Source organism: Trifolium pratense, linkage group LG6 (assembly GCF_020283565.1).
Source record: "Trifolium pratense cultivar HEN17-A07 linkage group LG6, ARS_RC_1.1, whole genome shotgun sequence".
In the NCBI taxonomy this organism is placed as follows: domain Eukaryota; kingdom Viridiplantae; phylum Streptophyta; class Magnoliopsida; order Fabales; family Fabaceae; genus Trifolium; species Trifolium pratense.
The window spans coordinates 10,888,875-10,960,963 of NC_060064.1; the positions used below are offsets into that span (position 1 = coordinate 10,888,875).

The 72,089-nt window shown below is 38.1% G+C and overlaps 2 long non-coding RNA genes across 2 annotated transcripts; both read right to left on the minus strand.

Annotated features, from left to right (window-relative positions):
- Positions 1-28,103: 28,103 nt before the first annotated feature.
- LOC123890038 lies at positions 28,104-30,079 on the minus strand. The gene is made up of 3 exons (XR_006802690.1): positions 29,949-30,079; positions 29,057-29,115; positions 28,104-28,425 (listed from the first exon to the last, which is right to left on the minus strand). It is a non-coding gene; the product is annotated as an uncharacterized LOC123890038 (long non-coding RNA).
- Positions 30,080-34,705: 4,626 nt separating this feature from the next.
- Positions 34,706-36,566, minus strand: LOC123890037. Its single transcript, XR_006802689.1, has 3 exons — positions 36,443-36,566; positions 35,551-35,609; positions 34,706-34,919 (listed from the first exon to the last, which is right to left on the minus strand). It is a non-coding gene; the product is annotated as an uncharacterized LOC123890037 (long non-coding RNA).
- Between the last annotated feature and the right edge of the window lie 35,523 nt (positions 36,567-72,089).

Consider the following 72,089-nt stretch of genomic DNA (forward strand, 5'->3'; position numbering starts at 1 on the left):
GTAGGTTCATCTATGCTGTGGGTACCAAGGCCAATTTTGACTATGGAGCTTATTTCTTTCAAGAAACTTTAAGCCATGCCCTGACTTATGCTGTTGAGAAGCCAGTGGCTCTCCCCACTCTGCTATGCAATATCATTCTTGAGCAACACCCAGATATACTAAGGAGTACTGATGTTCCTTGTAAAAGGAAAGGGGTGTTGGTTATTGAGCAGAGACTGCTGGATGGGACAAATGTTGCAGCAGGTGTTGGCACATCTGTCCAGGGTGGTGAATTTTCAAGGAAGCAGATGATTGCAGACTTGACTGAGACCAGCAGAGCTCTTGAGGCCAGGAAGCTGAAAATAGACCGTGTGATTGAGGCACTCAAGGCTGAGGAAGCTGCTGAGATGGCTGAGGGTGAGCCAAATGGACAAGAAGAAGAAGAGGCTAGTGAGTCTGAGGATGGTTCTGAGGATGTGATGGAGGACTCTGATGAAAGTTCTTCAATATAATTTCTGATGTTTCCTTATATTTGTTTCTGATGTACTTTTGGTGTTTCTTTTGTTGTTCCTTTATGGGCTAGGCCCTGAATTTCTAGCACATATGTGTGCTCTATGGTCTGTAATAACTGCACACTGATATTCTCTATGTTCTAGTACACTATGATTTCCTATGCATAATGTTTGGCTAAATTGTGGCTAAAAAGGGGGAGTAGTGTGTGTGTGTGACAAGTGTGTGAACAGATGTTCCCACATCTGGTGACTGTTTTTGTGCTAGTGTTTGTATGCTCGTATTGAGGGGGAGTGTGAGTGATATGCATGTACTGAGGGGGAGTAGTGAATATTCTTTCTCTATCTGGTGTGTGTATGCATGAATTCAGGGGGAGTGTGAGTGAAATTATCTCTTGGTCGCCTGAATGTGTTTGATGACAAATGTTGTGCCAAGTGTTATGGCACCTGACTATTGAGTCCACTATCTCTTATGACTGAGAATTTATTTTTCTCAGATGTTTATGGGAATTTATTTTTCCCTGTTGTTCTTATACTGAAGGAATGCGCCTTAAACTATTAGGAGTTTATTTCTCCTACTTCTAAGCATCTACTATTGGGAGTTTATTTCTCCCTTGTGTTGTTCCATGAGGCTAGTTGTGCTTTATTCCGCTGTTGCATTGCCTCTGATGCTACTTGACTTTCTTGGAAGTAGTTTTTATTATGTGTTACTTTCTTTCCTAGTTGTGTGATCATGTTGACTCAAAGGAAAGGTAATACTGTATCTCTCTATATACTGGTCTAATATTGTTTTAGCCAAAATTTGCCAAAGGGGGAGATTGTTGGGTTTTTGTATGATTGGCTACATTTTGCAAAAACATATTTTAGCCAAGTGTTGAGACAAGTGTGCTGACCCCAAGTGTTGTGACAAATGTTGTGACACTTTGGAACAACACCTGACTCTGTTCTGCGCGCGCCAGCTGGATGTTATTATTTTCTACTCAATCTTTTGAAGATCTGTTTGAAGAATTATGTCAAGGTTTCTTACAGAAGAAGGCGCACGTGTTTAATGTGTTTCATGAGGCAGCTAAACCCTAGTTTTATTTTCCAAAAGAATTATATTTTTGGAAAATATATTTTTGCGGTTTCAAAAATATAACTATTGTTTTCAAAAATATATCACTGCTGCCGCAATTCTAGAAGCCCTAATTTTGTCTTGAAGCCCAAGTCATTCTACTACTATAAATACGAAGGCAAGCATATGGTTTCAAGCATCTAAAATCGTGTTCTTACAAAGCGTGTGTTTTAGGGATTTTAGAGTGTTAATTGTGAGCCTATCTTGTGTCTCATTGATGCAAGCTTAGGACCTGAGTGTTATTGAGTTGTAAGTGTGAACTTCTCCTAAGCTTTGAAGTACGGAGATTGTTCTATTGTGTTGTGTGGTTTACTCGCAAGCTTTTAAGCAAGAGTGAATCCTAGTTTCTTAGGAGTGTGTCTCCACCTGTTGTGTTTTGTGGAATTGAATAGCAGCGCTGTCTGTGTTGCTAAGGTGGGAATTGGGACGGGGTCTCATATCTAGGAGTTCCTAGGTAGAAGGGTCATTGGGTAGTGATTAAGTGAGAAGTTGTAAACGGGTGAGTTTAGCTTCGAAGTAATACTGCTGATAGTGGACTTCATTCCTGGATTGGTATCCCCCAGAGTAGGCTTTAGGCTGAACTGGGTTAACAACTCTCGTGTGTTATTTACTTTACTGTTTGTGTTGTTTTATGTTATTTGCTCTGTTTATAGACAAGTGTTGGCACACCAGTAACAACATCTGTCTACAACAGACAAGTGTTGCTACACCTTGAGCAACACCTGACCACTGTGTGCCAGGAATTACAAACTGTTATCTTTGGATACCTAAAGAAGAAGATTTATCCACATGTCTTATTAGCAAAGAAGATGAGGTAAAGTTGTGGCACCAAAAACTTGGTCACCTGCACCTCAAGGGCATGAAAAAGGCAATAGCTAAAGAGGCAATCAGAGGTCTTCCAAAACTCAAAATTGAGGAAGGAAGTATATGTGGAGAATGTCAAATAGGGAAGCAGACAAAGATGTCGCATCCAAAGTTGCAACATCATACCACAACAAGGGTACTAGAATTGCTGCACATAGACCTGATGGGGCCAATGCAAGTGGAGAGCTTTGGAGGAAAGAGGTACGCGTTCGTCATGGTAGATGATTTTTCAAGGTTCACATGGATTGAATTTCTAAAAGACAAATCTTAAAGTTTTGATGCATTCAAAGAACTTTGTCTTCAACTCCAAAGAGAAAAGAACTTTGCTATTGTAAGGATACGAAGTGATCATGGTAAAGAGTTTGAGAATGCAAGCTTTCTTGAATTCTGCATCTCTGAAGGGATCAAGCATGAATTCTCAGCTCCAATCACACCTCAACAAAATGGTGTTGTTGAGAGGAAGAACAGGACAATACAAGAGTCAGCCAGAGTGATGTTTCATGCAAAACATCTTCCATATCAATTCTGGGCTGAGGCTATGCATACTGCATGTTATATTCACAATCGTGTCACACTCAGAACTGGAACTTCTACTACACTATATGAACTGTGGAAAGGCAGAAAACCAACTGTCAAACACTTTCATGTGTTTGGAAGTAAGTGCTATATCCTATCTGATAGAGAGCACAGAAGAAAAATGGATCCTAATAGTGAAGAAGGATTGTTTCTTGGATATTCAACAAACAGCAGGGCATATAGAGTTTACAACCAGAGAACCAAGGTAATAGTAGAATCTATCAATGTTGTGATAGATGATTTGACATCTGCTAAAACATCTGATACTGAAGATGATGTTGCAACATCTTTGCCAACATCTGAAGAAGCTGTAGCAGAGAAAGAATCTGATTCAGATGATGAATCAATAATTCCTACACCTGGTCCTGTGAGAAAAGTTCCTTCAATAAGAATACAGAAGAACCATCCCAAGGATCTCATCATAGGAAATCCTGACCAGGGAATTGCTACAAGAAGGACAAATGAAGTGGTTACTAATTCATGTTTTGTCTCAAAGGTTGAGCCTAAAAATGTAAAAGAGGCTCTCACTGATGAGTTTTGGATAGAAGCCATGCAAGATGAACTAACTCAGTTTAGAAGAAGTGATGTGTGAGATCTTGTTCCTAGACCCAATGGTGTTAATGTCATAGGCACAAAATGGGTGTTCAAGAACAAGTCAGATGAAAATGGTGTTGTAACAAGAAACAAGGCAAGATTAGTGGCTCAAGGGTATACTCAGGTTGAAGGACTTGATTTTGATGAAACATTTGCGCCAGTAGCAAGACTGGAATCTATTAGGCTACTTCTTGGTGAAGTAGCAAAGTTTTTTCACAAGAAAGGGGGGTTTGAATTGTGAACCTTTAAAAATTGTCCTTTTTTAAAAATTAGATATCAAAACATACGTTAGAATGTTCTCAGAATAAATAATATAAGTTAGGAGAATGATCTTAGAACGATCTCTGAGCTGCAAACAAAAACAATAAGTGATTTGTGTGTGTTAGTGTTTGCACAAAATTAATATGAGTTTAAGGGAGAGAAGAGACACAATAATTTTATCCTGGTTCACCCCTTAATAGTATGGGCTACTCCAGTCCCCACGCTCCTGTGAGATTGTCCACTAAGAGATTCTACCGATCTCAAGATACACTTCTTCTTTGATCTAATCCAAGATCACAATCTTCCAAGCTTCACTTGCTTGATCTACCTAAGTCTTTCCTAGACTTTATGAGGTGTCACTCAATCAATAGTTACGTATTGAATTGAGCCAATCTTTACAATATTGATAATGGTTTGGATCTTAAAGCTTTCTCACTCAAACTAAGTTGAAAAGCTAGTTACAATAAAATCTCTCTTTGTTCACTCAAAATGAATACTGATCCTAGTATGATATTACAATATATGGAGTGAAAGAGATCTTCAAAGAAGAGCTTGAAAACTTGTATCACAAAGACAAGTAGATTGATTGTTGTAGCTTAAACTCTTGCTCTTCAATGTTGCCAAAGCCTTCCTTTTATAGTTGAACCTTGAGTCTTTAGTTCCTTGGTCCCAAAGGAAGTTCTCCAACGGCTAGTTGATTCAAAATAGACAGCTCATGCTGAATTGTTGAGTGGATAAGCTCAAACTGATCTTTCTCAGAACGTTCTCCCTGCTGTTCTTCATATTTTCACTTAAAAGGGCCAAAATGACAGCTTGCAATGGGCTGTAGATAGTTGTTCATTGCTTCCTCACCAAGTATATCCGTTATAGATCATTTAGGCACGTTTTGGCCAGCTGTAGATGAGCTTGCAACTTCAAAAGCAAAGGACAGTCATTCTCAGCATCATTCTGAGATCGTTCTCCAATCTGGGCGATTTTTGCACTTGATCTTCAAATGGAGAATGATGCAGACCTGTGGCCAGCTGTAGTGTGAAGGGAATGCAGCTGTGATGTCCTTGCATAACTTATTCACTTGTCCTTTCCATGTACTTCCTTTTCTTGATTAAAAATTAATCTCTTGGAGAATGTTCATTAAATAATGACATTGAAGGTACATGACAACTATGAGTTGAATGTGTGTTGTCTCATCCTTATTGGTCTATGTAATTCTTGTCCAACCACTCTTGATACACCTGATTAGATGATGCCTTGAGAATTTATCATGTTGCACATGCTTGATCATTAACTTTGTCCAAAGAGGAAAGTCACTTTTCTTCCAATTATTCCTTGCCTTAATTGTTCATGAACTGTTGTGATCTTGTGAGTTAAAACCAAGATAAAAGTGCTTCTTTGTCTTGTATATGGTTGACTTAATGAAATAAGTGCTTTTGCATTTATTCTTGTTCATGAGGAGAATGTTGCAATTAAACCAGAGATCATTCTCAGACTGATCCTGAAGCTTCTCTTTTTGCCAAAACATAATGAATATCATTGAGATTAGAAGCTTAATTGTTCCTGACTATTTAAAACACTCAAGAGCACTTGTTAGATAACAATGAGATCAGAATTACATTTAAAATATAATTAAGATGTTTGTTATCTTTAAAACATCAAATTGGGATTTTGCATTTTGCCTCAACAATCTCCCCCTTTTTGATGATGACAAACTTCTTGAATTATGTTTTAAAAATGGGATTCTGATATAATCAATTTAGTAAACACAAATAAATTGTTTAGTGTTTTAATTTTCAAGCTCCCCCTCAATTCAAGCATCCAATTTTCATAATTGCTTAAGCATAAAGAATTGAGCAAAAAACACATAATATGAATCAAAATAGATTTCATTAATCATTAAGCTCACAATGTGAGGATCCAACATGATTTCTAGTTCATGATTAGCACAGAATGATTCAAGCAAAAGATAAAATACAAATCCTAGTTTAGAAAATAAAAACATAGTAGGAGAAGTTCTAATAGCAGCAAAAGGAACTTCCCAAAATATCTAATCCTCTAAACAGGTAAATTAAAACATGATTAAGCATTCAAAAAGACAAGTTCAATCTCCCCCTCATTTTCTCAAATCATTCTCCCCCTTTGTCATCATTGAAAAGGGTAGAAAAAAGAGGGTTGCAGCAGAAGTTATTCAGGAATGGTGGGGCTGGAATCATCAGAGGATGTGGAGTTTTCAGGTTGTGGGAATGGCTCAACAGGTGGTGGTGGATTGGGAGGTGGTGGAACAATCTGAAGAGGAGTACAAACACACTCATTCAACCAGTTTCTCATGATCTGAAACTCAAGCATAATATACATTAACATGTCATTTTGCATTGACATGCCTCTCATCAGCTGAGTTAAATCCTTTCTCATCTGAGACATTCTCTTTTCAAGCTTTGTACGTTTGGGAGGCCTGGGATCAGTGGAAGTACCAGCCTCATGTTGAAAATTTCCTTCAAAACCAGCAGGCATAGACCAAGTAGCAGCAGCAGCAGCATTTGCAGAGGAGCAAAAAGAGTCCAAAGTTGCAAAAGAATTTGGTAAAGATGGTAGTGTACCAGCAGAGAAGATGGGAACAGGTATTTGTGATGGATCAGGGCTGTTGGAAGTCATTAAATTCCTTACAAAATCAGTGCTAAACATGGATTGCAGACTTCCATGAGATGATGACATAAGTGGTGAAAACACAGAGGTATTGAATGGAGCAGTTATAGAATGAAACCCTTGGAGAATCTTCCCAGCTTGTTGAGATGAAGTTTCTACTTCTTGAGAGAAGGTTGGTCCTAAATTCAATGAGGTATTCAAATGGATTGGCTGTGTATCAGAAATGGTGTTGTGAATGTCCACATTTTCATCAGTTGGGAGAACGTTCTCTGATTGTTCTCCAGATGCTTTAGCAAGCATATCCAAGTTGTTATCAGGATCAATTCTCTTCCTTTTGTTTCCAATATCAGTAGAGGTGTTGCCAGGAGTGATTTCCTTTTTCATGTGACTCAGATTTTTTGTTCCAAAAGTAAACCATTGATTATCAAAGAGTTGTTTAGACTCATCTACATGGTTATCTCTAAAAATCCTAGTGAGTAACATTCCATAAGGTAAGGCTATCTTTTTTATTCCAGAATTTGCAATTGTGATCATGTGTTGAAGAATCAAAAAAGGTAAATCAAGTGGAATACCTTTAGATAGATGATACATGACAAGTAGATCATTATCAGTTACCTTATCTTTGCTTCCTGTCCTAGGAAAGAAAGAATGTTGGCACATGTTGTGGAAGATTTTAAACTCCTTCTTAAGCAGAGATGATGGTGGTTGTTCCCTGTGAGCTCCTTCATCAGTAAACATCTCAACGATCAAAGCATCTTTGCTTATGTTTTGAGCTGCATACCAGTCTTTTCCATACAGAGTTTCTCCATTTCTCTTCACTTCAAGTAGCTTACTAATTGAGTCTGCTGTAACATGGATTTCAACTCCTTTGATGTTGGAGATGATCAAGTCTTTGTCAGGATGTACCTTGGCATTGAAATAGAATGCTTGTACTAACAGAGGCATTGTGGTATCTTTCATCTGGAAAAATTTTGTCCATCCTTGTGGTTCCACAAACTTGAGCAAGTCTACTCCTCCCTTAGCAATTTCTTCAAAATCATAAACTCTTCCAGAAGCAACAAGTTTGGTTTTCCAATATTGATCAAACTTAGCTTCTTCATCAGGATGAATGAGTGGAACTTCAAGCAGCTCTCCTTGAGGTCTTTTCCTTTTAGGTAAGCTCTTCTTCTTTGGAACTTTGACAGCAGTAGCAGAAACCTTTTTAATTGAAACAGGTGAATGTTTTGCAGGTACAGATTTTGATGAGGTGAGAGGTTCAAGCACAATTTTTTCAAGTTCAGAATCTGAGATGGTTTTGTCAGAATCTGAATCATGAATGGTGTGTACAGTGTTGTCAACAACAGGTTTCTTTCCTGTACCAATTCCAGACATAATACGAGATGATCTTCTGATTTTTGAAGAATCATAAGATTTGGCTTTCTTAGATTTGAAAATAATTGGTGGAGTTTCAGCTTGACTTGGTACAACAATGGTAGGTTTAGGAGTGGTGGTACCATCCGTTTTAGGGTTAGGTTTCTGGGTAAGTTGGATGGTTTCTTCTTCTGAGGGATCGTTCTCAGAAGGTTCATCAGCTTGTTCTGCAGGAGGTTTAACATTTGATTGTGAAGGAGGTTCAATTAATTTGGGTGGAAAAATCTGAGAAAGAGGTTGCAGATCTAAGGGTTCATTTGGATCATAGAAATTGGATTGATCAAAGGTTTGAGGGTTTGAGGAGTCAGATGTTTCTGATGAAGATGAAGAGTTTGATGAGGATGAAGGTAGAGGTGGAAATGGAGCTCGTGTACTTCTTCTTCCTGGATTCTTAGTTCGTGCCATTTTTGAAGAAAGAAGAAAAGATAATTGATTGAAGGTGATGTGATGAAATGATGAGTTTAGGTGAGTATAAAAAGAGGTGGAAGCTTGGGAAGGAGGAAGAGTGTAGTAGGCTAGGTGTACTTGATGGTAGAGATGAATAGTGAGTTATTGTACTTGGTTTTAGAAAAGAAAAGAGGAGAAAGAGAAACCAATCGTGGTAAGCCAATGAGAGGAAGGAGAACATATCTTCTTTAATGCTTATCATAAATTTAAAAAGCAAAAACCAAGGAAAAAGCCGTTTGAGAGTAAATTCAAAAATTTACTTAAACGCAGATCTGAGAACGTTCTCAGAAGGTTGCAAAAAGACTAAGTAATTTAATATTTCAAATCTGGCTTGGATTTCTGATGATTTTTAACTTTTCCTTGATAAAATTGAATCGTTCCTCAACTAATGGCTTAGTAAAAATATCAGCTAACTGATTTTCAGTATCAATAAAAACTAATTCAACATCATTTTTGTTAACATGATCACGAATAAAGTGATGTTTAATTTCAATGTGTTTTGACCTAGAATGTTGAATGGGGTTTTTTGACAAATTAATAGCACTAGTGTTATCACATAAGATTTTAATTTTTATGTACCTTAATGAGAAGTCTTCAAGTTGATTCTTGATCCATATTATCTGAGAACAACAAGTTGCTGCAGATACATATTCAGCTTCAGTTGTTGAAAGTGCTATGGTGTTTTGTTTTCTGCAACACCAACTTACAAGAGCTTCTCCAAGAAGTTGACATGTTCCACTTGTGCTTTTTCTCTCAACTTTGTCACCAGCATAATCAGCATCACAAAATGCTTTTAATTCAAAATGTGATTTCTTTTGATACCAAAGACCAACATCTGGTGTACCAACTAGATATCTGAAAATTCTTTTTACTGCAGTTAGGTGAGATTCCTTTGGTGATGTTTGAAATCTAGCACATAGACCTACTGAGAAGACAATGTCTGGTCTGCTTGCAGTTAAGTATAGGAGTGATCCAATCATTCCCCTATATTCCTTTTCAGATACATTTTTCCCGTTTTCATCTTTGTCCAAGCTTGTTGATGGATGCATTGGTGTTGACATTATCTTGGCTTCATTCATCTTGTATTTCTTGAGAAGATCCTTTATATATTTTTCTTGACTGATGAAAATTCCATTTTCATGTTGCTTGACTTGCAAGCCAAGAAAGAAACTAAGTTCTCCCATCATGCTCATCTCAAATTCACTTTGCATAAGTTCAGAAAAATCTTCACATAACTTTTCATTAGTAGCACCAAATATAATATCATCAACATATACTTGTACAATAAGTAAATCATGTTTATCAATTTTTCTAAAAAGTGTAGTGTCAATTTTTCCTCTAGAAAAACCATTTTCAAGTAAAAATGAGCTTAATCTTTCATACCAAGCTCTTGGAGCTTATTTTAGTCCATAAAGAGCTTTGGTTAATTTAAAAACATGATTAGGTTTATGTTGATCAATAAACCCAGGAGGTTGATGTACATAAACTTCTTCATTTAAAAAACCATTTAAAAAAGCACTTTTCACATCCATTTGAAAAAGTTTAAAACATTTATGTGAAGCATATGCAAGTAAAATTCTAATGGCTTCTAATCTAGCCACTGGAGCAAAAGTCTCATCATAATCAATACCTTCTTGTTGATTATATCCTTGAGCTACAAGTCTTGCTTTATTTCTTATTACCTTACCATTTTCATCAAGTTTGTTTCTGAAGACCCACCTTGTTCCAATGATTGAGTGATTTTGTGGAAGTGGTACTAGATTCCAAACCTCATTCTTTTCAAATTGCAGGAGTTCTTCTTTCATGGCTTCAGTCCAAGATTCATCAGTGATAGCTTCATTTATTGATCTTGGTTCTATCTGAGAGATCATTGCCAGATTATTTTCCTTGTTCAGTAAAGCCCTTCTAGTTCTTACACCATCTTCAGTATTTCCTATAATTTGTTCTGGTGGATGATAACCAACAGTTCTCCAAGTCTTTGGAGGTCCTTGAGTTGTAGGTTCTTGATTCTCATCATTACTTTGTTCATTCCTTACTTCTTCTTCATCATTAAAGGTGTTGGTATATGATATATCTTCATATTCATCAAACTTTACATGCATGCTTTCTTCTAGAGCTTGTGTTTTCAAATTGTATATTCTATAAGCTTTTGAGGTTAGAGAGTAACCTAAGAATATTCCCTTATCTGATTTGGAATCAAACTTACCTAAGTTGTCTCTGATATTCAAAATGTAACAATAACATCCAAAAATATGAAAGTAGGAAATATTTGGTTTAATTCCTTTCCAAAGTTCATAGGGTGTCTTATTCAAAATTTTTCTTATGGTGACCCTGTTCAAGATGTAGCAAGAAGTATTGATGGCTTCAGCCCAAAAATATTTTTCAACATTTGATTCATTTATCATAGTTCTTGCCATCTCTTGTAAAGTTCTATTTTTTCTTTCAACAACTCCATTTTGTTGAGGAGTTCTTGGACAAGAAAAATTATGAGATATACCATTATTGTTTAGGAATGATTCAAAGTGAGAGTTTTCAAATTCTCCTCCATGATCACTTCTTATAGAGACAATATTGGTACCTTTCTCATTTTGAACTTGTAAACAGAATGTTTTAAAAGCTTCAAAAGATTCATCTTTATGTTTTAAAAATAACACCCAAGTGAACCTTGAAAAGTCATCAACTATGACAAAACAATAATTTTTGCCACCAAGACTAGTAGTTTTGACAGGTCCAAATAAATCTATGTGAAGTAGTTCAAGAGGTCTTTTTGTTGAAACAAAATCTTTTGGTTTAAAACTACTTTTAACTTGCTTACCCTTTGCACAAGATTCACACACTTTATCTAGGTCAAAACTAATATCAGGTAAGCCTCTAACTAGATCAAGTTTAGAGAGTTTTGACATAGTCTTCATACTTATATGTCCAGCCCTTTTATGCCAAATCCATTTGTCTTTTTCAAGAGAAACAAAGCAGGATTCAGTAGGCAGTTCATCTAAGTATATGACATATACATTCTTTATTCTTGATCCATAGAAAAGAGTTTTGTCAGATTGTTTTATTTCACAAGTATGAGATCTAAAAATAACTTCAAGACCATTGTCACATAATTGACTAATGCTAATTAAGTTATGTTTAAGTCCTTCTACATAGTGAACATTTTCAATTTTTGCAGAATTATTCTTACCAATAGTACCTTTACCTTTTATACTTGCTTTTTCATTGTTTCCAAAGGTAACTGTTCCTCCTTCCTTCTTGTCAAAAGAAAGAAAGCTTTGTCTATCTCCTGTCATATGTCTTGAGCAACCACTGTCCAAGTACCAAGGCTTTTTCTTCATTGCTAGATGACATTCCTGTATTTGAATTTAATAAATTCTTAGGTACCCATAATTTTTTGGGTCCTTGAAGGTTAGTACTCTTATAAGGCATCTTCTTATATTGATAAGATGATCTCTTATAAGGAGGTTTTGAATAAAAATTTCTTTTTAGATTGTTCTGAGAATGTTCTGATCTATAAAGAGATTTCTTTTTAATACAAAATGGTTCAAGATGTCCATCCTTGTGACAGAATGAGCATTTATATTTTTGAAATTTTTTTTCTTTATGAGGAACAAAAACATTTTCAATTAGTTTCTTATTTTGAAAAGGTTTGTATCCCAATCCAGTTCTATTATATGAATTACCTTGTGATCCCAATATATTTTCAAAAGTTTCTGTGGTGCTGACAAACTTTGTTAAATCTTTTTCAAGTTTAGACACTTTTTGTTTTAAAGTGATATTCTCTTTTTGAATCATAGAACATTCTTTCATTTTATTATTGTCTCTAAGTTCTTTAATTTGCTTAGAAAGTCCATCATGTGCAAGTTGCATATTTTTGATTATCTGTTTCATTATATCATTATCAGATTTATATTCATCTCTTTCTTTAGTTAACTTAGTGACTTCATCTCTAAGTTGACCATTTTTAGAATTTAGAATTTGAGAGTCATATAAAAGATTATCAAAGAGATGTTCAGTTTTTTGACAAGATGAACAAGGATCTAGAGTTACCTCTTCAATGTTTGCATTTGTCATGAGACATACATTAGCTTCTTGTTCTTCTTCTGCTTCTTGTACTTCATCTAACTCATCCCAGGTTGCCATCATGGATTTGTAAGGAGAGTTCTTTTGTTTAGGACATTCATTCTTGTAGTGTCCAAATTGGTTGCATCCATAGCATTGTATTTTGCTGATATCTACTTCTGGTTTAGATCCATTTCTTCTTGGTGAAAAGTTCTTCTTAATCTGATTTCTTCTCATCATTAGCTTTTGTATCCTTCTGGATAAAAATGCTAACTCTTCTTCATCATCTTCTTGAAGAAACTTGTTGTCTTCCTCCACTGCTTCTTTGTTCTTAGAACGTTCTTTAGTCTGTGAATCTAATGCAATCATCTTGTTTTTCATAGGTTTGTCTTCCTGGAGAATGGACTCATGAGCTTTTAAAGATCCAATGAGATCTTCTAATTTAACCTCAGTGAGATCTTTTGACTCTGTGATTGCTGTTACTATGTGTCTCCAACTCTTTGGTAAACATCTAAGCACTTTTCTCACTCTTTCATGTATAGAGAATTTCTTCCCTAATGAGTTAAGTTCATTTATGATAATTGTGAATCTTCCATACATCTGATCAATTGATTCATCTTCCTTCATTTCAAATAGCTCAAATTTTCTAACACCAATGTCAATTCTTGTTTCCTTGACACGACTTGTTCCTTCATGGTGAGTTTGGAGTGTTGTCCACATTTCTTTGGCCGTTTTGCATTCCATGATCCTGTCATATTCTTCCCTACACAAAGCACTTTTAATAAATAATTGAGCTTTAGTATTTAGAAGTACCCTATCTGCTTCTTGAGTTGTCATTTCATCTTTTGTCTTTGGAGTAGTAGAGTCTTTTACTAATGGAGTATAGTCACCAACTTCAATCACTGTCCACATGTGCGTATCTTGTGATCTAAGAAATAGTTCCATCTTGTCTTTCCAGTAGTAGTAGTCATCTCCTTCAAATAGTGGTGGCCTATGTGAAGATCCTCCTTCTGATATAAACTTTGCGCTTTTATTCATTACTTCCTTCCTGAATCTTTTCCTCTAGCACTTGTTAGATGCTCAACCTTAGAGGCAGAGCTCTGATGCCAATTGAAGTAGCAAAGTTTTTTCACAAGAAAGGGGGGTTTGAATTGTGAACCTTTAAAAATTGTCCTTTTTTAAAAATTAGATATCAAAACATACGTTAGAATGTTCTCAGAATAAATAATATAAGTTAGGAGAATGATCTTAGAACGATCTCTGAGCTGCAAACAAAAACAATAAGTGATTTGTGTGTGTTAGTGTTTGCACAAAATTAATATGAGTTTAAGGGAGAGAAGAGACACAATAATTTTATCCTGGTTCACCCCTTAATAGTATGGGCTACTCCAGTCCCCACGCTCCTGTGAGATTGTCCACTAAGAGATTCTACCGATCTCAAGATACACTTCTTCTTTGATCTAATCCAAGATCACAATCTTCCAAGCTTCACTTGCTTGATCTACCTAAGTCTTTCCTAGACTTTATGAGGTGTCACTCAATCAATAGTTACGTATTGAATTGAGCCAATCTTTACAATATTGATAATGGTTTGGATCTTAAAGCTTTCTCACTCAAACTAAGTTGAAAAGCTAGTTACAATAAAATCTCTCTTTGTTCACTCAAAATGAATACTGATCCTAGTATGATATTACAATATATGGAGTGAAAGAGATCTTCAAAGAAGAGCTTGAAAACTTGTATCACAAAGACAAGTAGATTGATTGTTGTAGCTTAAACTCTTGCTCTTCAATGTTGCCAAAGCCTTCCTTTTATAGTTGAACCTTGAGTCTTCAGTTCCTTGGTCCCAAAGGAAGTTCTCCAACGGTTAGTTGATTCAAAATAGACAGCTCATGCTGAATTGTTGAGTGGATAAGCTCAAACTGATCTTTCTCAGAACGTTCTCCCTGCTGTTCTTCATATTTTCACTTAAAAGGGCCAAAATGACAGCTTGCAATGGGCTGTAGATAGTTGTTCATTGCTTCCTCACCAAGTATATCCGTTATAGATCATTTAGGCACGTTTTGGCCAGCTGTAGATGAGCTTGCAACTTCAAAAGCAAAGGACAGTCATTCTCAGCATCATTCTGAGATCGTTCTCCAATCTGGGCGATTTTTGCACTTGATCTTCAAATGGAGAATGATGCAGACCTGTGGCCAGCTGTAGTGTGAAGGGAATGCAGCTGTGATGTCCTTGCATAACTTATTCACTTGTCCTATCCATGTACTTCCTTTTCTTGATTAAAAATTAATCTCTTGGAGAATGTTCATTAAATAATGACATTGAAGGTACATGACAACTATGAGTTGAATGTGTGTTGTCTCATCCTTATTGGTCTATGTAATTCTTGTCCAACCACTCTTGATACACCTGATTAGATGATGCCTTGAGAATTTATCATGTTGCACATGCTTGATCATTAACTTTGTCCAAAGAGGAAAGTCACTTTTCTTCCAATTATTCCTTGCCTTAATTGTTCATGAACTGTTGTGATCTTGTGAGTTAAAACCAAGATAAAAGTGCTTCTTTGTCTTGTATATGGTTGACTTAATGAAATAAGTGCTTTTGCATTTATTCTTGTTCATGAGGAGAATGTTGCAATTAAACCAGAGATCATTCTCAGACTGATCCTGAAGCTTCTCTTTTTGCCAAAACATAATGAATATCATTGAGATTAGAAGCTTAATTGTTCCTGACTATTTAAAACACTCAAGAGCACTTGTTAGATAACAATGAGATCAGAATTACATTTAAAATATAATTAAGATGTTTGTTATCTTTAAAACATCAAATTGGGATTTTGCATTTTGCCTCAACACTTGGTATAGCATGCATCTTCAAATTTAAGCTGTACCAAATGGATGTCAAGAGTGCCTTTCTTAATGGGTACTTACATGAAGAAGTTTATGTGGAGCAGCCAAAAGGTTTTGTAGATCCTGCTAATCCTGATCATGTGTACAAGCTGAAGAAGGCTCTTTATGGACTGAAACAGAAAAGGATACAGAAAAGGAGGCCATGACAAAACCTTGTTTGTTAAAGAACAGGAAGAGAAGCTGATGATTGCCCAAATTTATGTTGATGACATAGTATTTGGAGGTATGTCTGAAAAGATGGTGCAACATTTTGTACAACAGATGCAATCAGAGTTTGAAATGAGTTTGGTAGGTGAGCTAACATACTTCCTTGGTCTGCAAGTCAAACAAATGGAAGACACCATATTTGTCTCTCAAAGCAAGTATGCGAAGAATATGATCAAGAAGTTTGGAATGGACACTGCAGCACACAAGAGAACACCAGTTGCTACTCATCTAAAGCTAACCAAAGATGAAAATGGCATTGATGTTGATCAAAGCCTATACAGGAGCATGATTGGCAGTCTATTGTACCTTACAGCCAGTAGACCAGACATCACCTTTGCTGTTGGTGTATGTGCAAGATATAAAGCCAAGCCAAAGATGAGCCATTGATGGATAATTTTCGCAAGTGAACGAATTACCACGTAGTAATAAAAATATCGATCCACAGGGATTGTGTGATTAAACGAGTCTAATAGTGTTCATAAACATGATGCAAAGAATACACATAAATTGGGGGTTTGAATGATGTATTTGTACGAAAATGTTGAGAAATCAATTGATTAAGAATGAGGTTGGATCGTCGACAATTCCCTAAACAATAGTATTCACATGCAATTCAATTGTATCGTAATGAATCACTCGAATGTTACAACTAGATCAACAATATGGTTAATCGCAATCTCTTGTCAAAATCCACCCTATCCTCTACCGATACTTCTCCAATCTCTTGGATGGAAGCTACCGGTAGCGGAGTATTTGAAAACGCGTTGATCGTATGCTACATTCTATGTTTCAATCTCTCGACCGGAAACACTCAAATGCACAATGAATTCAGTTCTGATTTCAACTCATACTCTCGTACATAATTAAAATCTAAGTTCATTGCAAGATTGATCAGAAATTGTAAAGCATTAAGGATAGAATTTCATTGAATAACATTCATAAGAGAGAGATTCAATACAGATACAATTGATTACATGGAATACAGTAGTTTAGTTCCTCATCATGATCCAACCTCAATGGAGGTCTAGCCTCTCATCGTGAAGTAGCTCGATTCTTGCTCCAACTTCAAGGAATCCACTCCCATGATGTTGAATGCTTCCAATCTAGCCACCTTTAGCCTCTGGAACACAAGATCAGTCTTCGAATCGTGCCTGGAACTCCCAAGATCAAGATCAGATTCCCAAATTTTCCAACCCTTTCTCAGAAAAACAGAATTCCTTATATAATATTGCAACCACGCCGCGCGTCAGATCTATCACGCCGCGCGTGGTTGCAAATCCATCAACTAAGCCGCGCGTGGTAACAGAATCACGCGGCGCGTGATCAAGTCAGAGAGCAAACCAATTCCTGAACAAAGCTTCACGCCGCGCGTGGTCAGGTTTCACGCCGCGCGTGATCAGAGTGAAAAACTTGGCTCCCTGTGATCTCCATCACGCGGCGCGTGATGGGCTACACCCCCAGCGTAGTGAACATCAGTAATTTCCTTCAATTTTCCTGTTTTCTTGTAAAACAAGTAATCAAGTTTCTGATTAGATTTCTCTTATATTTATTGCTAAAAACCTACTAAAAAACATTTAATGTTGCTAAAATAGGCATGGATTAGAGAGTGTGACGATCCGTCATCACAACCCCAAACTTAAACCTTTCCTTGTCCTCAAGGAAACAACTTTTACCTCAAGCTTTTGTGTCAAGACCTTGGCATTTTCTGAAATTCTGGCACACTAGAATTAAGATGTTGTATTCAACGCTTCACCACTATAGTATACTTTTAATGCGTGAATCAATGATCCAACATCTAACAGCGCATACACAAGGAATAATAAACTAAACAAACTGAAAGTAAATTAACACAGTGATTTGTTAACCCAGTTCAGCATAAGCCTACTCTGGGGGATACCAATCCAGGAGTGAATCCACTATGATAGTATTAGTTTGAAGCCCTCAATAAACCTCCCGTTTATGACTTCTCACCTAATCACCACCCGTGCTATATCCTACCTAAGACACACCTAGGTATGAGAACCTCCGCTCACCTCCTCTTAATCACAGCCACTGTGATCGTACACTTCTAGATTCAATAGGTGAAGACACACTTCATAAAACACACACCAATTCCGTACTTCAAAGCTTAGGAATGGTTCACACACACTATCTCCTTGCTTAGAAGCTCCAGAGATATTACAATGCAAAAGCACACAGTTCCTAGTCTAGTGGTAAATCAACACAAGACTTAGAACACAATAAACACAATACTAAAACCTAAACTCACGCTTTGTAAGACTCAATTCTGGTTTCAGTGATTTGAACAATGGAGTCAACATTCTTTAAATAACCTTCACGAGCTCAGGCTAGGTCTTCAATTAGGCTTCAATAGCTCAGCATGATTAATGGTTCCTTTCAAGAAATAATCTTTAATTCAAATGTTTTGTTTCCTTAACTTGAAGATCTGATTAACAAGCAACACTTGATCACGAGATCCATTAATAATTATGCGTGACAACGCTCCTTATCACAAACGACCATTTATTGTGGATTCCATATTTAGAACTTAGGCGCGAGATCTCAACATACACAGGCCCGGCCTACTGGATGTGGTATCCAATGTTGAAGCATTGTACCGAACATCTTGCTTATACTGGATGGTGGAAGCGTGTAGTTCCACATCAAGAGGACTCACATGTTTTAGCAAAATGAGGCCAACCATACAACGCCAACAATCTCCCCCTTTGGCAATTTTTGGCTAAAACATCCTAAGATTATTTCAACCTTTCTAGAGAGATACACAAGCTACCTTTCTTCAACTTAACGTAGGCACACAGTCATGAAGTAAAGTAGATCAATTTAACATGCTTGTTTTAATAACCCCTCATATAAAAATAGCATATTTAATATGTATCGATTTAGAACTTCAGAGGCATGCAACAGCGGAATAGTGAACACAACTCGCCTCACAGGAATTTGCCAGTAGAGAGTATAAGATTCTCATAAAAGAAACACTGGGGAAAAATAAATTCCCTCAAAGCTGAGAAAAATAAATTCTCAGGAACAGATGATGCTTCAACATGCAGTAGCACATTGTGTGCTAAATATTGCTCCCCCTCAAAGGTAGAGTCGAGTACCAAGTTCATCTTTACTCCCCCTTAATTCATGCATAGATTATTCAGATGGTCCAGCATCTGGTGGCACATCAAGGCCTCAGCACCTATTATGGCATACAATAACTACTCCCCCTTTTTAGCCACAAAATAGACAAAATGGGAACTGCATAAAAAATACCCAAACGCAGTGCAGATAGTAGCAGAACATAAAGTGCAGACAAAATATTACACACCATGCACACTAGGTGCTAAATTCAGGGCTCAGCCCACAGACATGCAAAACAAAAAAATCCAAATACAGAAACATCAGAATTAAACAGAAGCACTTGGGGAGGAATCACTTTCTTCTCCTTCAGCATCTGAGTCACCTTCTTCTTCACCACTAGAACCATCATCATCTGCATTAGCTGCTTGAGCTGCAGCCTCTTCAACCCTGAGAGCATGTATCATCCTTTCAAACTGCAACTTCTTTTCATCTAGCTCCTTACAGTTTGCTTCCAGTATAGCAATCATCTCCTTCTTTGTCATAGGAGTGTCAGCAGCAGCATTTGATGGTCCAATAATATCTGGAGCATGCTGTTTACTGAACAGCTTCTGATGAATGGCCAGAGGAGATGCCCTTTTCTTAGCAGACTCATCCTCATGCCTGATATTCGGATGTTGGGACAAGATGATATCACAGATCAAAGTTGGAAACGCAATGGGTTGCTTGGTGACAGAGGTCTTGGCATGCTGCACAACTTGATTGAAAATGTATAGTCCAGCATTAAACTTAGTACCAGTACCAATCATATAAATGAGCTTACCCAGATTTGTTGCAATGTCGGATGCATGTGTAGTAGGGACCCAGTTGACAGAAGCAATGCGATTCAAGATGGCATACTTTTGGGTTAGCTTGACAGCTGGTACCTTCTTCTTCTTGGGTCAGGTTTTCACTTTATCAGCTGTGATGGTTCTGCAGACCACATTGTCAGACACATCTATATCAGGGTGTGGCTCATCAGAGTTACCCAGGAACCTGTTTATCACACTTGGGGAGAAAGTAACACATTTTCCTCGAACAAAGACTTTCTGAAACTCCTTATCCAAGGGATTGTCACAACCTATAGGAATGTTGACAACAAACTCCCTAACCAGCTTTTCATAGCAGGAGCCTAAGCCCCACACAGTTTTGATTAATCCAGCATCATTGATCAAACTCACAATCTCTTCACATTCCAGAATATCTTTGCCCAGTTCCCTTTCCAGAGCCAATCTTCTTTTGCAAATGATTCCCCATCGTTGAGCATAAGATGGAAGATGAAATGAAACATTGTCACAAGGAAAGTCTTCAATGTCAGGAGCAACAGATTGAGGCATGGCCTTCTTAGCAGACATAGCCTTCTTAGCAGGAGGCTTGATGCTTGAGTCATCCTTTTCAGCTTCAAATTCAGAGTCACTTGATGGTGCACTCTTCCTTTTCAGCACACCCTTATTCTTTTTAGGAGGAGGTATAGGCTTGCTCCATCCTTTCTTAGGACCATACTTGACAGGTTTCAGAGTATTGTCCTTTGTTTTCTTGGTAATGACAGGGGTAGTGGTAACAGCAGGTGCAGGTGTAGTGGTCCTGCTTCTCAGTCTTCTCCCAATACCTTTTTGAGTAGGTGGAGGTTGCAGATCTTCTTCAGAGGGGACTTCATCAACATCCACTATGTCCTGTTCTTCATTGGTGGTTTTCTCAGAGTCCTCACCAGCTTCATTCTCTGGCTCAGAATCAGCCACATCCTCAGGGGTACTTTCTTTGTTTACTTCCTCTTCAGTGGAAGCTTCAGTATTAGATCCACTGCCAAACGACCCAGTGGCAGTGTTAGTATGTGGGCTAGATCCTCCTTTGGATGCTTCAACATCCTTCTCAGCATCAGATGGTATAGAGGATGGTTCAACACCGGTTGGAGCATCGGTTACAACAGCCTTTTCTTGAGATTTTTCAGTAACATCAGTTATGACATTCGTGGGAACTGTCATATTCTCAGGAACACTAGGATTACTGCTCACACCAACATTCTCAGCAATATTTTGGGTTTTTCCTAGGGTTTCAACAGAACTAGGGTTTTCCTTTACAGAAGGGTTTTCTTGATTCACCTTTTCTGACACAGATTTAACAGATGATTCAACATTCGCATTTTTGCCGGAGGCAACATCATGCGATTCCACATTCGCCGTTTCAGAAAAGTTCTTACTTAAGTACAGATCAGACATGCTTAAACCCCTTTTTACAGGAGATTGGGGTTTCTTCTTCTTAGACTTAATAGAATCAGACTTAATAGAGATCGAGGGAGACGATTCACTTACTTTCTTAGACGATTTTGCAGATTTCTTCTTCTTAGAAGTAGTTGCAGGAATACTTGATATAGGCATCGCATCGACCACAACAGTTGTTCCTTCCTTCTTAGATTTTGATCTTGTTTTCACAGTATCAGCAATTTTGTTTTTGATCTGAGCGGAACCGGAAGATTGAGACATTTTCACAAAGAACTTGTTGAAGTTTTTGAGATTTTTGATGATTTGAGATGATGATTTGTGTTTGCGGATCGCAGCAGGAAGTTCAGAGGAAGTTGAGAGTTTTTGAACGAAATAATGAAGATATGTGAGTTGATAGCGTGTAGTAGAGCAGTTATGGAAAGTATTTTTTGTCTTTCCTTGATTTACGTGCGCCAATAGATGAAATTTGGAGAACAAAACGGTTGCGCGCACATAATGCCTTAACTGCTATAATTCCTCATATAGGCAAATTCCTAATTTGCCCCTAAGCCTTTCAAATTGATGAGCATCTAAAGCTTTAGTAAAGATATCCGCTACCTGTTCTTCAGTTGCAACATGCTCCAACTTCACAATATTTTCCTCTACTAAATCCCTGATGAAGTGATGACGAATGTCAATATGCTTTGTTCTACTGTGCTGTATAGGATTTTTTGAAATATTTATGGCGCTTAAATTGTCACAGTACAATGTTAGAGCATCCTGTTCAACATTGTATTCCTTAAGCATCTGCTTCATCCACAATAATTGAGAGCAACTGCTCCCAGCTGCAATGTACTCAGCCTCTGCAGTGGATAGAGAAACACAGTTTTGTTTCTTGCTAAACCATGAGATAAGATTCTCTCCTAGGTAGAAACATCCACCAGAGGTGCTTTTTCTGTCATCAGCACATCCAGCCCAATCTGCATCACAATACCCCATCAACCTAGCATTGTTGGTGTGAGAATACATTATTCCATAATCAGAAGTTGCATTGACATACTTCAAAATTCTTTTTACTTGTGTAAGATGGCTCATCTTTGGCTCAGCTTGGTACCTAGCACATACACCAACAGCAAAAGTGATGTCAGGCCTGCTTGCTGTGAGGTACAATAGGCTCCCTATCATGCTTCTGTACAGGCTTTGGTCTACATCTACACCTTTCTCATCCTTGGTTAATTTCAGATGTGTGGCAGCTGGTGTTCTTTTGTGAGCAGCATTTTCCATGCCAAATTTCTTTATGATATTTTTAGCATACTTACTTTGAGACACAAATATTGTGTCTTCCATCTGTTTTACCTGTAATCCAAGGAAATATGTTAATTCACCTACCAAGCTCATCTCAAATTCAGATTGCATCTGTCTCACAAAGTGTTGGACCATCGGTTCCGCCATCCCTCCAAAGACTATGTCATCAACATATATCTGTGCTATCAACAAGTTTCCATCCATTTCTTTGACAAATAAGGTCTTGTCATTTCCACCTTTCTTGTATCCTTGGTTGATCAGGAATTCAGTTAACCTTTCATACCAAGCCCTTGGTGCTTGTTTCAAGCCATACAAGGCCTTTTTTAGTTTATAGACATGATCCGGATGATTTGGATCTATGAACCCCTTGGGCTGTTCAACAAACACTTCTTCATGAAGATACCCATTTAAAAAAGCGCTCTTGACATCCATTTGGTAGAGTTTGAGTTTGAGGATGCAAGCTACACCAAGAAGTAGCCTTATGGATTCAAGTCTTGCCACGGGAGCAAAGGTCTCATCAAAGTCAATTCCCTCCACCTGAGTGTAGCCTTGAGCTACCAGTCTTGCCTTATTCCTTGTTACTGTACCCTTCTCATCAGACTTATTCTTGTATATCCATTTAGTGCCTATGACATTTACTCCATGTGGTCTTGGAACAAGGTCCCAGACTTCATTTCTCTTGAATTGATTCAATTCCTCTTGCATTGCTTCAATCCAGAATTCATCAGTAAGAGCCTCTTTTATGTTTTTAGGCTCAAATTTTGATACAAAACAAGTGTTTGAAATAGCATCAATCTTTCTTCTGGTAGCAATGCCCTGGTCTGGATCACCTATGATTAAATCTTTAGGGTGATTCTTCTGTGTCCTAATAGATGGTGCTTTTGCAGGGGCAGGTACAGAGTCTTGATCAGATTCATCACCTTTTAGTTCAGACTTTTCACTTTGTGTCATCTCATCAGAGTTGTCAGGAGATGGTTCAACCTCTGTTTCCACATCCGATGGTTGAATGGATGGTGCATCATCAATCACAACATTGATCGTTTCCATAATGATTTTGGTTTTTGTGTTATAGACCCTGTAGGCTCTGCTATTCAAGGAATATCCCAGAAATATACCTTCTTCACTTTTAGGATCAAGTTTTCGTCTTGGTTCTCTGTCAGCAAGGATGTAGCATTTACTCCCAAAAATGTGAAAGTGTTTCACAGTAGGCTTTCTTCCCTTCCATAATTCATACAAGGTTACAGATGTTCCCTTTTTGAGTGTTACACGGTTGTGTATGTAGCAGGCTGTACTCATAGCCTCTGCCCAGAACTGATATGGAAGACCCTTGGCATGAAGCATTACTCTAGCAGACTCTTGAATGGTTCTATTCTTTCTCTCTACTACACCATTTTGTTGTGGTGTTATAGGAGCAGAGAATTCATGTTGGATACCTTCTGCTGCACAGAAATCATAGAATTTGCTATTCTCAAATTCCTTTCCATGATCACTTCTGACCCTTATAATGACAGACCCCTTTTCTCTTTGAAGTTGTACACATAAGTTTCTAAATGTTTCAAAACTATCTGATTTTTCTCTAAGGAAGTCTATCCATGTAAATCTAGAGAAATCATCCACCATAACAAAAGCATACCTTTTTCCTCCAAGACTTTCAGTCTGCATAGGTCCCATCAAATCCACGTGTAACAATTCAAGTGTTCTGGTAGTAGATTGATGTTGAAGCCTTGGGTGCGCCACCTTGGTTTGTTTGCCTATCTGACATTCTCCACATATTGTTCCTTCGTCTATCTTTAGCTTGGGTAATCCTCTGATTGCTTCTTCAGCTATGGCCTTTTTCATTCCTCTCAGGTGTAGATGACCCAACTTTTGATGCCAGAGTTTGACTTCCTCATTTTTGCTTATGAGGCAGGTAGACATATAATTTCCTTCTTCAGACACCCACAAGTAACAATTATCTTTGGACCTTACTCCCTTCATTATCAGTCTTCCTTCTTCATCTGTAACAAGGCATTCTGATTGAGTGAAGTTCACCTTCATGCCTTGGTCACATAGTTGACTGATGCTGATCAAATTTGCTGTAAGTCCTTTTACTAACAGAACATTGTCTAAGTTTGGTAACCCATTATCAATTAGGTTCCCAATTCCCTTTATTTCTCCCTTAGCTCCATCTCCAAATGTTACAAAGCTTGTGGCATAGGACCTTAGGTTGGCTAGATACCCTTCCACTCCAGTCATGTGTCTAGAGCATCCACTGTCAAAATACCAATCTTGTCTAGATGATGCCCGTAGTGAAGTATGAGCTATCAGGCTTACACCATCTTCCTTCTTCTTCCACTCTTTCTTGACATTCACGTTCTCAGATTTGGGTTCAAGTGGCCGTGAATTCTGTGGATATCCGTACAGCTTGTAGCAATAAGGTCTAATGTGCCCTTTCCTACCACAATAATGACACCTCCAATTCCTTCTTTTAGTCCTAGGTCTTGACCTGTTATATCGATGGTGAGGCGGGTGTTGAGGCATCGAGTTAGTCTGGACATGCTGCTTGGGTTTTAACCATGTGTCAGTTCCCTGATGTGTGGGAGGATGAGGAGGTAGTAACCCACCACTAACAGGAAAAGTTTTATCAATGGGGGTAGTGATTGTAGCTTTGTTGTATCCCATTTCTTGATCCACTATCTCGTAATCAAAACCAATAGGTTTCTTACCAGCACTTTGTTTTAGAAGCATGGCTTGAAACTTTTCTTCTCCTGATGCAAAGACCCTAACTTGTTTTCTAGCATGCTCCAAGTCATCGTTCAGCTTTTCAATCTCTTTGTTGAGAGTCTTAATTATATCCAGACATTCATTCTTCTCGGCCTGAAGTTGACAATTTGTCTCCTTTTGTTTTTCCAAGGCTTTGCAGAATTCATTGCTCCTGATGAATAAGTCCTTATAGGTAGCCAGAAGTTCTTCATATGATGTTTCATCGCAGGATTCAACATCAGATTCATAGACACCTGTCAATGCATTGACAAGTTTTGCAGATTCACCTTCATCTTCTTCTGAATCATCCTCATCTGACCAAGTAACAGCAAGACTCTTCTTCTTCTTCAGAAAAGTAGGGCATTCAGATTTGATATGACCAAATCCTTCGCACTCATGACACTGAACTCCTCTAGATGAAGTACTTTTGTCATCACTTCTGGTCCTCCTTTGACTGGACACAGGTTTGTTGAAGTCAGTTTTGGTGCTTGGACCATTGAACTTATTGTTGAAGTCAGATTTGGTGCTTGGACCATTGAATTTATTTCTTTTATCCATCCTCTTTATGATACGGTTGAACTGTCTTCCAAGTAACACCATGGCTTCAGATAAACTTTCATCACTTTCCATATCTATCTCATCATCTTCTGTAGTATTAGAAGTAAAAGCCAAACTTTTGTTTTTCTTTTCTTTTCTTTGGTTTATGCTCATCTCATAGGTTTGAAGTGAGCCTATTAGTTCATCTACTTGAATGTTGGCCAGATCCTGAGATTCTTCTATTGCTGTTACTTTCATGTCAAACCTCTTAGGTAGAGATCTGAGAATTTTGCTCACCAGTTTTTCATCTGATATGGGTTCTCCCAAGGAATCAAATGAATTTGCAAATTCTAAAATATTCATGTGAAAGTCATGAATAGTCTCTTCTTCCTTCATACTCAGATTTTCAAAGTTTGTGCGAAGCATCTGAAGTTTGGACAGCTTTACTTTGTTGGTTCCTTCATGTGCTTTCCTGAGTATTTCCCACGCCTGTTTGGCTACAGTGCATCGTTTAACAAGTCTGAACATGTTGATGTCCACCCCATTGAATATGGCATTCAAGGCTTTTGAATTTCCCAGAGCTAGGTCATCCTCGTCTTTGGAATAGTCTTTATTAGGCTTGATTTCACCTGTTACCTTTCCATCCTTATCAATGACCATAGGAGGTTCCCATCCATTTTCTACAGCTTTCCATGTTCTGCTATCAATGGATTTAAGAAACACCATCATCTTAGCTTTCCAGTAGTCATAGTTCTCAGGCCCAGTTAGCAGTGGTGGTTTAGAAACCGTTCCTCCTTCCTTGTCCATCTCACCAGAAATTTCCGTCCCTGAAGCTCACCCTGAGATTCGAGCAGGGTGCCTGCTCTGATACCAATTGAAATTCTGGCACACTAGAATTAAGATGTTGTATTCAACGCTTCACCACTATAGTATACTTTTAATGCGTGAATCAATGATCCAACATCTAACAGCGCATACACAAGGAATAATAAACTAAACAAACTGAAAGTAAATTAACACAGTGATTTGTTAACCCAGTTCAGCATAAGCCTACTCTGGGGGATACCAATCCAGGAGTGAATCCACTATGATAGTATTAGTTTGAAGCCCTCAATAAACCTCCCGTTTATGACTTCTCACCTAATCACCACCCGTGCTATATCCTACCTAAGACACACCTAGGTATGAGAACCTCCGCTCACCTCCTCTTAATCACAGCCACTGTGATCGTACACTTCTAGATTCAATAGGTGAAGACACACTTCATAAAACACACACCAATTCCGTACTTCAAAGCTTAGGAATGGTTCACACACACTATCTCCTTGCTTAGAAGCTCCAGAGATATTACAATGCAAAAGCACACAGTTCCTAGTCTAGTGGTAAATCAACACAAGACTTAGAACACAATAAACACAATACTAAAACCTAAACTCACGCTTTGTAAGACTCAATTCTGGTTTCAGTGATTTGAACAATGGAGTCAACATTCTTTAAATAACCTTCACGAGCTCAGGCTAGGTCTTCAATTAGGCTTCAATAGCTCAGCATGATTAATGGTTCCTTTCAAGAAATAATCTTTAATTCAAATGTTTTGTTTCCTTAACTTGAAGATCTGATTAACAAGCAACACTTGATCACGAGATCCATTAATAATTATGCGTGACAACGCTCCTTATCACAAACGACCATTTATTGTGGATTCCATATTTAGAACTTAGGCGCGAGATCTCAACATACACAGGCCCGGCCTACTGGATGTGGTATCCAATGTTGAAGCATTGTACCGAACATCTTGCTTATACTGGATGGTGGAAGCGTGTAGTTCCACATCAAGAGGACTCACATGTTTTAGCAAAATGAGGCCAACCATACAACGCCAACATTTTCCTTAAATTCACTCGAATCATACATACGTGAGAATCACCTGATGATCAATGATCCACCTGCAACATCGCTCAATTGCACAATCGTTCCCGCAAGACATTTTCAAGTAGTTCACACTTTTCGACCAAGGCTCTATGATTTCATCACACTACTCACATACACTCTTCAGTTTTGGTAATTCACTCAAATCAACACATCAATGCAAGTCAACAATAACTTTGCAAGTAGTCTAAGAATTTATTCGGTTCACTTTGTGCACACACATTAGAGGTCTTTTAGGGTTATAACGTGGCTTGGCTAGGGTGGATGGTGACATTTTGTGATAAGTAGTAGAAAAACTTGGAGTTAGATCAAATTTGTAGTAGAAAAATTTTGGGATAACATTTTCTTTTTCAGCTCAAATTGGTTAAGCAAAGGATAATTATATGTAAGGGTGGATAGAAAGGCTCAAAGGGACCAAGGAACATGCCTCGTGTGTGCTACAAAAGTACCAATCAAATAAAAAGACGACAAGCAAAATCGAGAGACAATACATGAGTGGATATCACACATAGAAGGAAAAGGAGTGTTTGGCTCTGTTACAGCCCGATTTTTCAAATAAAAACAATGCGGAAGCAAACAAGGGCATATTTTTTTTTTCGAAATAAAACACGCCTTTTAAAAATTTATCAGAGTGCGCGTAACTCGAAATCGGCTCAAGAAATTAAATTACACAAGACAAAATATAATATACAACCAACCATCATATATATATATATAGGGCTTACGAGAAGCAAGTGTTCACCTGAATAATATACATATCAAAAGGGATACAATTAGTTCACGAACCACAAAGACGGTTACGTGAACCTAATGTATCGCAAGGCCACTAAGGCACCATAAGTATAATAGTCTGTCAAAGTACTACATCTCAAAATAAACTAGATACGTAAGCAAAATGAACTAAGACTCTAGGTCTGATCATATGGACGTGGTGGAGAACGTCTCATCACAAACACCACAATCCTAAAAGCGCTCCAAATCAATCTCATCCTCGTGGCCGACGGCACCACGCTCATGAATGTCATCTAGGGGTGGGAGGAGCCCGCGATGTATACATGCAAAAGTAAGGGTCACCAACAGTAACAAATAGGCAAATAGCATTTAACATAAATTCAAGTATTGAGCAATTAACATGTATACAAATATTAGGCAATTACCACAAAGTCGCACACAAGCATAATAAATAAAATGCGCACATAGCCTAATGCAAAACTCTAATGAATGGTGGTGTCATTCACTGTGCACCACTGGGACGCCATTCACTGTACGTCACCGTGACGCCATTCACTGTACGTCACATGCATGATTTCCGGAAATTAACCTCACCGCAGGGAGTCGTAAACATTCTAGTAATGCCATTCACTATACATCACAAGCTTACTAAAATAAATAGATAAGAGACTCTTGTGTAACGTCATTCACTGTGCGTTACGAGTCTAATACTCAAAAATACAAAAGACATTTAGTAACGCCATTCACTGTACGCACATGTCTACCAATGAATGCATGAACATATAACTTCACATCATATGCTAATGCAACCCTACAAACCATCCAAAAATGAATACATTTCACATGCATTTCAAACAAATTCAAACATCAAATATTTCATGGCTTTTGACATGATTTAAAGTCATGGATAGAAGATGCCCTTACCTCGGCAAAAGTTTCCAATCACACAATCGAACGCGCAATTAAACACCGTTACTCGTTTCCTAAAATAATACACATAATACCATAAGTCACTCTCCGACAAAACCAAAGGAACGAACCTATTCTACACAATCGAAAGGGGTTCTAAGGATACGTTCTAACACTCTCGGATAGTGTTTTCGAGACCTCCCTAATTGATCACCAATTCAAGTAAAACTCTTTTAAACACAATTTTCGACCAAATAGTTTTCAAACTAAAATGACCATAACACATTCAATTCTTGTCCAATCGAGACGAACCATACGCCAAACTCTTCGTCTCGAAAAGACGGATCAAATGGTTAAGTTTTTTTTGGAACTGGAACAATTTTAAATGGACGAAAATGCCCCTGCACAGTTTGTCCAGAATTGAGAAATCAAGGCATTCTCCCACAAATTTTCATTTTTAAAACCATAGCCTTGATCACCTAGCTCTTAAGATAATTTTCTTGCATACCCAAAACATTTTCCAAACACACCCAAAATTCATGAAATTTTCATAAAATCCACTAAGTGTTTTATGACAAAAATTTTATTTTTCTCACAAATGATTTTTGACAATGTTTTCTAGCTCACAAACACATTCTAAACACTTCTCTCCTATGCACAAAATGTCATTAGACTACTCATTGATCAAGAGAATTTTCGAAAACCCTAGACTAGAGAGAAATCCATGAAAAATTCAATAGCTAAAGGAATCAAGAGAAACAAAGCCTAATCCATGTTAGTTTAACAACAATGAAGCTTTTCCATGGATTAAAACTCTTTTTCACAAGTTAAGAAATTTTTCATAGAGTTTAGAGTTAAGAAAAAATCATGAGAAAAACTAGTGAAATGAAGAGAAAGAATGATATACCTCAAGAAGGAAATAAGCTAGCAAAGAACTAATGGAAAGCAAGCTTGATCTTTAATGAAAATGGTGGAAAGGAAAAATTTATGAAGATGGGGTTTAAGAGAGGAGAAGCCACGGCAAGAGAAGAAGAAAGGAGAAAGAAATGTGATCTTTTGATTTTGGCTAAGTACAAAAGCAATGTGACCTTCCTTCACAAGTAAAGCCTAGGCATTCCCTAGCCATTGGATCAAAAAGCAAATTGAATCCTCACCATTAGATCTTTTACTTTTGTGACAAAGATATTCTCATAAAGTTTAGAAATTAAAACCCTCCAAAGACGAGTCGCGTTACGCTCACGGACAAAAGTCGCGAAATAAGAAAATTAAGAATTTAAATGTCCGTTAAAAATGGTTTACGAAAAGTTACTCGAAATATTTTTCCTCGACTGTGATTCTGAACCCTAACTCTTAAAAATATTTTAAAGACATTTCCTAACTCACGCCGATATATAAAACTTCGGGTTAAATTTTAAAAGAATTCCGAGTTCGAAAGATTTCGGAACGTCGGACAAATTTTAGATCGTTTTATAAGAAAATAGGTTAACGCGAAAAATGAAATTCTAAAAACACAGGAACGTTCGCTCTCTCAAAAGAAGACCAACAAAACAAACCCCAAACAATTCTGAAACTCGAGCGAGAAACAGACACGATCTCAGCAAATAATGTCGTTAATCGACGATACTCGAACTAACTAAACGAAACTCGAATCCAACCTACCAAAACTCAAGGTTCCCAAACCAACCTACGATACAAGGTAAGACTCTCAACAACAAACGACTCTCGAAATCGAAACCTACGCGAAAAACCAAGCAAAAAGGGCTCCGGGTGCAAAAACCATAAAAAGTCAACCAAAAGCCACCCTGTGAACAGTGTTCTGCGCGCGGCTCAGCTCTCATGTTGGCCATAAAAACCAATTCAAAACGCAAAGGGGTCAAAAAGACACATATCTGTTCATACTTCAACCAAACAAACATAAATCAACTTGCGCCAAGACTCAACAACATATAATTTCACCAAGCACATAATTATTTTTAACGATTAATAACATATATTTAAACGATAAAATACGTAAATAAGCTTGTGGAAATTCGAGGTCTTACATTACTCCGCAACAAAAAAGAAGTTTCGTCCTCGAAACTCAAACGTCGATAAATAATCCCGGATATTGCTCCTTTATTTTGCTCTCAAGCTCCCAAGTCGCATCTCCGGTAACCTCGTTCCAAATAACTTTGACTAACGGTATCTCTTTCGTCCTCAAACTCTTCATCTTTCTATCCGCAATCTTAATTGGTGGAACCTCAAACGACAAATTTTCCTTAAGTTGAATATCGTCTGGTGTGATAACATGTGAAGGGTCCGAAATATATTTCCTCAATTGCGACACATGAAACACGTCATGAATCCTTGATAAAACCGGTGGTAAAGCAATACGGTAGGCCACTTTTCCTATTCTCTCCGTAATCTGATACGGTCCAATAAACTTTGGTGTTAACTTCTTTGCTTTCAAAGCTCTCCCCACGCCCGTGGTAGGTGTAACTCGAAGAAAAACATGCTCTCCCGCTTCAAATTCCAAAGGTCTACGACGTTTATCCGTATAACTTTTCTGGCGATCCTGAGAAACTTTCAACCTCGCTTGGATTTGCCTCACTTTATCCGTTGTCTGTTGCACCATCTCAGGTCCTAATATCATACTTTCTCCACCTTGATACCAACATAACGGTGTCTGACATCTCCTCCCATAAAGTGCCTCATAAGGAGCCATACCAATGCTCGAATGATAACTGTTGTTGTAGGTAAATTCTATCAATGGTAGCACGTCGTCCCAACTTCCTCGTTCATCCAACACACAAGCTCTTAATAAGTCCTCCAATGACTGATTAGTTCTCTCTGTTTGACCATCTGTTTGTGGATGATAAGCCGAACTCAATCTTAACTTAGTTCCCAACGCTTCATGAAGTGTTGTCCAAAAATGTGAAGTAAACTTTGGGTCTCTATCCGAAACAATACTCGAAGGTATTCCATGTAATTTCACAATCTCTGCAATGTAGAGGTCAGTTAACTTCTCCGTAGTATCTGTAATCTTGACAGCTAGAAAATGAGCGGATTTCGTCAAACGATCCACTATCACCCAAATCGAATCTTTCTTTTTCTTTGTCTTAGGCAAACCCGTGACAAAGTCCATTGAAATACTGTCCCACTTCCATTCCGGAATATCCAATGAGTGTAACAACCCAGCAGGTTTCTGATGTTCCACCTTCGCTTTCTGACACGTCAAACACGATGCCACATACTCCGCAACATTCCTTTTCATACTCGGCCACCAAAAATCTTTCCTCAGATCCTGATACATCTTGGTAGCTCCAGGGTGAATACTTAACTTACTCTTGTGAGCCTCTTCCAAAACGGTATTTCTCAAATTATTAACATCTGGCACACAAACTCGCCCATTACATCTCAGAATATTATCCGGCCCTACTTTAAATTCTGTGGTCGTTCCTCGTACTATCAAATCTCTCTTCGCCATAAGCAACTTGTCATCTTGACAATTTGCAATCTCTTCCAAAAATCCACTTGAAATTGTAATCATACCGAACTTTAGAACTCCAGGTGCAAACTTAACCGAAAGGTGCAAATCTCGAAACTTCTCTAGTAACTCTTGTTGACTTGCCATTACAGCTGAACACGCCGATACACTCTTTCTACTCAAGGCATCTGCCACCACATTAGCCTTCCCGGGGTGATACTCCAAAGTAAAGTCAAAATCCTTAAGCGTTTCCATCCAACGTCTCTGTCGCATATTCAATTCTTTCTGATCAAACAGATACCTCAGACTTTTATGATCACTGAACACCACAAAAGTACAACCATACAGATAGTGCCTCCAGATCTTCAAAGCAAAAACCACCGCAGCCAATTCCAAATCATGAGTGGGGTAGTTCTTCTCATGCACTTTCAACTGACGCGATGCATAAGCCACCGCTTTCCTATGTTGCATCAACACACAACCAAGCCCTTGATGCGACGCATCACAATACACTTCATACGGTTCGTCCGACTGTGGTAAAATCAACACTGGTGATGTAGTCAAACGCTCTTTCAACAACTGAAAACTAGATTCACATTTATCAGTCCAAGCAAAAGGTTGATCTTTTCTAGTAAGTTGCGTCATAGGTGCCACAATCTTTGCAAAACCCTCGATAAATCTCCGATAATAACCCGCAAGACCAACAAAACTCCTCACTTCAGTAACAGTTTCGGGTTGTTTCCATGAAAGCACAGTATCAATCTTAGCCGGATCCACAGCTATACCCTCTTTAGATATAACATGACCAAGAAAATTTACTTTTTCCATCCAAAATTCACACTTTGACGGATTAGCATACAACTCACGGTCGCGTAAAACTTGCAAAACCAACCGAAGATGCTCTTCATGCTCTTCTTCACTCCTCGAGTACACAAGTATATCATCAATAAACACCACCACGAACTTGTCCAAGAACGGATGAAATACTCTATTCATATAATCCATAAAAATTGCAGGTGCATTCGTCACTCCAAATGGCATTACCAAATACTCATAATGTCCATAACGCGTACGAAAAGCCGTTTTCTGAATATCTTCATTCCTCACTCTTATCTGGTGGTAACCCGACTTCAAGTCAATCTTGGAAAACACCGATGCATCTTTCAATTGATCCATTAAATCGTCAATTCGAGGCAAAGGGTAACGATTCTTAATGGTCACTTTGTTCAACTTCCGATAATCCACACACAACCTTGACTTCCCGTCCTTCTTCTTAACCAACAAAACCGGTGCTCCCCACGGAGACACACTCGGCCTAATAAAACCTTTCTGCAACAAGTCCTCAATCTGACTTTTCAACTCTACTAACTCAGCTGGAGCCATACGATAAGGAGACTCAGAAATTGGTTCGGTACCCGGATGCAAATCAATAAAGAACTCCACTTCTCTGACTGGTGGAAAACCCGGAATCTCTGATGGAAAAACATCCTGAAATTGTTGGACCACACGCACTTCTCCCACAAGAATTTCCGAACTTACTTCCATACTAGCAAGTGACACAAACTCAGTCTCTCCATTATTCAAAGACACTACAAGCCTATTAGCAGACAAATATTTAGCAACTCCCGGCTCGGGAAAGAACGCTAACTTACGAGCACAATCCAGAATAACGTAATGGTAAGACAACCAAATTGTTAATTTACTCCTTTTCCAATTCCACAGAGTTCCACGTCCAAGAAAATCAAACGTTAAATATATAAGTCTATGTTTGGTGAAAGACACGACTAAATCAAGGAGACACTCTAACACTCACGAAACTGACACAACTCTAACTCTAGACCGACCGACTCCAGACTATCTATTCATGTGAACACTTTCCCTGTTTGATAATCTAATAACCTGAGCTCTGATACCAAAAATGTTACAGCCCGATTTTTCAAATAAAAACAATGCGGAAGCAAACAAGGGCATATTTTTTTTTTCGAAATAAAACACGCCTTTTAAAAATTTATCAGAGTGCGCGTAACTCGAAATCGGCTCAAGAAATTAAATTACACAAGACAAAATATAATATACAACCAACCATCATATATATATATATATAGGGCTTACGAGAAGCAAGTGTTCACGTGAATAATATACATATCAAAAGGGATACAATTAGTTCACGAACCACAAAGACGGTTACATGAACCTAATGTATCGCAAGGCCACTAAGGCACCATAAGTATAATAGTCTGTCAAAGTACTACATCTCAAAATAAACTAGATACGTAAGCAAAATGAACTAAGACTCTAGGTCTGATCATATGGACGTGGTGGAGAACGTCTCATCACAAACACCACAATCCTAAAAGCGCTCCAAATCAATCTCATCCTCGTGGCCGACGGCACCACGCTCATGAATGTCATCTAGGGGTGGGAGGAGCCCACGATGTATACATGCAAAAGTAAGGGTCACCAACAGTAACAAATAGGCAAATAGCATTTAACATAAATTCAAGTATTGAGCAATTAACATGTATACAAATATTAGGCAATTACCACAAAGTCGCACACAAGCATAATAAATAAAATGCGCACATAGCCTAATGCAAAACTCTAATGAATGGTGGTGTCATTCACTGTGCACCACTGGGACGCCATTCACTGTACGTCACCGTGACGCCATTCACTGTACGTCACATGCATGATTTCCGGAAATTAACCTCACCGCAGGGAGTCGTAAACATTCTAGTAATGCCATTCACTGTACATCACAAGCTTACTAAAATAAATAGATAAGAGACTCTTGTGTAACGTCATTCACTGTGCGTTACGAGTCTAATACTCAAAAATACAAAAGACATTTAGTAACGCCATTCACTGTACGCACATGTCTACCAATGAATGCATGAACATATAACTTCACATCATATGCTAATGCAACCCTACAAACCATCCAAAAATGAATACATTTCACATGCATTTCAAACAAATTCAAACATCAAATATTTCATGGCTTTTGACATGATTTAAAGTCATGGATAGAAGATGCCCTTACCTCGGCAAAAGTTTCCAATCACACAATCGAACGCGCAATTAAACACCGTTACTCGTTTCCTAAAATAATACACATAATACCATAAGTCACTCTCCGACAAAACCAAAGGAACGAACCTATTCTACACAATCGAAAGGGGTTCTAAGGATACGTTCTAACACTCTCGGATAGTGTTTTCGAGACCTCCCTAATTGATCACCAATTCAAGTAAAACTCTTTTAAACACAATTTTCGACCAAATAGTTTTCAAACTAAAATGACCATAACACATTCAATTCTTGTCCAATCGAGACGAACCATACGCCAAACTCTTCGTCTCGAAAAGACGGATCAAATGGTTAAGTTTTTTTTGGAACTGGAACAATTTTAAATGGACGAAAATGCCCCTGCACAGTTTGTCCAGAATTGAGAAATCAAGGCATTCTCCCACAAATTTTCATTTTTAAAACCATAGCCTTGATCACCTAGCTCTTAAGATAATTTTCTTGCATACCCAAAACATTTTCCAAACACACCCAAAATTCATGAAATTTTCATAAAATTCACTAAGTGTTTTATGACAAAAATTTTATTTTTCTCACAAATGATTTTTGACAATGTTTTCTAGCTCACAAACACATTCTAAACACTTCTCTCCTATGCACAAAATGTCATTAGACTACTCATTGATCAAGAGAATTTTCGAAAACCCTAGACTAGAGAGAAATCCATGAAAAATTCAATAGCTAAAGGAATCAAGAGAAACAAAGCCTAATCCATGTTAGTTTAACAACAATGAAGCTTTTCCATGGATTAAAACTCTTTTTCACAAGTTAAGAAATTTTTCATAGAGTTTAGAGTTAAGAAAAAATCATGAGAAAAACTAGTGAAATGAAGAGAAAGAATGATATACCTCAAGAAGGAAATAAGCTAGCAAAGAACTAATGGAAAGCAAGCTTGATCTTTAATGAAAATGGTGGAAAGGAAAAATTTATGAAGATGGGGTTTAAGAGAGGAGAAGCCACGGCAAGGGAAGAAGAAAGGAGAAAGAAATGTGATCTTTTGATTTTGGCTAAGTACAAAAGCAATGTGACCTTCCTTCACAAGTAAAGCCTAGGCATTCCCTAGCCATTGGATCAAAAAGCAAATTGAATCCTCACCATTAGATCTTTTACTTTTGTGACAAAGATATTCTCATAAAGTTTAGAAATTAAAACCCTCCACAGACGAGTCGCGTTACGCTCACGGACAAAAGTCGCGAAATAAGAAAATTAAGAATTTAAATGTCCGTTAAAAATGGTTTACGAAAAGTTACTCGAAATATTTTTCCTCGACTGTGATTCTCAACCCTAACTCTTAAAAATATTTTAAAGACATTTCCTAACTCACGCCGATATATAAAACTTCGGGTTAAATTTTAAAAGAATTCCGAGTTCGAAAGATTTCGGAACGTCGGACAAATTTTAGATCGTTTTATAAGAAAATAGGTTAACGTGAAAAATGAAATTCTAAAAACACAGGAACGTTCGCTCTCTCAAAAGAAGACCAACAAAACAAACCCCAAACAATTCTGACACTCGAGCGAGAAACAGACACGATCTCAGCAAATAATGTTGTTAATCGACGATACTCGAACTAACTAAACGAAACTCGAATCCAACCTACCAAAACTCAAGGTTCCCAAACCAACCTACGATACAAGGTAAGACTCTCAACAACAAACGACTCTCGAAATCGAAACCTACGCGAAAAACCAAGCAAAAAGGGCTCCGGGTGCAAAAACCATAAAAAGTCAACCAAAAGCCACCCTGTGAACAGTGTTCTGCGCGCGGCTCAGCTCTCATGTTGGCCATAAAAACCAATTCAAAACGCAAAGGGGTCAAAAAGACACATATCTGTTCATACTTCAACCAAACAAACATCAATCAACTTGCGCCAAGACTCAACAACATATAATTTCACCAAGCACATAATTATTTTTAATGATTAATAACATATATTTAAACGATAAAATACGTAAATAAGCTTGTGGAAATTCGAGGTCTTACAGGCTCAATACCTCTCGGTTGGGTCGAATCAAAGAACCGGTCAAAAAGTGTGCGTTCCCTTCCTTTGCCTCTTGATCACATGAGTGCAACAAGCTATTGCACTGCAGGTTTCACATATCACACACGGAGAAAATCAAGCAATTGATACTCAAGTAACTAGAAGGAACATGCCAAAGTATTGAAACAAACTCTAAAAGTAAAAACCATTCCACAATCAACCAAGGCAAAGTTCAAATTTCAAGGTTAAAATAGTACATCCAGCCAAATCCAAGCAACATCAAATTATTATTACAAACCAACAACAGTAAAGTAGACGAAAGTAAAAGGTAGAGATAGAGTAGTAAAGTAGCAGCAGCAGAGAATCAGAACCAAGGACGTCAAACGGTGTCATCCGGCAGGCCAGTGAAGTAGTTTGTGAAAGGGCTATTCAAGTTCAGATTCAGCCCGTCCACATCCAGCATCTCCCTTTCCATAGCAGCTGCCTCATCCTGCTCAACCCGGCGGCGCCTCTCGATCTCAGCCAACTCAGAAGTTCTCAGACCCGAATTGTAAACTTGTCTGGCCTGGAATGAAGTCAGCTCCCTCGCCTGATGTGCCTCCCAATCAGCATCAACTTTTCTCATGAACTTCACTGATGAAGTGAGGATGAACTTGTGGCCGGGTAACATTGCTCCGGCGAGGAGGAGATGCTTGAGCGGACCGCGAAGATTGGCCCTTGCTTGCACTCATCTTCGTCCTTGGTTTCTTCGGAGGCTCTTGTGTTGGATTAGCATCACTCTTCTTCTTCCCCTTTCCGGTTAGCCGTGTCAACATGGTGAAATTATGCAGATTGAAATGGGTTAATTTGGGAAAGTGGTGAAATGAGAGATTGGAAGTGGAATTGGAGTGGGTGATATGGGTGGTATGTGAAAGTGAAGGAATGGGATGATTGAAGGTGATTAGAAATGAAATTGGAGAGGTTTGAAGGATGAAAATGGGTTAACAATGGAGTTTTTCGCGTGAGAGGGCGTGTGGATTGATGATGGGATTGATGGAATGGTTGAGAAGATGAAGAAATTCAAATTTTACACGCTTTCCTGTGTAGCCACGCCGCGCGTGACCCTTTCTACGCTGCACGTAGTACCAATTGTAACGGTCAAGAACTTCTTCATAAAGGTCATGCCGCGCGTGATGACCATCACGCGGCGCGTAATCACTAGTCAGAGAGTCCATCTTTCTCCAGGCTTCACGCAGCGCGTGATGCACCACCACGCCGCGCGTAATGTAATCAAAAAAACCTCCTTCCTCTGTGCTGAAGGATCACGCCGCGCGTGATTGTACTACGCCCCCGGCGTAATTGAGCTATGTTTTGCCCTGTTTTTCTTCCGTCCTTGCTTCTGCTGCATACCTACCTACATACTTCAAAAACAAAACAAACTAAAACATTAGAAACCGTTGGGTTGCCTCCCAACCAGCGCTTGTTTAACGTCCCGATGCTTGACGTTCCATGCCCCTAAGGGTTATGGAGAAAGAGTGCCACCATGTGGCAAGTAGTGTGCATTCCAAGGTAACTTAAGAGCATCCTTAACAATATGATCATAAACCTGGATTTTAAAGCATTGTGGGTCTCCATCATCACACTTCATCTTATCAAAGACAATGAATGTAACCTGCTGATCATCGGTCCTTAGCATGAGTTCACCCATCTCTACATCGATTAGGGCACGGCTAGTTGCTAAGAAGGGTCTACCAAGGAGTAAAGGCTCCCACTCCCTAGTTTCTTCTATGTCCAAGACCACAAAATCTGCGGGAAAAACAAACCCAGCAACCTTAACCAATACATCATGGAGAATCCCTTCCGGATGCACAATCGATCTATCCGCCAAAGAGAGACTCATCTTTGTCGGCTTTGCTACCGCTCCCGGTATTTTCTTCATCATTGATAACGGCATCAGATTTATGCTAGCACCCAAATCACACAAAGCCTTTTCAATAGTGAGATTTCCAATAGAGCATGGAATTGTAAAACTCCCCGGATCTTTCTTTTTCTGAGGTAGCTTCCGTTGGATGAGGGCGCTGCACTCTTCCGTCATCCTTACCATTTCATCATCTAACGGTTTTCTTTTCTTTGTAAGCAGCTCCTTCAAAAACTTAGCATAACTTGGCATTTGCTCCAATGCCTCAACTAAAGGTATAGCCATCTCAATCTGATTCAACACTTTCATAAACTTCTTGAAGTCCTTCTCTTTGGTCTTCAAATTGGTTCTTTCCTTCTTACTAGACCGTGATGGAGATTTCTTAGAATCTTTCTTCACCGAAGCTTTCAATGTTGAAATGGAAGACTTTTGAGGATTGACAACCGGATCGGGCTCTTCTTCTTTGGCCATCTTGTGCAAACAATAGATAGGAACCACATCATCCAAGTCCCATCCTAGGTCGTCATTTACTTTCTCCGCTTCTTTTAACAAGTCATTCTCTTCTAGTGGAGTGAGCAAATCACTTATGATCACGGGTTTCCTAGAGTCGCCACCCAAAAACACATACTTCCATTTAGGAGGAAGTTCTTCCAATTCCAGTGGCTTTTTAATCGCCTTTGGCTCTTCCTCCTTGTAACGACCCATTTTTCGTATTCGTATATTTTATTAAATGTATTTTATTTATTAATTGGCTTTTATTATTTTAGTGAGCGACGAATAATTATTTAGCCGAGCGTAAGTTATTAGACGCGAAAACCTTTGTTTTGGGCTTGAAGGGGGCGTGAGAGGCCATATGGGCCTAAGCCAAATGGGCTTGGTCCATGACTTTAGAGAAGTAGTATAAGTAGCAAGTCCAACTTATGAATAGTTTCACAATTCATTTTTCTTGAGTTTGAGTGAGTAGAAGATAGAGCAAGAGCTAGGGTTTTGGCTAAGAGAAAGCTTGAGCAAGAGAAGGCTTGGATCATCATCTTTGCTTAAGGTAAGAGATTAGAATTCATGATTCTTGAGTGACAAGGAGGGGGGAGATTGTCTATGTCTCCGTTCCCGAACTCTCCCACTCAATTTCTTTTAGACTTTGATTAAGCTTTTGTATGTGAGTATGATGTTTTTCATCATCACTTTGTATGTGTTAATCACTAGTTTGATTCCATGATGAATATGTATGTGTTTGGATCATTTTTGGAAAGTTTGAGAAAGTTACTTAAAACTCAAGTAATTGCCATGATTTTGATTATTAGAGGTATTTGGATGTTTGGAAGGGATGATTAATGTTCCTTGATACCATATATGTTTGGAATGACTGTTTATATGAATTTATAACATGTTTGGATGAATTTTTGAGTTGATTTAGTGTTAAACCGCCTTAGATAACTCAAGAACAGATTTTCTTTCTGGTGTAGTTCGCTTAGCGAACAGGAGTTCGCTACAGCGAATAAGTTCGCTATGAGTTCGCTACCTGTTCGCCATGTACCTGTAATCCTCTGATGTAGTTCGCTACAGCGAATTGAGATTCGCTTAGCGAATGAGTTCGCTACATGTTCGCTTTGGATTCGCTCAGCGAACAGTACTGAACCTGCAACTTTTGTTATGGGTTGTAAGTGTATTTTAGGCACTTGTAACGTGGTTTAAGGGTATCCTTACATGATTGTTGATACATGTTGATACTGTTAATGCTTATTGTTAATCGTTATATGATTGATAACGTGTATGCAATAAGTTGTAGCTTAAAGTGAGCAATGTGATGTTTTGGCATTAATTTGCAATGTTAAGTGAATGTGTTAGGATTGTGTTCCCGCATTCATAATGAGTAGCTTCGAGCTAGAAATATCATATTGATGATATGTGTAAACATACATGCATTCATGTATATATATATGTTGAAATTGGAAACTTGGGTTCCAATAGATTTAAATGGATTTTTGAGTCCATAAGGAAGCCGAGGATCGGATTAGATGAATCCATAAGATCTAGAGCTGCTATCCAGCAGGATATAAAACTGTTTAACTTATCCATGAGGGATATGAAGGTTTGGTAAGTTCCGAACAATCCGGCAAGATGTAAAACTGTTTAACTTATCCATGAGGGGTAAAAGGCAATTGGTACCACATGCATTAGTCGTGTCTAGGGATGGCATGACATAGAATGACTGGCATTAGATACATTAGGGTAAATGCGCATATATTTGATAAATGGTATGTGACATTATCTGGTTGAACTGTGCTAAACTTTATTAATTGATAACTGTTTAATACAACGTTTTGACGTGAGTTAGAATATGTATGATGTAGTTCGAAAGTGCAAGACCTTTCTTATGCTCGTATGATATGCGATTATGTTTTCTAACTCTCTGCTTTGTGTTAATTGCTGGACCTTTGGGGGTTCAGATATTCAGGCTGAGGATCGTGCCGACGTTTAGACTGCTGTTCTAGCGTGGTGTTGGAGTACTTTTTGGTGAGGAGACTTAGAATAGATTACTCCTCTTAGTACTAGCTTTTGACTAGAGTTTGTAATTAGTGAATGCTCTGGTAATGTAACATCGAGTCGGGGTTTACGCTTGGATTTCATCGTATATCGGTGTTACCTTTTTGTTATGCTAGTTCTTGTATAAGTGACATCCTTAGGGATGAATATGGCTTATGTATATATATATGTATATATATATATGCATGCTTGATATGATTGGAATCCGCTGTTGCTTTTCATGTTAAATTTCATGATGCTCTATGTGTATGCTTGTGTTTTAATTACCGCGTGGCACTCTGCCTTTACACTTGTTGAAAAGTTTTTAAAATTACGTTTTTAAGGGTAGTATGGGTTAGGGTGCTACAATAGTGGTATCAGAGCAGGTCGGTTCGTGTGAACCAATTAGGACTTTTCTTTTCCCCGTATGAGCATGTGTAGGGAACACTGTTAGTACTTTCTAACGTCTAGTTGTGATTCGTTCAGGAATCATGGCTGCTGCGAGAACGAATGCTCAGATTGCGGAGGCTTTGGCCGCACTCACCAACATTGTGGTTAGAGATCATCAACCTGGAAGAGAGGTAGAGATGAGGTTGGAAAGGTTCATGAAGCAGAAACCGCCAACATTTACCGGAGGTTACAACCCGGATGGAGCTCACAAGTGGCTGGAGGAACTTGAAATAATTTTTGAAGCAATGGATTGTTCCGAGGAAGGGAAGACAACCCTTGGGACATATGTGTTGCGTGAGGAAGCGAATGTGTGGTGGAAGAACGCCAAGTTGAGGCTAGGACCCGGTGGTATGGCTATACCCTGGGCAATGTTTAAAAGAGAATTTTTGGTTAAGTATTTTCCTGTGGATGTGAAGAACAAGAAAGTTGTGGAATTCATGGAACTGAAACAGGGAAATATGACGGTAGCTGACTATGCCGTCAAGTTTGAGACCTTGTGTGCGTTTAGTCCGCATTACAACACTTTGGAAGCGGAGAACGACAAGTGTGTGAAGTTTGAAAGTGGTCTACGTCCAGACATTAAGCATATGATTGGATTTTCACAGATAAGGGATTTTGCGACCCTTGTGAACAAGAGTAGGATCTGTGATGAAGATGGTATGGCTAAGGTGAACTACTACAAGGCTGTGAACGACCGAAAAGGAAAAGGGCAAGAGCGCGGAAAACCTTATGATAACCGCAGTAGGGGTAATACCAGTGGTGGTAAGAGGCCGGTGAATGGGAATTGTTACAAATGTGGAGAGAGGGGTCATATGTCGTATGATTGCCTGAAGAAATTGGACAAGTGTTTGAATTGTGGGAAGTTAGGCCACAAGACTGAAGTGTGTAGGACAAGAGTCTTTTGTTTCAACTGTGGTGAGGAGGGCCACAAGAGTATAATCTGCAAGAAGCCCAAGAAGGTGATGGGCAAGGTGTTTGCTTTAAGTGGAGAGGATGCTAGCCTTGAGGACAATCTCATTAGAGGTACGTGTTTCATCTATGACACTCCTTTAATTGCGATTATAGATACGGGAGCGACGCATTCTTTTATTTCTTTGGATTGTGCGAAGCGTCTTAGTATTCCTTTAACGGATATGATGGGTAGGATGGAAATAGAAACTCCTGCTAATGGTTCAGTAATTACTCGACAAGTATGTCGTAACTGCCCCGTAACCATTTTTGATAGGCACTTTGGTATGGATTTAGTATGTATTCCACTTAGTGGTATGGATGTGATTTTTGGTATGAATTGGTTAATCTTTAACCGGATTCATATCAACTGTCGTGAGAAGGCCGTTGTTTTTCCGAAGCCGGAGGAGAACTTGCATTTGATGAGCGGGAAGGAAGTATCGGAAGCGTTGAAAGAGCATGCCGAGATGTTCATGATGTTTGCATCATTGAAACTCGAAGGAGGAGTTAAGATAGAAGAGTTACCGATCGTTTGTGAATTCCCAGATGTGTTTCCGGATGATATATCTGACGTGCCTCCAAAGCGAGAGGTAGAGTTTTCTATCGACCTAGTACCTGGAACTAGTCCGATATCGATGGCGCCGTATCGAATGTCAGCGTCAGAGTTGAATGAGTTGAAGAAGCAACTTGAAGAGCTGCTTGAGAAGAGGTTTGTTCGACCGAGTGTTTCGCCATGGGGAGCGCCGGTATTGCTTGTGAAGAAGAAAGATGGAAGCATGAGATTATGTATAGACTATCGTCAGTTGAACAAAGTGACGATCAAGAATAAATATCCACTTCCGAGGATAGATGATTTGATGGATCAACTAGTTGGAGCTTGTGTGTTTAGTAAGATCGATTTGAGATCTGGATACCATCAGATTAGAGTGAAGACGGAAGACATACCTAAGACTGCATTTAGGACGAGGTATGGGCACTACGAGTATTCAGTTATGCCGTTTGGTGTGACCAATGCACCTGGAGTTTTCATGGAGTATATGAACCGAATTTTCCATTCATTTTTGGATAGATTCGTGGTGGTGTTCATCGACGACATTTTGATTTACTCAAAATCCGAGGAAGAGCACGAAGAGCACTTGAGGATTGTTTTGCAAGTCTTGAAGGAGAAGAAGTTGTATGCCAAGTTGTCAAAGTGTGAATTTTGGATGAAAGAAGTGAGTTTCCTAGGGCATATAATTTCAAGTGGAGGAATCGCGGTAGATCCTGCGAAGGTTGACGCTGTGTCACAGTGGGGAACGCCGGAATCTGTTTCAGAGATTAGAAGTTTTCTTGGTTTAGCCGGTTATTATAGAAGATTCATCGAAGGTTTTTCGAAGTTGGCTTTACCGTTAACCAAGTTGACGAGGAAAGATCAAGCGTTTGTTTGGGATGGTATTTGTGAGAAGAGTTTCCAAGAGCTCAAGAGAAGATTGACTACTGCACCCGTGTTGATTTTACCTGATGCCAAAGAGTCGTTCGTCGTGTATTGCGATGCTTCGAAGTTAGGACTTGGTGGAGTGCTTATGCAAGGGGGTAATGTGGTAGCATATGCTTCAAGGCAACTGAAGGTTCACGAGAGGAACTATCCAACGCATGATTTGGAGTTAGCCGCAGTGGTGTTTGCTTTGAAAGTGTGGAGACACTACTTGTATGGATCGAGGTTTGAAGTGTTCAGTGATCACAAGAGTCTGAGATACTTATTCGACCAGAAGGAGTTGAATATGAGGCAACGAAGATGGCTCGAATTCTTAAAGGACTACGATTTTGAATTGAGTTATCACCCCGGAAAAGCCAATGTGGTGGCCGATGCATTAAGTAGGAAAACTTTGCATATGTCATCATTGATGGTGAAAGAGTTGGAGTTGATTGAAAAATTCCGAGACTTGAGTCTTGTGTGTGAGGTTACTTCTTCAAGTGTGAAGCTTGGAATGTTAAGATTGACGAATCCTTTTCTTGAAGATATTAAAGAACGTCAGAAATCGGATAAGAGATTGATGGAGAAGATGGTACTCATCAATGAAGGCAAGGAGACCAATATCAAGATTGACGAGAGTGGAGTCATGAGATTTCACGGAAGAGTTTGTGTACCGGATGTACCCGAATTGAAGAGAATGATCATGGAAGAAGGTCACAGAAGTGGTTTGAGTATTCATCCTGGAGTAACCAAGATGTATCAGGATTTGAGGAAGTTGTTTTGGTGGCCGGGAATGAAGAGACAAATTTCTGAATTTGTTTATTCATGCTTAACTTGTCAGAAATCGAAGATTGAGCATCAGAAGCCGTTTGGTTTGTTGCAACCAATGTTTATACCCGAATGGAAGTGGGATAGCATTGCAATGGATTTTGTGGGAGGTTTACCGAAGACCAAGAAAAGTAACGAGGTGATTTGGGTAGTAGTAGATCGTTTGACGAAGTGTGCTCACTTCATTGCTATTAGGAAAGGTACTTTGGTGCCTAAGTTGGCCGAGATTTATGTGGAGCAGATTGTGAAGCTACATGGTATTCCAACAAGTATTATTTCGGATAGAGATCCGAGATTTACTTCTAGATTTTGGGAAAGCTTGCAAGAAGCTTTAGGAACGAAGTTGAGGTTGAGTTCAGCGTATCATCCTCAGACAGATGGTCAGTCGGAGAGGACGATACAATCCTTAGAGGATTTGTTGAGGGCTTGTGTTTTGGAGCAAAACGTGAATTGGGATTCTTGTTTGCCGTTGGTAGAGTTTACATACAACAACAGTTACCATTCTAGTATCGGAATGGCACCGTTTGAGGCTTTGTATGGGAGAAGGTGTAGGACACCTCTGTGTTGGTATGAAACTGGAGAAGGTGCAATTCTTGGACCAGAGATTGTACAAGAGACAACAGAGAAGATTCGGATGATTCGTGAGAAGATGAAAGCGTCTCAGAGTCGACAGAAGAGTTATCATGATAAGAGGAGGAAGGACATTGAATTCCAAGAAGGGGATCATGTATTCCTACGAGTTAAATCGACTACTGGAGTAGGGCGTGCGTTGAAGTCAAGGAAGTTGACATCGAGGTTTATTGGACCGTTTGAGATTTTGAAGCGAGTTGGGAAGGTTGCGTATAGGATTGCATTACCGCCATCATTGGCGAATTTGCACGATGTTTTCCATGTATCACAATTACGCAAGTATGTGTCTGATCCGACACACGTGATTGAATCGGACGATGTTCAAGTGAGGGATGACTTGACCATCGAGACTGTACCTTTGAGAATCGAAGGAAGAGAAGTGAAGAGGTTGAGAAACAAAGAGATTGCATCCGTGAAAGTCGTGTGGGGAGGACCGGCTGGTGAGAATGCAACGTGGGAGTTGGAAAGCAAGATGAGAGATTCTTATCCCGATCTGTTTCTAGGTAATTTCGAGGGCGAAATTCTTTTAAGGGGGGTAGGATTGTAACGACCCGTTTTTCGTATTCGTATATTTTATTAAATGTATTTTATTTATTAATTGGCTTTTATTATTTTAGTGAGCGACGAATAATTATTTAGCCGAGCGTAAGTTATTAGACGCGAAAACCTTTGTTTTGGGCTTGAAGGGGGCGTGAGAGGCCATATGGGCCTAAGCCAAATGGGCTTGGTCCATGACTTTAGAGAAGTAGTATAAGTAGCAAGTCCAACTTATGAATAGTTTCACAATTCATTTTTCTTGAGTTTGAGTGAGTAGAAGATAGAGCAAGAGCTAGGGTTTTGGCTAAGAGAAAGCTTGAGCAAGAGAAGGCTTGGATCATCATCTTTGCTTAAGGTAAGAGATTAGAATTCATGATTCTTGAGTGACAAGGAGGGGGGAGATTGTCTATGTCTCCGTTCCCGAACTCTCCCACTCAATTTCTTTTAGACTTTGATTAAGCTTTTGTATGTGAGTATGATGTTTTTCATCATCACTTTGTATGTGTTAATCACTAGTTTGATTCCATGATGAATATGTATGTGTTTGGATCATTTTTGGAAAGTTTGAGAAAGTTACTTAAAACTCAAGTAATTGCCATGATTTTGATTATTAGAGGTATTTGGATGTTTGGAAGGGATGATTAATGTTCCTTGATACCATATATGTTTGGAATGGCTGTTTATATGAATTTATAACATGTTTGGATGAATTTTTGAGTTGATTTAGTGTTAAACCGCCTTAGATAACTCAAGAACAGATTTTCTTTCTGGTGTAGTTCGCTTAGCGAACAGGAGTTCGCTACAGCGAATAAGTTCGCTATGAGTTCGCTACCTGTTCGCCATGTACCTGTAATCCTCTGATGTAGTTCGCTACAGCGAATTGAGATTCGCTTAGCGAATGAGTTCGCTACCTGTTCGCTTTGGATTCGCTCAGCGAACAGTACTGAACCTGCAACTTTTGTTATGGGTTGTAAGTGTATTTTAGGCACTTGTAACGTGGTTTAAGGGTATCCTTACATGATTGTTGATACATGTTGATACTGTTAATGCTTATTGTTAATCGTTATATGATTGATAACGTGTATGCAATAAGTTGTAGCTTAAAGTGAGCAATGTGATGTTTTGGCATTAATTTGCAATGTTAAGTGAATGTGTTAGGATTGTGTTCCCGCATTCATAATGAGTAGCTTCGAGCTAGAAATATCATATTGATGATATGTGTAAACATACATGCATTCATGTATATATATATGTTGAAATTGGAAACTTGGGTTCCAATAGATTTAAATGGATTTTTGAGTCCATAAGGAAGCCGAGGATCGGATTAGATGAATCCATAAGATCTAGAGCTGCTATCCAGCAGGATATAAAACTGTTTAATTTATCCATGAGGGATATGAAGGTTTGGTAAGTTCCGAACAATCCGGCAAGATGTAAAACTGTTTAACTTATCCATGAGGGGTAAAAGGCAATTGGTACCACATGCATTAGTCGTGTCTAGGGATGGCATGACATAGAATGACTGGCATTAGATACATTAGGGTAAATGCGCATATATTTGATAAATGGTATGTGACATTATCTGGTTGAACTGTGCTAAACTTTATTAATTGATAACTGTTTAATACAACGTTTTGACGTGAGTTAGAATATGTATGATGTAGTTCGAAAGTGCAAGACCTTTCTTATGCTCGTATGATATGCGATTATGTTTTCTAACTCTCTGCTTTGTGTTAATTGCTGGACCTTTGGGGGTTCAGATATTCAGGCTGAGGATCGTGCCGACGTTTAGACTGCTGTTCTAGCGTGGTGTTGGAGTACTTTTTGGTGAGGAGACTTAGAATAGATTACTCCTCTTAGTACTAGCTTTTGACTAGAGTTTGTAATTAGTGAATGCTCTGGTAATGTAACATCGAGTCGGGGTTTACGCTTGGATTTCATCGTATATCGGTGTTACCTTTTTGTTATGCTAGTTCTTGTATAAGTGACATCCTTAGGGATGAATATGGCTTATGTATATATATATGTATATATATATATGCATGCTTGATATGATTGGAATCCGCTGTTGCTTTTCATGTTAAATTTCATGATGCTCTATGTGTATGCTTGTGTTTTAATTACCGCGTGGCACTCTGCCTTTACACTTGTTGAAAAGTTTTTAAAATTACGTTTTTAAGGGTAGTATGGGTTAGGGTGCTACACTCCTCTTCTAGGGGGTTATCCATGTTTTGAAGAAAAATTTCAATCTCATGCTCCCACTCTTCTTCTTTATCATCTTTTACCACTTCCTCTAGCACATCCACTTTGAAGCATTCGGATACCACTCCACAAAATTCAAGGTCTTGGTTATTGACCTTCTTCATCCTAGGATAAGGCATTCTAGCATATGGTGAAGGAACTTGAAACTTGGGGCCCTTCACAAGAGGTTCCTTGCCTTTCTTGGCACTAGACTCATTCTCCACTCTCTTTTCAACTTCACCCTCATAAGCTTTTTCTTCCTTACTTTTTTCTTCTTTCTTGTTTTCTTTTCTATCTTCAACTACACCATCTTTACTCTCATCCTTTTTAGGCTTCTCCACTACTTCCGGTGATGAAACTTCCATACTCCTCAGATTAATGGAATTACAACTTTCATTACGAGGATCCGTGGTGTTTCCATAAAAACCACTTTGAGTTTGTAGAGAAGAGACTTGCCTTGCTAGTTGACCAATTTGATTTTCGAGATTTTTGATGGAGGCTTCATGACGTTCGCTTGACACTTCTTGGTTTGCCTTCATCACCTCAAAATTGCTTTGAGTCATCTTCATGGCCAAGATAAGAGTATCTTCAAAAGATTCAAGGTGATCTTCAAAATGTTGATCTTGAGGAAATGCTTGATTTGGATGAGCTCCATAAGAACAATCCATGTGATTCTTCACTCCAAGATTGTAGGTGTTGAAATGAGGATTATTTTGAAAGGTTGCTTGCACCATACATTGAGCTTCTAGTTGTTTGGTAATGATTTGTAGAAACACATTATTGAACTTGCAACTAGTTAAAAGTGCCTCTTGATTGTATGACTCAAACATGTCTTCCTTCCGCTTTACGATTTGCTCGTGCTGCTTCCTTAATTTCAGAATCGAATTCCAGCTTAATTGGACCTGTTCTCCGCATGCACAAGGAAACACACAAGTAGAACGCTCCGGGAGAAAAATATAAATCAGAAAAATAAGGAAAACACAGAAAATATGAACACTATCGCCTTGTCGAATCAATCACAATCCCCGGCAACGGCGCCAAAAACTTGATGGATAATTTTCGCAAGTGAACGAATTACCACGTAGTAATAAAAATATCGATCCACAGGGATTGTGTGATTAAACGAGTCTAATAGTGTTCATAAACATGATGCAAAGAATACACATAAATTGGGGGTTTGGTTTGAATGATGTATTTGTACGAAAATGTTGAGAAATCAATTGATTAAGAATGAGGTTGGATCGTCGACAATTCCCTAAACAATAGTATTCACATGCAATTCAATTGTATCGTAATGAATCACTCGAATGTTACAACTAGATCAACAATATGGTGAATCGCAATCTCTTGTCAAAATCCACCCTATCCTCTACCGATACTTCTCCAATCTCTTGGATGGAAGCTACCGGTAGTGGAGTATTTGAAAACGCGTTGATCGTATGCTACATTCTATGTTTCAATCTCTCGACCGGAAACACTCAAATGCACAATGAATTCAGTTCTGATTTCAACTCATACTCTCGTACATAATTAAAATCTAAGTTCATTGCAAGACTGATCAGAAATTGTAAAGCATTAAGGATAGAATTTCACTGAATAACATTCATAAGAGAGAGATTCAATACAGATACAATTGATTACATGGAATACAGTAGTTTAGTTCCTCATCATGATCCAACCTCAATGGAGGTCTAGCCTCTCATCGTGAAGTAGCTCGATTCTTGCTCCAACTTCAAGGAATCCACTCCCATGATGTTGAATGCTTCCAATCTAGCCACCTTTAGCCTCTGGAACACAGGATCAGTCTTCGAATCGTGCCTGGAACTCCCAAGATCAAGATCAGATTCCCAAATTTTCCAACCCTTTCTCAGAAAAACAGAATTCCTTATATAATATTGCAACCACGCCGCGCGTCAGATCTATCACGCCGCGCGTGGTTGCTAATCCATCAACTACGCCGCGCGTGGTAACAGAATCACGCGGCGCGTGATCAAGTCAGAGAGCAAACCAATTCCTGAACAAAGCTTCACGCCGCGCGTGGTCAGGTTTCACGCCGCGCGTGATCAGAGTGAAAAACTTGGCTCCCTGTGATCTCCATCACGCGGCGCGTGATGGGCTACGCCCCCAGCGTAGTGAACATCAGTAATTTCCTTCAATTTTCCTGTTTTCTTGTAAAACAAGTAATCAAGTTTCTGATTAGATTTCTCTTATATTTATTGCTAAAAACCTACTAAAAAGCATTTAATGTTGCTAAAATAGGCATGGATTAGAGAGTGTGACGATCCGTCATCAGCCATCTTGTACAAGTCAAAAGAATCTTGAAATATGTTAAGGGCACCTGTGATTATGGGATTCTGTACTCCCAGACAAAGAACTCTACCTTAGTAGGGTATTGTGATGCAGATTGGGCTGGAAGTGCTGATGATAGAAAGAGCACTTCAGGAGGTTGTTTCTTTTTGGATGATAATTTAATCTCATGGTTCAGTAAGAAGCAGAATTGTGTGTCTCTATCTACTGCAGAGGCTGAATACATAGCTGCAGGTAGCAGTTGTTCCCAGCTTATGTGGATGAAACAGATGCTGAAAGAATATAATTTCGACCAAGATGTCATGACATTATATTGTGACAACTTGAGTGCAATCAATATATCAAAAAATCCAGTTCAACACTCAAGAACCAAACATATAGACATCAGGCATAATTTCATTAGAGACCTTGTGGAAGAAAATTGTGTGGAACTTAAGCATATTGGTACAAGTGAACAGCTAGCTGACATCTTTACAAAGGCACTTGACGCAAATCAGTTTGAATTTTTAAGGGGCAAATTGGGAATTTGCCTGCATGAAGAAGCATAGCAGTTACAACAGTTAAGGCGTGAAAAGGAAACTGTTTTCTCTCCCATCAATCAATGCATGCTAATTTAGGGAAATCATTACAAACTTCCCTTAAATATGTCATCACACGCATTCAATAACTTTTCTTCCAAAATTTAGTCTTTGTCCGTGAACCCTATTCTTCCACTTCCAACTTCAACTTTCATGCATTCAACTTCTCAAATCTCAAAAATCCTCAACTAAACATGTCTGAATCATCACAAACTACAAAATCCGGACGTTCTACTCGATCAAAAGCAAAAATCGAACCCTCGAAGATCATCAAGGACGCCGTCCCTGTTACAATTGTTCGTGCTTCCAAATCCAAAATTCAATCAAGTGTTGCTGAGAAGAAGGTAAAGGGAAAATCAGTTGAAAAGAAGAAAGCTCCAAAAGTAAGTGACGATACTTCCCCTTCTATTGATAAATCTGGTAAAGGAAGCTCTAAGAAGAAGAGAAGGGATTATAAGTCTAGAATCCCTCTTTCTATGTCTGATTTGGTTTTTGAATCAAATGTTAACACATCTGAGAAAGCAACTGAAGTAGAACCTCAGAACCCTAAATCTGTGTCTGAAGTTGTTGAAACACTTATTTCAATTGCTGGTAACCCTAGTCAAGAAAATTTGGGATCTGAAGATGAAAAGAGAGATCTTAATTCTATGCCTGAAGACACTCCTACAGAGGTTGACACAGAAACTGCTAATAAATCACCAACAATTGCTGAGATGGTGGCTGAGAAATCAACCCATGTCGTTACTGAAGAGGTTGTCATGCAAGATGTTGAGACATCCTTAAATGAGAATGAAGAAGTTGAAACTGTTGAGGAAGAACCTGTGAAGGAAGTTGCTGCTGAAAAAGATGTTGAGCCAACTGACACAACATCTGAATCTTCAGAAGAAAGAACTGGAACTCCTGATGAGGGTACTTCTGCTGATGAAGAGGACACTCAGTGATACGATCATGAGTTCCCTAAACATGTGGAAGGAAACTTGAAGCCCATTTCACATGATAAGAAGCATTTTTGGGTTGATTTATGGTCTAATAATATTGGACTAAATAGAAAACAATTAAGTCCAATTTTCTTTATTTTTATTGTAATTTTCGTTTTTGGTATTAGGAGGGTTTTTAGATGACCTTTAGTTGCTCCCTAGGCTCTCTAGATGCTTCCTAGTGGTGCACTAAGTCATTATAGAGGCTAGTGGGAATTTATAAGCATGTTAGTGGGAATTTTCTAAGTCCTATGGTGAGTGAATGGTAGTGGACAATAAATCCTACTATGTAAGGATATGCTATAAATAGGACTATCATGTACTTTTCAAAAAACTTGGTATATAATCTAATTTGAGAGTTTCTCTTGTGAGAACTTTTTCTTTGTTCTTGTGATAAGAACATTGTTCTTGAGATAAGAACTTTATAGTGTTGGTTCTACCGGCAGGTCGCGGTTAGGGTCGCACTTTCTTTGATAACTTTGGTTCTACCGGCAGGTCGCGGTTAGGGTCAAGTTCCTCTTTTACCTGTTTTCAAGACGATCCTAAGCAGTCGCTTATCAGTTGGTATCAGAGCTTCGGCTCTTGAAATCAGGTTTGATCTATCTTTTTTTTTATCTTGTTAAAAAAAAAGGAGTTGAAAAAAAAATATGGAGGAAGAAAAGCATGTCTCCATGAAACATTTGGAGAAGTTATTATTTCAAGAATTTCAAAAGCTTCATGAAAAGTTTGATCACATAGAGCGGAATTATAGAAAAAATTATAAAAAAAGAGACAGAAAAAAGGAGATAGAAGATAGAAGAATGAAAAGTGAGGGACAAACAAAAAAACATATTGCAAATTTTGATGTATTTTGGGGTAACTTCCAAAATAAAGAGATTGGTAGAGAGAAAAGAAAACAAGAGAGCAAGGAGAAACTTGAAAGTGAAGTGAAGGGAGAAGAGATTATTGAAAAAGAAATTGAGAACATTTTTGTGACTATCGAAAATGTCACCTTTCCTAAGAGTGAGCAAGAAAAAGAAGAGGTTATTGAAAAAGAAATTGATAGCGTTTTTGTGGCTACCGAAAATGTCATCATTCCTTTTAATAATGTTTATTTTACTTCTTGTACTCTAGAGTCTTTATCTCAAGGAGAAATTATTGAAGAAAATAGAAATTCCAATTTTGAGAGAAGTAAAGAAAAGGAAGTAGAGAACATAGAAAATTGTGATAGAGAATATAATGATGTTATAGAAGTGGAGGAGAAAGAAAATATTGAGAGGAAAAAAGAAAAGAAAAATGAATGTAAAGTCAAGGAAATTTATGAGAGGAAAATAAACGAGAAGGTTGAAAAGGATGACAACTTTGAGAAGATTGAAGGAAAAAAATTCAACTTGCAAAAAGAAAGGGAATATCCAAAAGAGAGAATTTTTGTTACTAATCCTTTAGTTATTTATGCAGGTTTGGATTTGAGGACAAATCCTCTTGAAGAGGGAGAGAATGATACGATCATGAGTTCCCTAAACATGTGGAAGGAAACTTATAAAAAATGCACAAAAAAATATTTGGATGGAGATGCTTGAGCCCAACTTGAAGCCCATTTCACATGATAAGAAGCATTTTTGGGCTGATTTATGGTCTAATAATATTGGACTAAATAGAAAACAATTAAGTCCAATTTTCTTTATTTTTATTGTAATTTTCGTTTTTGGTATTAGGAGGGTTTTTAGATGACCTTTAGTTGCTCCCTAGGCTCTCTAGATGCTTCCTAGTGGTGCACTAAGTCATTATAGAGGCTAGTGGGAATTTATAAGCATGTTAGTGGGAATTTTCTAAGTCCTATGGTGAGTGAATGGTAGTGGACAATAAATCCTACTATGTAAGGATATGCTATAAATAGGACTATCATGTACTTTTCAAAAAACTTGGTATATAATCTAATTTGAGAGTTTCTCTTGTGAGAACTTTTTCTTTGTTCTTGTGATAAGAACATTGTTCTTGAGATAAGAACTTTATAGTGTTGGTTCTACCGGCAGGTCGCGGTTAGGGTCGCACTTTCTTTGATAACTTTGGTTCTACCGGCAGGTCGCGGTTAGGGTCAAGTTCCTCTTTTCCTTGATAACTTTGGTTCTACTGGCAGGTCGCGGTTAGGGTCAAGTTCCTCTTTTACCTGTTTTCAAGACGATCCTAAGCAGTCGCTTATCACTCAGTCTGAAGAGAGCAACCAGTCCATCCCCACAGATGAGCAAGAGGTTGAAGCTGACAAGCCTGTAGAAGCTGAGAAGGAAAAAGAAAAGGATGTAGTAGATGTTGATGATTATGAAACCACCAAGATTGCTGATAGACCTAGTGGTGGTATAACAAAAAGGTTGAGAAGCTGTACAGGGAAGGCTGTGGCCACTGCAAGCAAGACTCCTGCACCAAGAATCAAAACAAAAGGTGTTGGACCTGTAAAAAGTTGGAGTAAAGTTCTCTCCCCTCCTGGCAAGAAAAAGGATACATTGAAGAGAAAGAAGGAGTTGTCCAGTGACTCAGATTATGATGCTGCTGAAGATGTTGCTAACATCTCATCTCCCAATCCCAAGAAGGCTACAGCAAAGAAGGCTCCTCAAGGTATTGAAGAAGCCCCATGTGATAACATATCTTTCCATCGTGCGGCCTTTGCACTGAGATGGGACTACATCTACCAAAGGAGATTGGCTGTTGAAAGGGAATTAACCAAAGATGCTCTAAAATGTCAAGACATCTTTGACTACATCAAGGAAGCAGGTCTGATGAAGACAGTATGTGACTTCAGTCCCTGCTATGAGCTGCTGGTGAAAGAATTTCTTGTGAACATCCCTGAAGAATGTGATAACCCACTGAGCAAGGACTACCACAAAGTTTTTGTCAGAGGTAAATGTATCAATTTTTCTCCTGTTGTAATCAATAATTACTTAGGTAGGTCTGTAGAACCTAAGGCTGAATTAGAGGTTGCCAATGATGTTGTAAGTGCTGAAATAACTGCTGGTAAGGTTAAGGTCTGGCCCAAGAAGAAACTGATACCCACTAGTAAATTGAATGTCAAGTATGCCATCCTCAATAGGATAGGGTCAACAAATTGGGCGCCAACTAAGCATGCAACCAATGTTGCAACCAACCTGGGTAGATTTATATATGCTGTAGGAACCAAGGTTGACTATGACTATGGGACCTTTATTTTTGATCAAACCATTAAGCATATTAGATCAACTGCTATGAAGATGCCAATAGCATTTCCATCTTTGCTATGTGGAATTATCTTGGCCCAATATCCAGACATCAAGGTTGTGACTGACACACCTAAGAAGAGGGAATCTGGTTTTACTTTTCACCACAAGCTTTTTGGTAATCACAATGTTACTGATCATGTTGGAACATCTGCTGTTGGAGCTGGTGTTATGACCAAAAGGGAAATCATTGCTGGTTTGAAGGTTCAATGTCAGGACATTGATAAACAGCAGGCTGAGCTTGAGGAAAGAAATAAAGTGTTCTTGAAGATGATTGAAGGATTGGAAGCTGATGAAGTACCTGTCAAAGCTAGTGCAAATGTGGCTGCTACAGGTGATCAAAACAATGCAGATGAGGATGAAGGCTATGATACTGCTACAGATGAGGATGAAGACTCTGATAGCAGTGATGATGAATGATTTTGTAATCTTTTTAATGTTTTACTGTACTTTGTTATTTGGTTTGTGGGTTTTTGTGCCCTGGATTTAGCACCTTCTGAGTACATGGTCTGTACTTTGTTTAAATTCTGCACTTTGGATACTTTACTTTCCTATTTTGGCACATTTTGTGGCTAAAAAGGGGGAGTAGCATTTTGGTTTGTTTATTTCTGCTACATGTTGTTATGTCTTTTGTTATGACATTTTGTAAGTAGCAGTAAGCAAGTATTCAGGGGGAGTAAAATTTTTTTTACCCTGAGATGATGCACAAGCTGATAAAGTCAGGGGGAGTTTGCTACTGAATGGATGCTGCCCTGATTGGACGAACATGTGCTAGAAGATGTGCTCCCATATGTCACAACACCTTTGATGACATATGACATATATTAATCATTTGCTCTGATACCACATTTTATTTTGCTCGAGGCTATTTGATGATAACTCCGCTGCTGCTGCCTCTGATGCATATATTTTTCACCTATGTGAAATTTTGCTTAAATGATGCTCTAACATTCCTTCTTTTGTGTGACCATGGTGATTTGAAGGATTGCGCTTTTTATATCTCTCAAAGGTAATGGCCTGAAATTGTTTTAGCCAAAAATTGCCAAAGGGGGAGATTTGTTGGATATTTGAATTGGCTTAATTTTGCTAAAACAAATATACTAACAAGATGTTGGAAAACATGTTACAACATCATATTTATTCAAGGAAATCTCGCGCATTTATGAGAGCATCTGCTATTTATGGAAATCCACTTAAAGAGCACGCTTAATGGAGATTTGATCTGATCAGGAATTTTAAGGATAAGATTAGACTTAATGGTACAACGGTATGATCACACTTATCCTAGAAAGTCCCTTAAACACTTTTGGAAAGTTTCTATTCATTCTTGATGAAAATCAAAAGAGAATCAGATCATCTTTTATGAGCTACGAGGAGCGTCCTATTCTTTCTGAAGTTAGAAGAGCGTGCTACTATGCTATATATACGAAGACAAAGCTCAAGGCTAAGCATCTCATTTTGAAAAAGTATTAGTTACACATATTGAGTCTTTGTTGAGTCTTTTATTGTTTGATTGTAATTCTTGCTTGTGGATTCTATAACACGAGTTAAGAAGTAAGTTTATTATTTTAAGGTGACTCCTAAGCTTTGAAGTACGGAGTTTACCGTGTGTGATTCACTTGACGCTTTTAAGCAAAAGTGAAGTGTTGTCTTGACAAGTTGTCGCCACATCATTCCTAACATTGTTTAAACAACACAGGTTGTGTTGTGTGAGTGGAAGTGAGATGGGATCTCATGTCTAGGAGTTCCTAGGCAGAAGTTGCATGAGTAGTGTCGAGGTTATAAGGCATAAACCAGGGGTTTGCTGGAGGTTTTAGTTTAAGGCGTAAATCCTAAGGTTTGCTGGAGGTCTTAGTAACTAGAGCTATTAGTGGATTTCCTTCCTGGATTGGTATCCCCCAGAGTAGGCAGTTGGCTGAACTGGGTTAACAATTACTTGTGTCATTTATTTATTTTCTGTCAGTTTTTATATGTTATAAGATGTGCCAACAATAGAAACAACATTATTCATAAAGTAGTTGTTGGTGTAACGACCCAATTTTCGTATTATTATTTTTATGTGTTAAAATATTTTATTTAACGTGGAATTTTAATTAAGTTAATAACTAGAGTTATTTATCGAGTACTTTAGTTATTAAGCGAGTAGTGAGAGTTAACGTGTTATTGGGCCAAGCCAATTGGGCTTGAGGCCCAATGGGCCTTGAGTATGTGTGAGGGGGCGCCCATTAAGGGCAAGGAAGAGAGAGAGAAATTCATTTTCTCATGGTTCTTGTGTTCTTGAGAGGAGAAGAGGAGAGCTTGGGAGCTAGAGCAAGGGGAGAGCTAGGGATTCGAGATCTTCTGCGTGTTTTCTTCGAATCCAGGTAAGAGAGTAGATTTCATATTCGTGGGTGACTCGAGGAAGGGGAGAATGTCGATTTCTCCTCACCCGAACTTCCTCCACCCCATTTTCGTTTTAGCTTAGAACGGATTTTCTTGATGGAAATCGTTCCTAAGGTTCTTAATATGTTTAACATGCTTTTAACATGATTAATGAACGGATTTAATGGTTAAAAACGAGTTTTATAACAGATTAAACTCAAGAACTTTGTGTTCTTGAGAGTTTTGATGAAAAAGTGTCAATCTTTACTTTTTCGATGTTTATGACGTAGATCTGAGAAATGAACTGTCATTTTGTGTTTATCCATGTTTGTTGCACTTGAATATGAACTTATTTGGGGTTTATAACATGAAAAATGGTTTATGTGAGAGTCTTGAGAGTTTAGAGTTTGAAATGAGAAATGTAGAAAATTGTTATCTATGAGGTCTGAACCTTTACGTGCAATTGTGACCTCTTTTCGTTGTGAACTGGTTTTAGTGGCCAACATAAAAGTTGTAACCCTGTTTGTTAGCTTTCCAACGAGTATATGTGCGTCTCCATTGGACTTTCGTAGCCCAAGTTATGATCGTTGCAATGAGAGGCTGTCCTGCAGAAATCAGAACCAGTCCATTCTGCAGAGAATTCGCCCCAGGCGAAATATATTTCGCCCCAGGCGAAAATTAGTCAGTGAGCAACCAGTAGAATTTCGCCCCAGGAGAAATTTGTTTCGCCTCAGGCGAAAATGTTGCAGTTTTCACCAGTTTTTCATCTGCGATCTTCCTTTGCATGTAGTTTCGAATCAGTGTCTTATTCTTACATGATTGTTGATGATTGTTGATGATTGTTGATGCTTGTTGATGCTTGTTGATGCTTATAATGATTGTTAATCATGTATGAAGAATAAATGAAGTATATTAAGGTGTTAATCAACTTAATAAAGAAGGATATTAGAATTATGTTATTCTAATAAAGAAGTATATCGAATTATGTTATTCGATAAAGAAGGATATTAAGGTATAGTGTTATCTTAATAAAGAAGTAATGTTGGATAGTGTTCCACATTAGTAAATGAAGAGCTTAATGCTAATTAAAACGATTGTGAGTGAATTCATGAAAAACATATACATGCATTCATGAATATATGTGATATTGGATATTCCAATAAAGAAGGATATCGGATTATATTTATCCGATAAAGAAGGATATTAGATGTGAGATACTCTAATAAAGAAGATGGTACCACATGCATTAGAGGTGTCTAGAGGACATAGCATGAATGTGAAGCATTAGATTGCATTAGGGATTATGTGTGCATTTTATGATAAATAATGTTTGACACGTACTTAGTAAATGTTGATTGTTAATCCGTATGTGAGGAGTAGAGTCCGTCATGACTATAAAATGAACAACGCAGGGTCCGTCATGACCATAATCTGAACCGTGTATTTGTGGTGTTAGATTACATTAGGAACCTTATGTGTATTCCTATTTGTAATTGAGTTATGTGTATTTGTTGATGTTTTGGTATTGTCCGAGACGACGTGAAACTATATGTTTGGTGTATTTTGTGGGTGATTGATTATGTGATAAATGAAGTATATGCATGATATATGAATATGCATGAATGATGGTGAGGTATATGTATAATGTATGATTATGCATGTTTTTATGAAGAAGTGTTTAAGTACCATTTACTTACACTTATATTTTGAGTATGTTTCCTAACTCTCTTTTATGTGTTATGTGCTGGACCGTTGGGAGTCCAGATTTACAGGTTTTGTGGTATTCGATGTCGAGTCGTCGATGAAGCTCCGCTCTGATTGTGACACGGGAAAGGGTTTTATATTGTATATAAAGTCTATTGTCTAGGTTGTTTTGTATAATCAATAAATACATTATTTGATTCAAAGATTTGTATAAACATTATTTTTACTAATTAATTACATTAGTATTATTTTGATAGAGGAGTGTAATACTCGAACCGATATTCAATAAATTAAATGTGATTTTCCGTTGCGTATTTTGAAAAAGATTTTACTAAAGGTAGAAATATATAAATAATGGGTTTGGGTGTTACAATTGGTATCAGAGCCCCGTTGTCTTCGGACTGTGTGGGTTATGTGTCGATCAGAGCAGGTCTGTGCAGTCAGACCAAGTGAGTATTGTGTGTCAGTCGCGTTTGTCTAACAATTTTGTGTTGTTTGTTTTGTGAAATCATTCATGTTGTTCGTTTAGGGACTATGAGTGATGTGAATTGAATTAGATTATCCATTCTTCTTGTGAGTAGATGTGTGAGTATTATACTTCTATGTTTATAATAGTTGTATATGCTTAGTGTTTAACCTTTGTGTAGTTTAAACTTGGTTGATTGATGCTTATTTGCTAATTGTTGATGATCCGGCATGATGTAAAACTGCATGTGACGATCCGGCATGATATAAAACTGCATGTGGTAATGATTTGAAATAATTTTAAAAACTAATATTATTTCTTGAAGATTTTGGTGAAAATAAAGAGTTATTTTCTTTTGAATAAGTGAAAATTAATTTTCAAAATGGTGAGAAGAGTAGGATATTAATGTGTCCTGGTATGTGTTTGTTATATGTTTGTTTATAACATGTGCTAGATGATTACTAGGCATTTAAATTGCTATGCGTTTTATGAGTACAAACATGAAGACCTCATAATTCTATGACGTGATTGTTGATGCATAATTCTAATTGTGCTTTCAAGTCTATAATGATGTTATATGCTTGATGTTTTGGATTTTGTGGATTAGTGAGTCGAGAAAACGAGAGTTTAGTGAGCGTAAGTTCAAAACCGTAGCAGAGCACCCAGATTTTTGGATGTGCTCGCTAGGCGAAGAACGAACCTCGCTGAGTCTCGCTAAGTCTTGCTAAATCCTGTGAATGTTTTTGACTTGTCTCGCCGGGAGCTCGCTAGCTTTTGCTAAGCGAGGGAGCCAGACAAGAAATTTATTTTGTTAATGTCTTGTTCTGAGTTGATTGAATGTGAGATTCTTGCCTTCTTGTGTTTGCTAGGGCTAGAATAAATGTGAATATGAATTGTTGTTATGCAATATTCATTTTCTTGTGTTGTTTGATTTCCTAACTTTGAAAAGTGAGGGAAGTATAGGTTACTTGGATGCTTGCATGAATTTGTGTTAGTGTTTAGGTATCGTGGGTTAGGTTTTGCCCTGTATGCGACATGCGTGTAAACGATGTCGATACTAGTTTCTTCTTAGGAAGAATATGTTTAGAGACGATAGAACCGTTAGGTGTGAGCACCAGAAGTTCTAGTGGAAGAGTACGAGTGAGTTTGAGATAAGTGGGGGAGAAGGTTATATCCCTCCGAGATGTTTCGAACGTGAGAAGATGAGATGAGTAGAGATGTTCTTGAGGCGGAGTATTCAGGAAGTGGTGACGTTGTTCGAAGTGGAATGGATGGGAGCAACAAGTTGTGAGAAACTACTAGAAGAAAAGTTGTCGGACCAAGTGTTTCATCGTGGGGCGTTAGTGAGATTGGTTAAGTAAGATGAAGAGCATTCGGGACGATCAAGGATCGTGTGTTGCACTAGAAGTATGGATATATGGTTTGTGTGGAGCGAAGTTGAAGTACCTATTCGATTAGAAGGAGTTGAATATGTAGGAGTGGAAGTGATTAGGATTCTTGAGAGGTGATGATTTGGAAGTAAGTTGTCATCCAAGGGGATCGGATGTTGTACCGGATGTTGGAGTAAGAAGCTTTATGTGAGTTGTGCATATGATAGTAGGATGAGTTGGTTGAACAATTTGGAGTTCTAAGTCTAGTGTGCGAGGTGATTTCTAGAAGAGGTTTGAGAAACTTAGAGAAAGAGATGTGAAGATTAGTGAACCATTGGTGTTAATTAATCAAGGAAGGGAAGTAAGTTTTAAAGTAGATGAGAATGGAATTGAGAAATATCATAATAGGATTGGTATGTTTGTTGAATCGTTGGAAGTAAGGATTGTATGAGTAGTCGAGTTTATTCGAAGATGGAAGTAGGATAACAATTCGAAAGATTTTGTGAGAGGCTTGCCGAAGAAAGGGTAATTGGATTTGGATAATGACCGGGCAATTTGTGTCGAAGTTGAATGAGATCCTAGAAGTGGAGATGAAGCTAAATGAGAGGTATCATTTTGAATGATGAAGAATAAGAAAGTTAGCCGTTGGAGAACGTGTTGAGAGTGAGTAATAGGAGGTCATGTTGGAAGTGACTTGTGTTATGTGAGAGTTTGCGAAAAGGATTACCGCACATATGAGTAGATGTTGTGTTTGAGCACATATAGTAAGGAGTTGAAGGTGATGCCTAAGGTAAGTGTCAGAGAGCATTTGGTAGTGCCCACAAGATAAGAGTGAGTAAGTATTTGCTAAGGAATTTGGATTCATGGAATGGAAGAGTCGGTAGAGACTAGTTTTGTTAGATGTATCGTGGATGTTGATGTGGTATGATCACAATCGGTGACAATGAAGTAAAGGATTTTAAATTGTTTCATCATGGATGATGGAACGGTAGTGACTTGGTGCATAACTTAAAATGTATTTGGACGAGAATTTTGGAAATTTTCTAGAGATGTCATATTGGGATTAGACAAGGAGTCACGAGTAAGAATACTAAGACAAAGGTCGATTAGAATTTAATGGATGGGATTAGATCGTATGACGAGTATTTGGAGCTTTGTGGATTTAATTCGATGAGTGAATAAACGGAGAAGAGTGTGCTTGTTGCAATACAAGATGATGGGGAACATGGATAGGTGGAGTGTGAGAGAATTGAAGATGTTGTTGGAATCAACGAGATAGAGGTTATGATCGTTTGGAGAACCAATTTTAGGTGGTAGCCTAATTTTGAAGTAGCGAATTGCTAAGGGATTAAGGAGAAGTGGTATTGGAAAATGTTGCGTTAAGGAATGCAAATGTTGGTTGAGAGATTACTTAGGAACGGAATAGTCGTGTTGGGATTCGACTCAATGATTGGAGTTATGTGAGACAAGGAATTTGACGGTTAGAGACGGTAGTTTTTAGCTTGTGTCAATGAAGTTTGAGAATGTTGGTCATCAAGTGATTGTTGGAATTGAACTATCAAGTGATAAGTTGGAATAAGATTCGAATATGAATAAGTGGTGTACCACGGTTAAGTGATTCATGAGGGAATCAGAGACTTATAGGATTTGTGGAGTTGTGGAGTATTCCACGGGAGTACCTTTTCGGAGTGTGTTCAATTGGTTGTACCTGTTTTGGGGTAGAGTTGTGAGTACCGTAGAATGTGAGTCTGTGGATGTTTCGTGCGGAGTGGACGTTTTAGCGGTTTGATAAGAATGGTTTATGCCGATATCATGATTATTGACTGTCCATCGACAAATTGAGGAACTGGCCGTCCTTAATCTCTTGTTGATAAATGGACAAAAATTGTGTTGGATGGGATAAACTAATTTTGTCAAACTTAGTAATGTGTAGCGTTTTGAGCGTTTGGTAGGAGGGTCGGATACAGGAGTTATCCGGAGTTGTTTTAGTTGCGTAATTTTCGAGGGCGAAAATCTTTTAAGTGGGGGAGAGTTGTAAAGACCCAATTTTCGTATTATTATTTTTATGTGTTAAAATATTTTATTTAACGTGGAATTTTAATTAAGTTAATAACTAGAGTTATTTATCGAGTACTTTAGTTATTAAGCGAGTAGTGAGAGTTAACGTGTTATTGGGCCAAGCCAATTGGGCTTGAGGCCCAATGGGCCTTGAGTATGTGTGAGGGGGCGCCCATTAAGGGCAAGGAAGAGAGAGAGAAATTCATTTTCTCATGGTTCTTGTGTTCTTGAGAGGAGAAGAGGAGAGCTTGGGAGCTAGAGCAAGGGGAGAGCTAGGGATTCGAGATCTTCTGCGTGTTTTCTTCGAATCCAGGTAAGAGAGTAGATTTCATATTCGTGGGTGACTTGAGGAAGGGGAGAATGTCGATTTCTCCTCACCCGAACTTCCTCCACCCCATTTTCGTTTTAGCTTAGAACGGATTTTCTTGATGGAAATCGTTCCTAAGGTTCTTAATATGTTTAACATGCTTTTAACATGATCAATGAACGGATTTAATGGTTAAAAACGAGTTTTATAACAGATTAAACTCAAGAACTTTGTGTTCTTGAGAGTTTTGATGAAAAAGTGTCAATCTTTACTTTTTCGATGTTTATGACGTAGATCTGAGAAATGAACTGTCATTTTGTGTTTATCCATGTTTGTTGCACTTGAATATGAACTTATTTGGGGTTTATAACATGAAAAATGGTTTATGTGAGAGTCTTGAGAGTTTAGAGTTTGAAATGAGAAATGTAGAAAATTGTTATCTATGAGGTCTGAACCTTTACGTGCAATTTTAACCTCTTTTAGTTGTGAACTGGTTTTAGTGGCCAACATAAAAGTTGTAACCCTGTTTGTTAGCTTTCCAACGAGTATATGTGCGTCTCCATTGGACTTTCGTAGCCCAAGTTATGATCGTTGCAATGAGAGGCTGTCCTGCAGAAATCAGAACCAGTCCATTCTGCAGAGAATTCGCCCCAGGCGAAATATATTTCGCCCCAGGCGAAAATTAGTCAGTGAGCAACCAGTAGAATTTCGCCCCAGGCGAAATTTGTTTCGCCTCAGGCGAAAATGTTGCAGTTTTCACCAGTTTTTCATCTGCGATCTTCCTTTGCATGTAGTTTCGAATCAGTGTCTTATTCTTACATGATTGTTGATGATTGTTGATGATTGTTGATGATTGTTGATGCTTGTTGATGCTTGTTGATGCTTATAATGATTGTTAATCATGTATGAAGAATAAATGAAGTATATTAAGGTGTTAATCAACTTAATAAAGAAGGATATTAGAATTATGTTATTCTAATAAAGAAGTATATCGAATTATGTTATTCGATAAAGAAGGATATTAAGGTATAGTGTTATCTTAATAAAGAAGTAATGTTGGATAGTGTTCCACATTAGTAAATGAAGAGCTTAATGCTAATTAAAACGATTGTGAGTGAATTCATGAAAAACATATACATGCATTCATGAATATATGTGATATTGGATATTCCAATAAAGAAGGATATCGGATTATATTTATCCGATAAAGAAGGATATTAGATGTGAGATACTCTAATAAAGAAGATGGTACCACATGCATTAGAGGTGTCTAGAGGACATAGCATGAATGTGAAGCATTAGATTGCATTAGGGATTATGTGTGCATTTTATGATAAATAATGTTTGACACGTACTTAGTAAATGTTGATTGTTAATCCGTATGTGAGGAGTAGAGTCCGTCATGACTATAAAATGAACAACGCAGGGTCTGTCATGACCATAATCTGAACCGTGTATTTGTGGTGTTAGATTACATTAGGAACCTTATGTGTGTTGGAACAAAATTGATTTAAAAATGTTTGCCCCTAAATCTATAAAGGTTTTGATGATAACAAAGTATTAATTAACAATTGGAAGGACTAAAAATTTATTTTAAGTGCGCAGATATAAGCATCATATAAGCTCTGAGTGAAGCTCAGAGGATGTGAATTCAGAAGTTCACAGGCGCTCAGAAGATGTTGGATTTCAGAAGATACAACCTTCAGATGATGAAGTCTTCAGATCTTCTTGAGTGACTAAAGCTTCATCAACCTCTGAAGATCTTTTGGATATCTGTGAAGATTCCCTTTGCAAGTCAACTCTTCTACCAATGAAGAAAAGGACCTTTCAAGCCTGATCAGTTCAGCTACTCCTGTTTTGTCTGTCCTCTTTTGAGAACGTGGGTCTTCAGACTTGTTAACTGAATAAGGAAAGTCTTCTCTGCTGTAGTCAAAGTACCTGAAACTCTTTCTTAGTTTTGGATACAACCAAACTGCATCAAGACAGACTGTTTGAAGACAAAAGATTATCAACTCCAACGGTTCTTTTTGCAACGACTCTTTTCTAGTGGTATATATACTAGAAGAATCAGCTACAACAAATATATACAGATATACAATTATCAAGAATTGAACGTGCGCTGAACAAACTCTGAATTCTGTGTATACAAGCTCTGAACCTTTTATCAAGTGTTTTTGCACTTTAGTCAAATACTCTGTACTCTTTGTATTTGCTCTCTTTAGGTTCATCTAAGAGCAATTGTATATTTTCATATACTTTACTATTACTTGAGATAGCTTAAGCTTGTGTGCTTAAGTGTGAAGTCTTAAGCTTGTGTGCTTGAGCATTGTTGAGAAGTCTCTTGCTTGTGTGCTTGAGCAGGTGTAATCTTGTGTGATTATAGTGAACTCCCTTGGAAGTGCAAGGGGACTGGATTACTCTCGTTTTGTGAGAGGAACCAGTATAAATTGCTTGTGTGATCTCTCTCTCTCTCTCTCTTATCGTGTTTATTGTGTTATTTATCCGCTGCCGTTGTAGTTAAGTTAAGAACTTGAAAAAGTTTTAAACTTGACTAAAACACAATTCAACCCCCCTTCTTGTGTTTTCACACCTTCAATTGGTATCAGAGCTCTGGTCTGTTACTTTCACTTAACAGTGAGACAGTAAAGATCTTGTGAGAACACTATGTCTGGAGGAGACGATAGTAGCACTAGAACAACCGGTGAAGCCGGTGAGGCCAGTGGTGCTGGTGGTGGTCCTAGAAATGCCTTTGGTTATGACTACTTAAGTAATGAATCACATGAACATGGTGGCAATAGAAAAGCCCCTATATTCAATGGTGATGCATCATTATTTGAGTGGTGGAAGGAAAGACTGTATAGCAATATTACTGCTATTGATCATGAGTTGTGGGATTTGGTTGAGCTGGGAGTAACTTTTGAAAACTTAAATGAACATGGAAGGTTGTCCATTGAGCATAGAAAGTTACTCACACCAGCTAACTTAAAAACCTACACCAAGCATCATAGAGTAAAGGACATTGTTGTTGGTGCTATTAGACATGAGGATTATGTCAGAATAGAGAACAAGTCTACTGCTAAATCTATCTTTGATTCTATGTGTGCTACCTATGATGGTAATGAAAAGGTTCAAGAGGCTAAAGCTAGTCTTTTGATAAGGCAATATGAACTATTCACTATGCAACAAGATGAAAACATTGAGACTATGTTTACAAGGTTTCAAATCCTTATATCTGGTCTTAAAGCTCTTAAGAGAAGTTATTCCACCTATGACCATGTTCAGAAGATTCTGAGAAGTCTTCCTATTGCTTGGAGACCCAAGGTCACTGCAATAGAGGAAGCTCAAAATCTCAAGACTCTGAGTCTTGAAGCTCTGATAAGCAATCTCAGAAGCCATGAGATGGTTCTGGATGCTGACTCAGAAACTAAGAAGAAGTCCAAGTCAGTGGCTTTACAGTCAACTAGGACTACTTCTAAGGCTCTTAAGACTCAGCTTCTTGATATTGAAGAAGAATCTTCTGCTGATGGTCAAGAGGATGAGATGAATGAGGATGAGTTTGCTTTATTCACCAAGTTTCAGCAATGGAACAGATTTAACAAAAGAAATTTTAGAGGTAACAGCTCCAGAAATTTTGTCAGCAAAAAGGATGATCAGAAGAACTGCTTCAACTGTAAGAAGCCAGGACACTTTATTGCTGATTGTCCAGAAATGTCTGCTAAAGACAAAAGCAAAAGATACAGCTCAAAGAAGCAACAATTCAAGAGCAAATTGAAAAAGAGTCTGATGGCTACTTTTGAAGAGCTATCATCTGAGGAAGAAGTTGAGGAAGAAGAAGAGGCAAATCTAGCCCTGATGGCTTCAGCTGACTCAGATGCAGACTCAGACGATGAATCAGAATCAGAATCAGATTCTGAAGTAACTGATGAGGTATTTTCTGACTGCTCTAAATCTCAACTTATAACTGCACTTAACAAGGTCATTGAGAAACATCTCAGAGTGTTAAGTAAACAAAAAGTTTTACAAGAAAAGCTTAACACTCTAACTGAACAAGCAGAACATTTTCAAGGTCTATATCAAGAAACTCTGAATAGAGTAAATGACTTTGAAAAGGGTTGTGCTGTTTGTCACAAACCTATTGATGAGCAGGAAATAGCTCTTCAACAGTTTGTGCATCTCAATCTTGGAAAGAGCAAAGCTGCTAATAGAATTTATAATGTTTTGAGACATAGAGGAGAAGGACTTGGCTATGAATATGGTAGAACATATTCAAAGCTGAAGACCTTTGCCAAAAAGGTTGGAAAATCTTGGGCTTATTATGTTGTTCCACCAAGTGAAGAGGGAAAGAATCCTGGTATGGTGGAAAATGACAATGATGATCTGAGTGATTTAGAAGCTGACAGCTCAGAGGAACCTAGTTCCTCAGGATCTGGAAAGAAAAGTTCAGAAGATAGAAGTTGTTCAGAACCTAAGAACATCAGTTCAGAAGTTCTGAAAGCTTCAACATCTGAGACTTCAAATTCTGGATTCAAAGGAACTTCAGTACCTGAAGCTAGTCAATCTAAAACATCAGAAGTTTTTAAAAGAAAAAATTCAAACTCCAAATCTCAGATGAAGTACAAGACTCAGATTATTTATGATTCTAGAGTCAGTAGATATAATCAATCAGAACATGGGATTGATGATAAATACAAACCCTGGAATCATAAACAATCCAAATCTTGGAACAATAACAGATTTCAAACAAAGAAAAGATTTCAAAAAGGTTATTACTCCAAACCAAGATCTTTCTCTAACACTAGACAACATAATAAGCATTTGTGGACTAACAAGCGTGGACCCAGAAGATGGGTACCAAAAGCTGAAATTATGTACCATTCAGATTTACCAACTAGGAAAGGATATGTCCTACCTAGAGTATGGAAACAAGTCTTATGCAAAGGAAGAAGGGCTTATGTCCTAGACCAATGGCTGACAAGTTCTCAAGTTAACAATCAGAACTTGATAAATGAAGAGGAAGAATACTGGGATGACTTTATCATTAACCTTGATGAAGAGTTCTATCGCAATGATTAAAGTTGTTTCTCATACAGCCTGCCACTCAAAGAAGTATCATGAATCATTCATGGTATCTGGATAGTGGATGTTCAAGGCATATGACTGGTGACAAACAACTATTTTCTAAGCTGACTATGAAAGAAGGAGGATCTGTTGGCTTTGGAGGTAATCAAAAAGGAAAGATAATAGGTACAGGTACAGTAGGTAATTCTTCCCTATCTATTAATGATGTTTGGTTAGTTGATGGACTCAAACATAACCTATTGAGCATAAGTCAATTTTGCGACAATGGTTATGTAGTTGTCTTTAATAAGGAATCATGTACTGTGTCTAAACAATCTGATAACTCCATGATATTCAAAGGTCTGAGAAAGAACAATGTTTATAAAATTAATCTTTCTGATTTGAATGAACAAAAAGTGATGTGTCTTTTGACCTTGAGTGAAGAAAAATGGATCTGGCATAAGAGGTTAGGCCATGCTAACTGGAGGTTAATCTCTAAGCTTAGTAAGCTTGACCTTGTCAGAGGTTTACCTAAAATCAAATATCACTCAAACACACTTTGTGGTTCACGTCAAAAAGGAAAGATTACAAAATCATCTTTTAAACCTAAGAACATTGTCTCTACCTCAAGACCATTGGAACTTCTTCACATTGATCTTTTTGGGCCAGTTCACACTGCCTCCATCAATGGAAAGAAGTATGGATTAGTGATTGTTGATGACTACAGTAGGTGGACTTGGGTAAAATTCCTAAGAACAAAAGATGAAGCTTATGATGAGTTTAGCATCTTCTGCAAACAAATTCAAAATGAAAAAGGCTACACTATTTTAAAAGTTAGAATTGATCATGGTGGAGAATTTGAAAATGAACCTTTTGAAAACTTTTGTGAAAAATATGGCATTTTGCATGAATTCTCTTCTCCTAGAACTCCTCAACAAAATGGGGTTGTAGAAAGGAAGAATAGAACTCTGCAAGAAATGGCCAGAACCATGATGCATGAAACAAATGTAGCAAAGTTTTTATGGGCAGAAGCTGTAAACACAGCATGTTATGTTCAAAATAGAATCTATATCAGATCTAAGTTGAACAAAACTGCTTATGAATTGTTCAAAGGAAGAAAACCTGATATTTCTTATTTTCATCAGTTTGGATGTACGTGTTACATCTTAAATAACAAAGTCCATCTAAAGAAATTTGATGCTAGAGGTTTTAAGGGTATTTTTATAGGATACTCTGAACGCTCAAAAGCATACAGACTGTATATTTCTGAAACACATACTGTGGAAGAAACTATGCATGTCAAATTTGATGACAAAGAGCCTGACCAAGTGTCAGAGCTTGTGGAAGGTTTGTCTAGATTTCAGGTATCAGAGGATCAATATTCAGATATTCCAAACTACTCAGAACATCCATTCTCTAAAGAACCTCTGAATACAACAGTTCCTACAGACTCTGAACAACAAAGAACTGAAGCAACTGCTGAACCTGATGTTGATGAGTCTGAAGATGATGAGCCCCCAAGAAATACTTTCAAATACAAATCATCACATCCAGAGGAACTGATATTAGGCAACAAGGACAGTCCAAGGAAGACAAGATCTCAACTGAGAAATGAGGAATCTTTAGTTGGTCTTATCTCAATGATGGAACCTTCAAAGATTGATGAAGCTCTGAAAGATGATGCTTGGATTGTAGCAATGCAAGAAGAGCTGAATCAATTTCAAAGGAATGATGTGTGGACTCTAGTGCCTAAGCCTTCACACAAGAACATTATTGGAACAAAATGGGTATTCAGAAACAAGCTGAATGAACAAGGTGAAGTGGTAAGAAACAAGGCTAGATTGGTTGCACAAGGTTATAGTCAACAAGAGGGGATTGACTATACTGAAACCTTTGCACCAGTTGCTAGACTTGAAGCAATCAGGTTACTTCTATCTTATGCTGTTAATCATGGAATAACCTTGTATCAGATGGATGTTAAAAGTGCCTTCTTAAATGGTTTTATTTCTGAAGAAGTGTATGTTAAGCAACCTCCTGGTTTTGAAGATGTCTTAAACCCAGAACATGTTTTTAAATTGAAGAAATCACTGTATGGTCTGAAACAAGCTCCAAGAGCTTGGTATGATAGACTCAGTAATTTCCTTCTTGAAAAGGGTTTTGAAAAAGGAAAGGTTGACTGCACACTCTTTAGAAAAACAACCAAAGAAGACATTTTAATCATTCAAATTTATGTTGATGATATTATTTTTGGTTCAACTAATGCTTCCTTGTGCAAGAACTTTTCTAAGATAATGCAGGATGAATTTGAAATGAGCATGATGGGAGAATTGAAATTCTTTCTTGGAATTCAAATCAATCAGAAGAAGGAAGGAACTTATGTTCATCAATCAAAATATACCAAGGAACTTCTGAAGAAATTCAATCTAGATGACTGCAAGATAATGAACACTCCTATGCATTCAACTACCAACATGAGCAAGTCAGATGATGAAGGAAAAGTAGATCAAAAGGTCTACAGAGGTATGATTGGTTCCTTACTCTATCTGATAGCCTCTAGACCAGATATTTTATTCAGTGTATGCTTATGTGCAAGATTC